General features: G+C 33.9%; 8 protein-coding genes across 15 annotated transcripts; 3 read left to right on the forward strand and 5 right to left on the reverse strand.

The window, feature by feature from the left end:
- The first annotated feature begins 4010 nt into the window (after nt 1-4010).
- On the forward strand, nt 4011-4906 carry LOC130954586 (NDR1/HIN1-like protein 10). The gene has a single exon (XM_057881345.1). The coding sequence runs from the start codon at nt 4097-4099 to the stop codon at nt 4790-4792; it is 696 nt and encodes a 231-aa protein (XP_057737328.1). The 5' UTR covers nt 4011-4096; the 3' UTR covers nt 4793-4906.
- A 4519-nt stretch (nt 4907-9425) lies between these two features.
- Nucleotides 9426-11008, forward strand: LOC130956392 (psbP domain-containing protein 6, chloroplastic). Of its 2 annotated transcripts, XM_057883434.1 has the most exons (3): nt 9426-10113; nt 10189-10378; nt 10799-11008. In XM_057883434.1, the coding sequence occupies exons 1-2, from the start codon at nt 9517-9519 to the stop codon at nt 10357-10359; spliced, it is 768 nt and encodes a 255-aa protein (XP_057739417.1). In that variant the 5' UTR covers nt 9426-9516; the 3' UTR covers nt 10360-10378; nt 10799-11008. The 2 variants fall into 2 exon arrangements, with proteins under 2 accessions (XP_057739417.1, XP_057739416.1); XM_057883433.1 differs by lacking the exon at nt 10799-11008 and having other exon boundaries at nt 10189-10592.
- A 237-nt stretch (nt 11009-11245) lies between these two features.
- LOC130956391 (bZIP transcription factor 17) lies at nt 11246-14609 on the reverse strand. The gene is made up of 2 exons (XM_057883432.1): nt 12540-14609; nt 11246-11841 (listed from the first exon to the last, which is right to left on the reverse strand). Exons 1-2 carry the CDS (start codon nt 14509-14511, stop codon nt 11411-11413), a joined length of 2403 nt encoding a protein of 800 aa, XP_057739415.1. The 5' UTR covers nt 14512-14609; the 3' UTR covers nt 11246-11410.
- An 8084-nt stretch (nt 14610-22693) lies between these two features.
- On the forward strand, nt 22694-26245 carry LOC130955289 (uncharacterized). The gene is given in 5 exon segments (XM_057882123.1): nt 22694-23107; nt 24147-24768; nt 25114-25142; nt 25145-25395; nt 25930-26245. Coding segments are annotated over 5 exon segments (1056 nt in total). The 5' UTR covers nt 22694-23004; the 3' UTR covers nt 25981-26245.
- Nucleotides 26246-28561: 2316 nt separating this feature from the next.
- LOC130957945 (transcription factor MYBC1) lies at nt 28562-30881 on the reverse strand. The gene has a single exon (XM_057884808.1). The coding sequence runs from the start codon at nt 30461-30463 to the stop codon at nt 29480-29482; it is 984 nt and encodes a 327-aa protein (XP_057740791.1). The 5' UTR covers nt 30464-30881; the 3' UTR covers nt 28562-29479.
- A 5343-nt stretch (nt 30882-36224) lies between these two features.
- LOC130955772 (calmodulin-interacting protein 111) lies at nt 36225-43721 on the reverse strand. 3 transcript variants are annotated; one of them, XM_057882726.1, is made up of 11 exons: nt 43379-43720; nt 43105-43266; nt 41697-42565; nt 40829-41033; nt 39987-40194; nt 38935-39395; nt 37913-38339; nt 37683-37763; nt 37378-37568; nt 37106-37290; nt 36225-36974 (listed from the first exon to the last, which is right to left on the reverse strand). In XM_057882726.1, the coding sequence occupies exons 1-11, from the start codon at nt 43673-43675 to the stop codon at nt 36893-36895; spliced, it is 3168 nt and encodes a 1055-aa protein (XP_057738709.1). In that variant the 5' UTR covers nt 43676-43720; the 3' UTR covers nt 36225-36892. The 3 variants fall into 3 exon arrangements, with proteins under 3 accessions (XP_057738709.1, XP_057738710.1, XP_057738711.1); XM_057882727.1 differs by having other exon boundaries at nt 36225-36971; nt 43379-43719; XM_057882728.1 differs by lacking the exons at nt 36225-36974; nt 37106-37290 and having other exon boundaries at nt 37425-37601; nt 43379-43721.
- A 725-nt stretch (nt 43722-44446) lies between these two features.
- On the reverse strand, nt 44447-47059 carry LOC130955778 (G2/mitotic-specific cyclin S13-7-like). Its single transcript, XM_057882739.1, has 8 exons — nt 46866-47059; nt 46443-46581; nt 46254-46314; nt 45901-46155; nt 45688-45813; nt 45176-45583; nt 44897-45075; nt 44447-44809 (listed from the first exon to the last, which is right to left on the reverse strand). The coding sequence occupies exons 1-8, from the start codon at nt 46900-46902 to the stop codon at nt 44641-44643; spliced, it is 1374 nt and encodes a 457-aa protein (XP_057738722.1). The 5' UTR covers nt 46903-47059; the 3' UTR covers nt 44447-44640.
- Nucleotides 47060-49048: 1989 nt separating this feature from the next.
- On the reverse strand, nt 49049-54515 carry LOC130955814 (stomatal closure-related actin-binding protein 2-like). 5 transcript variants are annotated; one of them, XM_057882787.1, is made up of 13 exons: nt 54333-54515; nt 52848-53148; nt 52452-52580; nt 52084-52176; nt 51757-51897; nt 51496-51564; nt 50749-50832; nt 50470-50650; nt 50143-50256; nt 49988-50046; nt 49715-49849; nt 49430-49579; nt 49049-49326 (listed from the first exon to the last, which is right to left on the reverse strand). In XM_057882787.1, the coding sequence occupies exons 2-13, from the start codon at nt 53130-53132 to the stop codon at nt 49294-49296; spliced, it is 1473 nt and encodes a 490-aa protein (XP_057738770.1). In that variant the 5' UTR covers nt 53133-53148; nt 54333-54515; the 3' UTR covers nt 49049-49293. The 5 variants fall into 5 exon arrangements, with proteins under 5 accessions (XP_057738770.1, XP_057738771.1, XP_057738772.1 ...); XM_057882788.1 differs by having other exon boundaries at nt 52848-53165; XM_057882789.1 differs by having other exon boundaries at nt 52848-53200.
- Between the last annotated feature and the right edge of the window lie 6433 nt (nt 54516-60948).

Genomic DNA, 60948 nt, shown 5'->3' on the forward strand with positions numbered 1-60948 from the left:
GATAAAATCGATAAAAAATTATTTATCATCCCTAATTATTTTTTTTCTCCTTTCATACATGGCATCCAAAATCAACATTTAGCATAGTCACTATCTAGTTCAGAAAATCACAGAAACTCATCCAAATAATTGTTACATACAGAGAAGCACATTCAGAATTGGAAAGAGAAATAAGAAAAATTGAAAACGGATAAAATTAATAAAAGGATAAATTATTGGAATAAAGAATTGAAGAACTTGCTCTCCTGTGTTTGGGCTACTCCTGTGTTTGTGGTACCTCCACTTATGTAGTTGTATTAGTTGATATGGCAATTTGTTTTCTTGTTGAATTATCTCCCAATAAGTTACACGTCTTCTAGTTAGGTGTTGATGTCTTTGTTCTTCTGTCATTTTCTGTCTTCTTCGCCTAACAGATTCTGTCCAAGTAGTTGATGTTGACGTGATTGTTGATTTCGTGATAGCGAGATGCAGAGAAGAAAAATGTTTGCGAGACCAAAATTGAAAGTGAAAGAGTAATTTAATTCTCTTGGGAGTTAAGTACGACTGAAGGTGGATCAGTTTTTTATTGAAAGTGGGTCAGTTTTTAAATTGAGTACATAGTGGTAGCAGTTTTTTTATTGGAAGTAAATCAGTTTTAAAATATGTCGTGGGGTTGAAAGTGAATTAGTTTGATACTCTGTCAATTCTTTTTTTGATAAAAAATAAAAAAATAGAGGACGTAGTAACAGTTTTATTATATTGAATTCAGTGTTTAATGAACATAAAAAAATAGGGGTAAAATAGAGAGAAGAAATTAGATATCAAATTTTTCTATTCCATTATACATTGGTATAATCCATTATATATTGATATAGATTTGATTAAGGAGTACTCTTCTGTATGTAATTTTTTTTAAATATAAAAAATAGACATAAAAAAAAATATATAAACCGTGTATTGTAATTTAATTAATTGGTATAGATTTAATTAAGAATACACATTTATATGTAATTTTTTTAAGATAAACAATAGACATCAGAAAAATATTTAAACCGTGTATTGTAATTTAATTCATTTTGTTATAGAATATCAATAAATTATGTTATTACTTGAAATAAAATAAATTAGTTTTAAACTTTGTCATGGGTAAAAACAATTTTTTAAAAAAAAAATAAAAAATTAAATACGTAGTTACAGTTTTTTTTTTTTTAATTAAAAGTGAAGTGGGTAAACCCTTCTTTTGAAAAAAAGAAAGAGGGTAAAATGGGAAGAAGGAATTGGATACCAAACTCCCATATCCCCATTATATATTGGTATATATATATATTTTTTTTAATTTATCTTTTATGATTAGCCACGGAAAAAATCATGGCTAAATAACCCACTAACATTAGCCACGGACAAAATTGTGGCAAAAAAACCCAGCCCGCCAATATTAGTCACGGACAAAATTGTAGCAAAATTATACTTGTTGATTATATTGTTGTCACTTAGCCGCGGTTTAGAGCGTGGCTAAAATAGTGAAAATCGTGGCTATTTAAATGTCTCTACGGGTCACAAAACCGTGGCTAACAGGCCAAAAACCGTGGCTAACTGAAAATGCGTCGCCCTTATTAGCCACGGATATCAATTCGTTGCTAACGCTTCATCGCCACGATTTTTCTTGATTTTAGTCACGGCTTTTTCCGTGGCTAATCACCGTGTTTCTGGTAGTGCTTGAATTTGGCATTAAAACTAATTAATAACAAATATTTTAATATATAAATAAATAAAATTAATTAAAATTATTATAAACACCTCTTGGTTCCATATACTTTTCCATATTGGAATATGGCTATGAAATTGATAACTAGTATAATAAGAAAAGAAAGAAAGTTCCTAATTAGTATTTTTATTAAAATTTGGTCATTACTTAATTAATAAAAAGGGTAATGTTAGGTAGACAAAAAAAGCCAGAACTTGTCTTATTTAGCATTCATTAATTTTCGTGACAATTAATGAATGCTAAATAAGACAAATTATGACCGTTTTTGGCTGATTTTCTTTAATTACCAAATATTTTTATAATAAAAAATATAAATAATTTTATATTATTAAATATAATTTCATATCATTAAAAATATTAATAATAGTCAATTAATAGTTACAAATCACACAATCTGTTAGTTGCTAACACTCTTTCAAATTTAATGATAAAGACCTATGACACACCGGACAAAAAAAGGAAATATTATTTGGTAAGGAAGAATCATTCATACCACTTCTTAGTCACCAAAAAAAAAATTCATACCACTTCTTGTTCATCAAGAACATGCGCAATGGCACGGGGTTGAAAGAACGACAACAGGCAAAGAAGATGATATTAAAATAAAAATAGCTTATTATTAAGGGTATTGACGACCTAAAGTTTTATAAATACCATTCAAATTTCTTATAAGTAAAATATTCTTTTTCTAGATTCACTAGAACATATTTAATGGCTTAGACAATCGGTAGCTGCTTAAAGAAATATTTAAAAAATTATTATATGTGGACATATCCGTCGTATTTCTTCATTAATATTTATGGGTCTATTCATCAGTCCATATGATTAGTATATTACAATAACAAAAATGTTTTTAAAATATATTTATTGTATATTTATTAAAATAGAAATTTGACAACTTTTATCCATTAATAATAATTTTAACATGTGATCTAAGCTTTGTTCTTTTGTTTTCCGTGGTACCTCATAGCTCAAAAATGTATGATAACAAAAAAATTAATGGAATAATGAATGTTTTAAACAATGATTAATAAATATTAAATAAGATAAATTTTAACTATTTTTTTTACTAATATAAATGTATTTAGCCATTCTTAATACTTATTTAAACGGATTAATAATTAAACTAATCAGTACACAAACCTAATTTGCTTACATGTGCTCTAAGCTAAATTCCTGTTATAATTCAATACTTTGAACTTACTTTTTGCGGAGAGATAGAGTACTAATATACTATGACTTATCACTTATATAGAGAGATCAGAAATAACGTTGATGTTATGAAATTTTAGTTATTAAAATGACAATAATGACTACTTAATAAGATTATTGTTGTAAGCTATGAATAAGCCTACAATTAAGATCCAGTATTAATTTATCATAATTAAAAGAGTCGATTTATAACACACCTTAAATAATTTATTAAGTGGAGTTATAACTCACCTTAAGCAACACGCCGTCACCCTAATATTACTAATTTTCTTAAAAAGATTCTTTAAATATTATTTGAATGAATCCTTTTAATACGATACATTGAAGTACAATGTATGTGAGCATTGTAATACTACAGTAAGAACTAATTACTACTATTTTGTGTTCCAAAAAATAAAAGACTAAATTTGCTTAATTATAATACATGTAATCAACCAAGTAATTAAAAAAGGAAATAAATATTTGGAATTTGGGTACGCAGCGAGTCTCTGGACTTAGGCCTAATTGTGCATTCAAGCTTCGATAATAATTAGGATCATATCGACCGCTAATCGCCTCTGTTTACTTCCTCTTCGATTAGGCACCATGCCAACCTGTCTTAATTAAACTGCGAGCTGCACCAAAACAACAGTCCGAGTCTCCCATCCACCTTAAAAAAGAAAAAACAAGCAGTATATTAAAGTGAATATTTTAACAAAGATTAAATGATAAATTATAAAATTTAATTTTAATATATTATAAAAATATTATTTTTATTTTTAATATAACTAAACAAATAAATTACACCTTTAAATAAAAAATATTTATAAAAAGATATTTTTCATATAAATCATTCAATTCATTACCTGGCGTGGAATTTTCTTCTAGAGTTGGTTCGTGGCGATTTCGGGAGAGATAGAAGAAGATATAGAGAAAAGAGAGAGAAACTCATTCAATTCAACAATGCTACATCCAAACATGCACCGGGTCAATTCAATCGACTCTTGATCCATTCCATTCATACGGAACCGCGTTAATCCCTTGTACAATTCTACTATATATACTCATTAATTATTCTCATCTATCTACCTCATCGTGCTTCTAACATTCATCAATAATCACACTTGTTCATTTCTATTTCTATCTCTTAATCAATTAAGCATGGCTGATAATAAGCAACCAAACTTGAACGGAGCCTACTACGGACCAGCCATTCCACCGGCTGAGCCGCCACGGCGCTACCGCCCTGACCGAAGCAGAAGAAGCTGCTTCTGCTGCCTATTCAGCGTCTTCTGGAAGATTCTTCTTGCGCTCATCGTGCTGGTCGTGATAGCAGGAGTCATATTCTACCTGGTGGTTCAGCCTCGCATATTCAAGTTCTACGTCAACGACGCAGAAATAACACAATTCGATTACAACACCAACACCACCCAACTCCGCTACAACATGGTGCTCAATTTCACCGCCCACAACCCCAACAAGAAGCTCAGCATCTACTACGACAAGGTTTTAGCCAAAGCCTTCTTCATGGACACGCAATTCGCCAGCGCCGACGTCATCACTTTCATGAACTCCTTTAGGCAATACAAGAAGCAGAGCAACGCCATGAGCGGTGTTTTCTCCGGACAGCAGAACATTTTTCTTGATTATAGCCGCTACTCACAGATCAGCGATGACAAGAACAGTAGGTCTTTTGATATCTACGTGAAGCTCTACTTCAGGATGAGGTTTAGGCTGGGTGATTTGATTACTCGCACTTACAAGCCCAAAGTGAAGTGTGACCTCAAGGTTCCATTCATCAATGGCACCAATGCTTTCACCTCCTTTACGCCCACCAAGTGCGATATTGATTTCTGATTCTCACCTTCACAATTTCTTGTTATTTTATTCATTCTTTATTTCACTTTCTTTGTATAATAATTATGCCTCATTCCATTTAATAAATAATAAAGTATGTTTTCATACTGCAAATCTGTGTCTTCTGCTCTTCTTCATCTTTTATTCCTTTCTTTGTGGGTTGATCGTGGTTATGATGTGGGTTTCAGGATTTATCTGTTAATTTAAATGAATATGAATTGTGTTGTATACTTATGAAAGATTGAAAGCTATGTGATATTTTTCGAATGTTTATAATACGGTGAACTCTACTATACTCTATCTAAAATAAAGGATAAATTACCCCGTGTGATATATTCAGTAATTATTGATGAATTATTCTTTTATCAGAATTTCAAGATTTAAGTTATCTTCCTTTTTTTTTATATTTCTTTTAAAATTTAATAACATTGTCATTTTCATCATCTCTACCAAATACACCTCTTTTCGAATTTAAAAAAAAAACTAATGCATTGGTGGAAACATATTAAACTATTATATTGTCACCAAAAATATTAAATTATTATTCAGATAACAATAAGACAAAATGGAATAAATATTTTAATATTCACATTCGCCTCAAATATTAATTAATTATTTTATTATTCATGCCATTAATTACCTATAAAAATTTTATTTATGGTGCAAATTCATATCTGCCATACAAACCTATACCTTCTTGCTTCTCTCTGAACGTAATATCTTCTAATATAAAAAAAGTCTTAGAAAGAAGAGAGCTGAAAAATTGATAGTTGTGCTCATTGAAATTGGAGATTGAAAATATAAAAACAAGTTTAAAATCCTAACTTAATTGATTGGAAATGGTTATTCGATTTGAAAGGAATTAGAATTTTAAAATTGGAGAAGAAGTGTATTTGACGGGGATGATGAAAATGACACTGTTATCAAGTATCAAGAGAAACATAGCGTCAATTGAAAAGAAAAGAAAAGATAACGTGAATCTTGAAACTCTGATAGAAAGATAATTATCAATAATCACTGTATATATTACAAGGGGTAATTTACCCTTTATTTTAGAGAGGGTACGGTAGAATTCACCTTATAGTATTGGTTATATTACGTATACACTAAAATTAGCCATCAAAATTAGTCGTCAATATAAAATATATATTAAAATATAAATACATATTGAAAATAAATTAAATCACACATGCTACTAGCTGATTTTAATAACTGATTTTAGTGTACAAATAACATTTTTGTTATAATATACGTAATCATTTTATTGTATTGGTCCATTTGTTTTCCTAGTTATTGCATTGTAAATAAAATTTAATTTTCATGATGGTGAAAGTAAAAATATTTTTTAAATTCAGTAATTTTACGTCTATAAAACAATTTGTTTATTCTGAGAGTTAGCTGAAACGATAATTTGGGCCTGAACGTGATGTCAAAATTTTGTAGGAGGCTGCGTCAAACTTATTCTGGTGCTGAGGTGCCACCATCCGAGTTCTTTGTAAGGAGGTGGAGGTGGTACCCGCAAGAGACTCCGATACTTAAATTAGTAAGGATTTTAGGCAGATTTTTGGTAGATTAGAACGTGAATATACCTGAGTAGTGTCAGTGTATTTATAGTAAAGTATAGTAGTTATACCTTTGTTGGTCGATAACTATTCATTTTATCTTGAGAGTTAGTTAGAATTTATCATTTTTTTACTTTTATCTGTCTTTTTTGTCTTTCGATTGCTTTGAGTACTTGTATTTGGTTGTTTTAGATGATACCATGAATTAGTGTTTTTGAAAGTTTGGACAGAGACTTTTGGTTTTCTTTTAACAATTACTACTTGTTTATTGCTGAAGATACTTTTAAAACTGTTTATTGTCTGGGATTATTGTTGTGGACTTTGGTTGTGTCTTGAAATTTCTTGAAAAATTGTTGTTGGTTGTTGTTGTGGACTATAATCATATTGTCCCTGAATGGTATTGCTGTTGCTAAGTCGGCTACCCTAAAGACACTCCAAGCCACTAGAGAAAATGTTGTGGCTCGTGGTATTCAACAAAAGAAAATCGGGAATACTTCTACCCGATCTACTCCCAAGACATCGAATTCGGGTACATCATCTTCAAAAAAGATTATACCTATCCCAGCAACTCGGCTAATTATTCTTGACTCTCTTTCGAAAAGTGTTAGGAGCCGTCCTTTTCCTTCTTCCTCTAAACCACTTCCGAAAAGACAAAAGATTGCCAAAAGGGTAGTATTTACAATAAGAGATTTGACGAGCTGGCTTGAAGTGAGAAAAACATTCTCCCTTATAGCCATATTAGCATGAACGACGTGGTTATCCAGAACCACCTTCAAGTCCGGCCTGAAGTGGAATTCGGACGGCAGGTGTGTGTGTGCTGCCTTGGCCAGGGAGTTAGAGAAAACTCCTATCAGAGCCACTCACAGCTCTCTGGTGGCTGCTTGAGCTAAAGTGGAGAGGCTGAAAGTGTAACACCCTACCACACAGAATCTTATGCTTAAGTCATACAACAGAGGTGGTGATGTATTACGACCTCTAAAACTAAAATTATACACATATTATAGTTGAAAAATGTATATATATCTAGGAGACTTTGAAGGAAGTTAAAACAAACGCATTAAAACAGAAAAGCGCAACACTCACGACAATAATAGTAGTAAACGAAACAAAATAAGAGTAAGCTAACTTACAAGATACAAATAGCAAAGGTCAAGACTCGGCTCACGAAGAATCGAAGATAAACCGGCCACGTCTTGAAGAGTGATCGTGCACTCTCCGAACGGCATGTGGAAGGTGTGCGTTTTTAGGCGCCACTGCTCGACGAAGGCACTGATAAGGGGCTCATCTAGACGGAATCATCTATCGTTCAATCTCGTCAGATAGTATAATCCGGCCATCTGCAAGTATGGAACGTACCGGTCATCGAGTCGCATGCCCTGCTGCCGCCGCATGCTCGAGATGCGTCACTGGGGCTGCACGTTACACGGACCGCATAGTTAGAACCACTTTCAAAACCACAAACAAAAAAAACTTAACAACACAAACCACTTATCTAAACCACTAACAAAAACTACATGCAAAACCAACATAGTAAACCACTAGCAAACCACATGCTTACATCGCTAACGAAAACCACATACAAATCCACTAACAAAGACCACATGCAAAACCACTAACATAAACCATCAACAAAACCGCATACAAAAATCACTCAGATGAACCACTAACATAAACCGCCAACAAAACTGCATGCAAAACCTCTAAACTAAACCACTTGCAATACCACTATCATAAACCACGAACATAAACCATCAACAAAATCGCATACAAAAACTACTCAGATGAACCACTAATATAAACCGCCAACAATACCGCATGCAAAACCTCAAAAATAAACCACTTGCAATACCACTAGCATAAACGACTAACATAAACTGCCTACAAAATCACTAACTCAGATAAACCACTAACTCAAATTAACCACTAGAACAATATTTTCTATCTACTAACCTCGTCGTTGATGACTCCAGCTATATGACCAACCCCATCCAAACGATATAGCCTTTCCGGATCGTCCCCCATCGACTCAGTATTCTGCTCGAGCCTTTCTCGAACCGAATCACTCTCGTTTTCTCTGGAATTTGGTGGGATAGGAGAATGAAAAATTCATTCGAATGACCTTGGTTCGAACTCCTTATATAGCCTAATCACTTGTAATTCGAAGCAACCTCTTTCGAATTACTACTCGTTTGCTAATTGTGAGTAATTCGAATCAAATAGATTCAAACTCTATGGGAACTCGTGCACAAACGTAATTCGAAGCCACCTAATTTGAATTAGGTTTCTTGTAGTTCGAATCCTATTAATTCGAATTAGTAGGTCAGATTGGTTAGCTATAATTCGAAACAGCTAGCTTCGAATTATGTTCAAATAGGATTCGAATGAAGCTAATTTGAATTGTATTAAAATGTGATTTGGTTGATTGATGAAGTATTTTCGAAAATGGCTAATTTGTGTCAATAGTTTCTCATGTTGACTTATTTCAGTTTTTTGCCCTTAAAATTAAATTAATTTTTTAGTCAAATCAAATAAATACATATTTACGGCTATAATATAAAAGTATAATGTGATATTTTAGATTTGTAGTATTTCTATAAGAAAAATATAAGAAATTAATTTTTAGTTAGTTAATTAATATTAATTAATTTTTAATTTTTATTTTGTAGAAAATATAATTTTAGAATTTAGAATTAAAATAAAAAATTTATAATTTAAAATATATAAAATAATTTTATAAAAATTAACTTAACTTCCTAGTTTTAATTTTTTTAATTAATAATACATATATAAAAAAGTAATTTGGTTTAAAGTATAATTAGTGCACAGATTAAGTAACGAAATAAGAAGAATGATAAATATGATAAGAATTGAAAATAAATTTTTAAATTTTTTTTAATTATTGTTGTAAAATAAAATTTAATTTCTCACCATATATATTTTAAATAAAATTAAAAATAAAATATAACAAAAAATTATACTTAATAAAATAACTAAAAAAATTGAGAAAATTTATTCATACAATTATTGTGATGGTTTAACTAAAGATTCTAAGTTGAGTTTTGAAAATAGAGACAAGAAAGAAAAAAATGGAGGATTGAGTGGGACAGATGGGAGATACATAGAGGAGGTAAGTGTAACGAGTCTCGTCCTCACAGCGTGACAATGGATAAGACATTGTTGGAAATGGCGACCTCTCCATTCACTACCTCCTTACTCACACTCCGCGCTTCTTCTTCTTCTTCTTCTAAACTCTCCTTCATCAGAGCCTCATCAAGAAGAGATTTCTTCAAGGGCGTTGCATTGCAGGCTCTTCCACTGCTTCTTCTCAGACCGTCACTCGCCAGAGAGGTTGAAGTTGGCTCTTTCCTTCCTCCTTCCCCTTCCGACCCCTCTTTTGTTCTCTTCAAAGCTTCTCCCAAGGACACCCCTGCCCTTCGAGCAGGAAATGTGCAGCCATACCAATTCATCCTCCCACCCACCTGGAAACAGGCACGTGTGGCAAACATATTATCTGGAAATTACTGTCAGCCAAAATGCGCAGAGCCTTGGGTTGAGGTCAAATTTGAAGATGAAAAACAGGGTAAAGTGCAGGTTGTGGCGTCGCCGTTAATACGCCTAACCAACAAACCAAATGCCACAATTGAAGACATTGGAAGCCCTGAGAAAGTGATTGCTTCTCTTGGTCCATTTGTCACTGGAAACACCTATGATCCTGATGAGCTCCTAGAGACTGAGGTTGAAAAGCTTGGCGATCAAACGGTACATACATGAATCAACTTCTCTTTTAATCTCTTCTGCTGAGTGTTGTTGTTGCTAACATTGTGCCATCTGCAGTACTATAAATACTTGCTTGAAACTCCGTATGCTCTAACGGGTACGCACAACCTCGCCAAAGCAACGGCCAAGGGAAACACTCTTGTTCTCTTTGTGGCTAGTGCCAATGACAAGCAGTGGCAAGCTTCTCAGAAGACTTTGAAGGCCATGCTTGATTCCTTCCTCCTCTAGTTTTTTTTTTCTCTCTCAGGTTTTCCTTCTATAATAATCACTGAGTAAGAGTTGTGTTGGCTACCATTTGGAATTTTCTTTTCCAAGGTTCAAATCTCTCTGTTCTGATAGTGTTAGTTTATGCTATTCTTGTAACTATAAAGTTGATATAATCATTATTATACAAGGCCTCCAAATCATACATCTTATCTTATAAAATATAATAAGAGAGAGTAGGGTTCTTTGAACAGCAAGTGATGTGCTGAAAGGTGTAATACTTGATTAGATAATCCACTGCCATATCTCAGTCTTGGTACCTTGCGAGATTATTATTTCTTAGCTTAGGAGTAATGGAATCGGTTGCTTGTTCTTAACCAAAACAGAAGTTATTAAATTTTTTTCCAACACCTAATCTAACGTCTAATCATTATAGATTATTTCTTCTTCCATTTTATAACAGGTAAGTTACAAGCTACATGAATAATTAACAGTGTGAAGGAAGTTGTGGAGATGGTTAACATAATCAACGTTAGATCTTCTGTGCCAAAAGTCCAAGACTTTGAATTAGCCAGTCAAAGTTATATCATTAAAAGTTTTCTCACTTAATTTCTTTCATGAATTCCTTTGAGAATGTTGTAATTTAATCCATGTCTCTGTCAAATTAAGTTGGCATTTTATTTTTCACAATATGAATTATGCAATATGTAATTTGGTGTTCAATAATAAAACATTATAGACACTGAAAAATGAGATTCTTTTATAAATTTCAACAAATAAAATAATGCGAGATACCTTCCATAATTATTTTAAGCATCCTCTCATGATAGGGTAGGGTTACCGAATCCTTAGCCAAGTTAGAAAATAAAACAACGCTCGAATATGATCTCAATAAATAAAGAACGACACAAAATCAACTATATTCGCATCATATTATAGAAGTTATAAAAATCTCAACTCAGTACAGTTTGTTAATCCCACTTAAGGCATTGCAAATTAAGTTGCGTTGGTTATGTACAAAACTGAAACTATAACTTGTATTAGATGGTAGGTTCTGTGCTGTCAAAACGTTTTCTCAAGCAGTCACTAGATGCGGAGACAAACGAGGAAGACCACACGAGTATGTGACATACTTGACACTGTCCATGAGCACAACCACAAATATCCGAGAGATCGATTTTGGAGACATCACACCGTCGACATCACTATCTGCGGCCTCTTTGGGATCAACAAGCACTGAAACCACCATGGAAGATTTATTACCATGGAAGTGGTCACTCTCTGAATTCCTTACATGGTCTTCAGTTAGGTTCAGACTGGTTCCATCAAGGTGACCTGGGAGCCCATGGAGGATTCTTCTGTTCCTGGTCTTGTTAAGTGCTGTACCATTCTGGCGGCTCTCCCGAGAAACATTGGCAACTGATGTTGCCGGAACTATGGCGCCAGGTTTTGGAGAGGCATCAAACTGGAAGACTTCTGTGCACATGCCTGAACTTAACATTGGTCCTGCATCAGGGAATCAGAACAGTCAGTATACATAAATGCTTCGCAGGCACCAAAATAGGCAACCAAGCACATAATAGATTAGACAGAAATTGCAGCTTGCAAGGCAGCAAGAGACAACCAACAATATAGATGCGCTCAAGTAATTAAGTATGACCGAGTGGTAGGCAAAATGAAGAGATTGATTCAGCTCTTATATTCAACAGGCACACCTTGAAGCCTCACATATGCAAAAAGAACTGAAAATGCAACAATTGGTGGATGCCATGACATTGTCAAATTAAGCAGTGTTAAAACCAAGCTATCAAACTATTTTGAGACTTCCCAGTTCCCACTAACCAAACTCAATTACTGCATCTAACCAAGTTCTAAAGTCTTCTACAACAACCCATATTGGTAGCAGAAGACACAATCTTGTAATTACCAAACAGCATGATGATTTTTCATCCAGGACAACCAAGGAACAGTCAAGACCAGTACAACAAGCTACTAAATTTTAGCTTAGTTAGAATCTCCAACACACGATCATAGCCAAAATTGATGTTAGGTGGCAATCAATAAAATGTGATTCCAAATTCAGCCTTAAACAACAACCAACAAGACATATCACAAGTCAGAAGGAGACAATGTATCTTCATATTCAGCAATTTGAGAGTGAAAAATAAAAGCCAGTAACAGACACAAGTCAAACAGAAGATCACCTGCAAGGCCTTCACGGAACCACTGTTGCATTTTACCATCACTTGCAGAGGACTTCATGTGGTCCTTTAAAGTTTTGGTTGAACCAGAACCAAGAGCCTTCCTCTGCTCAGGTGGAACTGTATACACATGAGGATGCTGACCTCTATTTCTTCCAACTTCAGGAATTGCCAAAGCAGAATCCCAATCCTTAGTAATGACCAAACCAGTTTCTTTATTCTCCTTCTTTGCCTCATGAGTCTGAGAAGCCATAGCTTTCTCACCAGCCAGTATAGAATGGATTATCAAGTTTCCATCAATCTTCACCAGCTTATCATTCCTAGGGACATACAGCGAAGCAAGGAGGGGCTCACTGGCATTGCCACGATGGCCGAATTCATCGCATCGTGGGTCTTGCCGTTCATGAGATTCCTCTCCTAGTTTCCGACCCCTCTCATAATCTCTGTGGTCGGAAATACTAAACCTCCCATTGGAATACCCTATATCCTCGTCTCTTTCAGATCCATTCCTAGGACCATTCACAGGCCACACCTTCCCTCCACCTTGATGATTATACAACCTATCAGTAACATAGCTAGACCTACGAGGAACATACCCCACTAAGCCACCAAACTTGACATCCACGATAGGAACAAGCCCACCAAAAAGCAGTATAAAGAAAAACAGACCCAACAAACTAATGCTAGCAACCTTCTTAGTTTTCACCTCACTTTTCTTACCCTCAGACTTCTTACTCTTTGATGAAGAAGCAGGTTGCTGAGGCTTCAACTTTGGAATGGGGACCAAGGGAACCTGAGATCCTTGAGGCTTAACAACATATGGAGCACATGGCATCCATGTATAAGGCATGTGGGCCATGGGAGGAGCATGAGGATACATCCCAGGAACAGGTGGGGGAGGAGGGCACATCCCACCAACACCCAATTGCTGCCTTAAAGTGGCGTTCTCAGCCATCACAAACGAAATCTTGCTACTCAAATCAGCAATTGTTGAATGCATTGACCGCACCTTCTCCTCAAGCTCTTCCACATAGTGCTTCTTCCTCTGCCTCGAAAGCTGTGCACTTTCCCTGTTTCTCATCAATCTGGCCTTCCTCTTCTCGTCGTCGTCATCAACCACCACATTCTGTTGGGTCTTGTTCTCCACAGGCGCTGATGATCTTCTGAATTTGGTTGTTCTAGTCTCAGCACTCCCTTCACTCTGATCTTGCTTTCTCTTCAGATCACAACCTTTTCCATTATCCTCCAATTTCACGTTCCGATCCAAAATTGTATGTGCGTGTGTCGATGAAATTTCCCTCTCGTAACGGCAACAATCAGGTGAGGGAGAGTTCATGGTTTCGTATACACCCGACCCGCTACCGTTCCCCGAACCCCGCGAAGAAATCGCACCATTCGACGACTCTTCCCTTTCGCCGAACGAATCAGAATCATGCGACGGAAAGCTCGAGTCTTTCACAACAGCAGAGTCACGAGGATTCGGTGAAAGCTCGCGCTTGCAGCTGCCTGACTCCGAGGAGGACTGAGAATTCAAAAACCTAGAAACACCGGAGCTCCGATCGCCATAAACAGCACAGGATCCTGATTCCGGCGAGTCTGAATTAGCGGCGTCGCAATCGGAATTCTTACCAGAACAATCGCCTAGATCATCGTTCGTCGGCAAAATCAGGTCGCCATTAGGGTTGCATGCGTCGGGGAGGAGAAAATCGTCGGCATCGGAGGGGATGTAAAGGTTATCGAGGTCGTCGAAGGTGATTTCATAGTCACCGCCGTCGCCAAAATCCATGGGAAATTCGAGATCGGAAGCGAAGGCGTGAGTATTCAGTGTGCCAACACCATTTTCGACGAAAAGCGCGTCCATGGAGGGGATGGGTAATCCGTCGAATTGGGAGGAGAAATCATCGAATGCGAGGTCAGACGGCGCCTCGGCCGCCTCCGGTGCGCACTCGGCGGCGATAATGCCGGGGCCGGGCATGGACGGAGGAAGGATTTGGGAGAATTGAGGAATTTTCAGTAATTCAGCAGAAAAGTGTGATGAACGAAGACCAAGACTTTGGGTTTTGGGAAGATGGGAGAATGAGGGTTTTTCTCGTTGTTTTGAAGTGTCCTGCGCGTGGGATCACGTGCCATAAAACCAATTACAGGATCAGGATAATAACTGAGATCTCGTTTAGATACGCGCGCGTGGTTTCACCGCTTAACTGAATAGTGTAGATCCGGTTTTGAATTTTTTTATTTTTTATTTTTTTTTCTCTTTTAAAAAGATCACAAAAGAATTCGACTAAAAAATTTAGATATAAAAATAAAATGTATGATATATCTTAATATTATAATTTTGGATATTTTTTAAAATTGTAAGATGTATACAAATTGAATGGTTCGATTTGTGTTTAAAAAATTTTTTAAATTTGAAGTACACAAATCAGACCCACCAATTTGTGTTTAAAAAATTTTAAAAATTTGGAATACACAAATCGTATGTATCCCAAATTTTTTTAATTTTTTAAATACAAATCAGATGGTCCGATTTGTGTACCAAAAAATCGGACAGTCCAATTTTTATACCTTTTATAAATCGGACGGTCCAATTTTAATTTCTGACACCACATCTCCGTAAAGTACTTATACACTCCTTAACTGCGTCCTACACCATTCTCTCTTCCATGTCTAAATTGAAAAGAAAAAGAACTCTACTTTAAGGGTTTTTTATTTAAATTAAAAAAACATAATATTTACCGATTTAAATAGACGTATAAGTATTTACCAAATTACATTTAAAGTCATATCTCAAGTACAATGGGAAAAACAAGAAAACGAACGTATCTCGGATGCACTGATCCCGTTCTGTGATACAGAACGTGCTGGTCATGTCCCGGGTGCACCCGAGATATGAACAAGAGAGCATCTCGAATATACTGCATCTGAAATATGCTCATATTCTGACATGTAGCAGTGCATCCGAGATACGTGTAAATGCATCCGAGATACGTGTAAGAAAGCAAAACAGGGGCACTGCATCCGAAATATAGTCAAGATTATAATTAGGGTCTCAACACCCAAGATATATTGTACAATAAGTCTATTTATAGAAACCATCCCAATATCTCTCCTCTCACAATTCACAAACCATTCATTTTTTTTCTCTTCTTTCGATTTTGATCTGATGGAGAACAATCAATACTTTTTTGTGGTGGTTTATCCGAATGGGATAGTCAGACACGGTGATGGAGTGATTTTTTAGTTTGACAATACTGTGATGTTGCGCACTTACCGGGTTGATACCCTAGATGTGCTAAAGACGATCATGCTGAGCAATATGGGAGGAGTAGGAACAAAGGAGGTAGGGAGGATTGCATATAGATTTCTGTATGTGCTTCCGAACGGGAAATTTATGAACCAGTTATTCTGGATAAATGGGAATCAGCATGTGAGGGTAATGTTTGACGTACATGCGCGACTGATGTCCCAACATGTGATCGAGTTGTATGTTGTGGTCCGTGATGTAGTTGTTGGGGATGGGCTGTCTCCTCCAGGTCCTGAAGTCGTGCCGCTCGAGGCGACACCAATCCACTATGCCCAGCCTCATGATAGTGTCGACGATTCCGACAGTGAAGGCGATTCCATCTATGTTGCTGGGTTCGAGTCATCAAGTGATACAATGTCAGAGGATGAATTTGTGGTGGAGACTCCTCGACTGTCAGATGTTCCTAGCTATTACCAGATGTTGAACTTGGATGCAATGCACTCGGACGATATTTTCAATGCTGGGGACGGGGAGGATTACAACACGGATGGTGGGGTAGAATTTCGAATTGGGCATAGGTTCAACAACCGAGAAGCAGTCCTACTAGGAGTGAAGAACTACAGTATTCGACGGAATGTGGAGTACAAAGTGATAGATTCAGATAGGCTAAAATATCACTGCCAATACAAGAAATTCTCCAATGATTGTCCGTGGAGTCTTCGTGCGGCATTACGACAGAACTTGAATTATTGGTATATTTTGTATTATATTGTGGATGCATTAGACTCTATACGTTTGTTTTTTTTTTTTTTTTAGCATGTTGTTAACAATTGATCAATATTCACAGGAAGGTACGTCGGTTCGGTGTATCAAATACCTGTCTAGCACTAACCATGTCTCAAGACCATGCGCAACTAAATAGTGGGTTGATTTGCAAAGTTGTGTTACCTATGATAAAGACTGATCTTTCAGTGTATATCCCAGTGTTGCAAAGTACTGTCCATCAAAATTACCATTTTAAGCCCTCGTATCGGAAGGTGTGGATGGCAAAGTAAAAGACAATTGCAAAGATCTATGGCGACTAGGAAGAGTCATACAATAGGATTTTGGCGCTCTTACATGCCTTGCAGGAGTGCCTCCCAGGTACGATCCACGAATGCAATGCTGTCCCTTATTACAATGGGGATATGGTTGACGGAGAGTGGAGTCAATTTGATAAGGTTTTTTGGGCATTCCTCCATGTATTGAAGCGTTTAAGCATTGCAAGCCGCTTGTATCGGTGGATGAAACACATCTATACGGCAAGTACGGGGGCGTGCTTTTGATTGCTGTGACTCAAGATGGTACCAACAATATTCTTCCTATAGCTTTTTCATTTGTGGAGTCTGAGACAACAGAGTAATGGTCGTTTTCCTCTCAAATTTGAGACAGCATGTTACTCCACAGACAGGAATCCTGATCATATCAGATAGATCAAAGGCCATTCGCGCCGCTCTCAATGCACCTTACAGTGAATGGCATCCTTTGTCAGCATATCATGCTTACTACATATGACACATAGATTCAAACTTCAATTCCAGGTTCAAGTCGACCGAGGGTAAGAGGTACCTGATAAATGCGGCATACAGTCCAAGTAAGGAAGGATGCGATTGTTACTTGGATGCTTTAGGTACACTGTCCCGTGAGATGGTGGATTGGGCTCTTCGTTTCAGGAAGGAATTGTGGTAGTAGCATTGCGACGAAGGTCGTCGGTATGGTCACATAACTACAAACCTATCGGAGTGTATAAATGTCGTGTTGAAGGGAACAAGGAATCTTCCTGTGGCAGCAATTGTTCGGGCAACGTATGAGCGATTGCAACAGTTGTTTGTGCGCAGAGGATGCGAAGTACATGCTCAGTTACAGGGTGGACAGATCCACTCACAGCGGCTGTTGGCAGCTATAGATAAGAACAGAGAGAGCTTGTCGATGTTGCGAGTCACCCATTGTGATCGTAGGGCATCCGTTTTTAGCGTGGAAGAGGTGGAGCCAGTAGATGGTTGGTCATAGACTTCATATCGGGTTCGTCTGACCGAGCATACATGCGATTGTGGCCTGTTCCAGTCATTGCATTACCCATGTCGACACGCTTGGCGGCATGTGCAGCTGCGAGTATTGAGTGGGGTCATTTTGTAGACCCGTGTACACGATGGCCTCTGTATTCAAGGTATACGAGAGGGAGTTTTCACCGATACCAGACAAAAAGATGTAGCCTACATGGTACGGTGCACGCCTGAAACCCAACTCAGCCATGAGGAGAAAGGCATCGGGTAGGCCGGTATCCACTCGGATCCTAAATGAGATGGATGCCATTGAGCGTGCGGAGAAGAGATGTAGGCTCTGCCGTGGAGAGGGCCACACCAGACGTGGGTGTCTCAATGCGCCCCACCCGGATCCATGACGACGCATGCAGTTTAGAGTTTAGGTCTTTTTGTTCCAATGTTGTCACTTTGATGTACTGATTGTTATTAAACGTGTTTAATGTATAATAAAGCATAATTTTTATATAACTAGTTATCTTCGATTGTTATGGGACCATTTTTCATCTACAACATTATAATATTTTCATAAAATCGGATCTTAACTATATCTCGGATGTAGTGCCCCTATTTTGCTTCCTTTTACGTATTTCGAATGCACTGCTACATGTCAGAATATGAGCATATCTTAGATGCATCCGAGATATGACCAACTCGTTTTGTATCACAGAATAGAATTAGTGCATCCGAGATACGTTTGTTTTTTTGTTTCTTCCACCGTATCCGAGATATAATTTTAAATGTAATTTGATAGATACTTATATACGTTCATTAAATTGATAAATATTGTTTTTTTTTTAATTTAAATAAAAAATTCCCTACTTTAGGTGATAAGAGTCATTCACTTATGTACATTTGTTTTCCGGTGCGTAATTATCATTATTATTATTTAGTGGTATTGATGATAGTTTTGAATGCTAGAGTTTTGAAATTCAATGTGGTCTAAATAAAATTCAGTCATTCAAGTCAAACAGAAAATCATAGAATTTAATTTATTTTTTTCCTTATAACCTATTCCAAATATAATTTTTAAAATACATTTAAGCAAACTTGTAAAAAATTCGGGTGGCAGTGGCTGATTCGTGCGTTGTAAACAAAATGATGAGAGCGTGGAGTTTGTTCGAAGCAGGTGCGCTTGAGTCTTGACTCTTCTTGACACGCTTTCCTTGCGACTTGTGACTTAAGACAAGGTATTTTTATTGGTTTATTTTTAAAAGTTTATTTATCTGTTGGAAGTGTGTGTCTGGAAACTTCATCGATAGGAATTACGAATAGGAATATGCGCAATATACAGAGTCAGAAAGAGCAATAGTCTATTCCAAATTTCCAAATGCACGAGTTGCGTTTCCGCTACGTCCTGTTGTGTCACGTGAATGTCTTGTTTTTCTTTTATTTATATTTTCGGTCTAATGAATATGAATGTACTTTTGGGATTTATTATTTTGGTTTGAACAAAAACACACACTTTTTTTATTTTTTGGTATTAAAAACACACACACACTAACCTACCCACTAGGTTCGAACCTGATATGGATAAATTTGAGTCAAATACCTTTACCACTAGCCAACTACATCACATGCCTCAGCCACTACTTTTGGGTTTTGGGAAGATTGGACTACGTAGAATGCTGAGCCCAATAATAATTGAACTTGATAAGCCCACAGACATTGTTGACTGGGCCAACACACGGGTTCGCTGGTAGTTGACTCCAAAATTAGTTGAACAACTCAACAACTTTGGATGTGGCAAATTCGAGTGACAAATAACTAATTTGGGTTGGTTAGTGGTCAGCTGATTCGTTCGCTTAAGTAAGTATCGGGAGTTCGAATTTCGCCTTGTGCATGCAGCAACTTATTGGCCAATGACAGACTCTTAAATAGAGCTCAGATCCGCAACGAATTAACCTTTAACCTGTCAGGTTGAAGAATACCGTTTGGATAAAAAAAAAAATTCGAATGACAAATTATATGCTTTTTAATAAATATGCTTTACTTAGATTCAAAATTTCATGAAAATCAAATAATGGATAAAAACTCTTAAGTGGTGGGTGTGGGAGTGTGTAATATGAGTAAGTTTATGATATAATGTCTATAATTAGAAGTTGTTTGATTAATTTTATAATTTCTTGTAGTGTATTTTTTTTTTTTAGTGTTTTGTTCTCTCGTCCAATTTTATAGGTGGTGTAGTTATAATTTATTAATGAACAGATATATCGAGAATAATATTTTATTCATTAAATATTTTTAAATTAGAGAAGGATTCAGATTATTTAAAAAAAAAAAGAATATCTCACAATATTGCAATATTTTTTTATGTAATTTTAGAAACAAACAAGAATTTATCTCCATTTTTATATGTTAATATTCTATAAATTGAATGTTAGGCTCATTTTCCGGATTTAGTTCACCATACTGACCATAGAGAATATAGGAAATTGATCTTATTCTTCAATTTATATTATCAAGTGTAAATTTTTATTATTTTTTTAAGTAGGACAAAAAAAATATACGAGACAATATTAACTGGTAAAATATTATATTTGACAAAACAATTAAAGAATTTGAGAAAATCTATGTTTAAAAATATATGATTGTCTATTTTAGACTTAAATTTAATGCCTTTTACTTATTTATAAGTGTCCTATGATTATTTTATGAATAAAATGTTTGTTCTTATGTATAAAAAAATAATAATACTATATATATAAGTGTTTTTGTAATTCAGTCTAATTAAGTTGGTACAAGTTTAAAAAAAAAGTGCTATCGTGTGTCCCTTTTTTATATTTTTTTTAGTACATAAATATTTGTTTGATAACACAAAAATTTATTAATATAATTCATAAATATGTACATATAGCACCAAAAATTTTGCACATAGTAAAATTTTATTGATATAGCATAAAATTTTTTACACATAGTACATAAATTTTTGCTACGAATATATTTTGTTAGTTGAATAAGTCAATTTCGATCATTAAAAAATTTATATGTTGTGCATAAAAAAATTTGTGTTATATGCTGTGTACCAAAATTTTTGTGTTATATATATATATATATATATTTTGTTGATTGGGTGTCAATATTTTAAATATGTGATTCTTTAAAAATTTGTATTGTATATTAAAATTTTTATGCTTACATCAAAATTTTAGTGTTATAATTTTTTGAACATATATAAAAGAAAAAAATATGAAAATATTGACGACGATGATGATAATAAAAGAAGATGAGGAGAAAAAAGAAAAAGGAAAAGAAAAAATCAAACAAGAGAAGAAGACAATAAAAAAAGACGATGAGGACAATGACGATGATAATATTGTTGAGAAAAAACTTAAGAAGACAACACCAACCACTTTTAGAAATGAAATGCACATATCTCATTTAGTTGGAACTTAGTTAATAAAATTATTTAGGCGCATAACTTTATTGAAAAAAAAATTATAAATAAATTAGTTTATGAAACAAAGTTGAAATTCATTTGCTTATAGAAACATAAAATTAATTATTTATCTTTATCTTAGTGCTTGTTTGAGCGCCTTTAAATCGATAACAATTATATTTTTTATTAAGAAATATCTTTTTTTAGTGTGTTTGACAAATTTTTAATAGTAAAAATAAAAACACTAAAAAAATATCTTTTTTGAGAAGATATAATTTACATATTTTTTAAAAGATATTTTTTCCTAAACAAAGATGTTTTTACATAATAAATGAACAAAAAGTACTTTGATCTTATCTTATCCATACATAATTGATAAATAAAAAGATCTTTTTACACAAGACATCCAAACATAAAATCACTTTAACTTTTATAAAAAATATTTTAAAAAAGATCATTAAAAAAAGATCTTTTCTAAAAATGACGTCCAAACAAATCCTTAACTTGATTTTAACTTTTATAAAAGATATTTTAAAAAAGATCATTAAAAAAAATCTTTTCTAAAAATGACGTCCAAACAAATCCTTAACTTGGTTTTCTTTATATATTAAAATCAACAACTTTTTCATATATTTTCATAAAATTTTATAAAATAACACAAATTGGCTTTCAATTGAAATAAGTTTTAAAATTTTCAACTATGGAAAAAAACTAATTGTAAAATTACTTTTCTTTTAAAACTAAAAACAAATGCACCCTTAATAAACCCCGATAGTTCCGTTTTATAACCAATCTACTGGCTCACAATTTTAAGTTTTTAACCATGTAAAAGATAAAATAAAAAAAAGAATCATGTATAATGACTTAAAATATTAAAAGAATATTATTTGAATTGAACCTACAATCCAATTGTATTTTACTCTTTTATGCACATGTCATTTAAATCTAAAATCCCACATCTAACTCCAAATCTCTAATCTCATTCGTCGACTTACCTTGTTTGGTAAAACCAAATCCGAAAACCGTTTTTATTCTGTATACTATCCTACAATGGAAGTTGTAATTTGAAAATCCGGTCAAAAAATAAAAAAAGATAACGATAAAAATTGGTTCTTAAAAGATAAATAAAAACAATATAATAACAAAAGGATTTTAAATTTTTAATATATTGAATGGATTCCTAAAATCTCAAAATGGATCCGGATTAACAAGACCATAAATAAAAGAAGAAAAAACTCGTGGTTTTGAATTATAGAAAGCGAACCACGAAGAGGAGAAATGGCTTGCTAACCCCCTTTTTTTTTTTGTCTCTTCATATTCCAGGAAATAAATGCGTGAAAAGAAAAACAATTTGGGCCAACTGAATAATATAAAAGTGGGATTATAAAAAAGATAAAAATATGATCAATAATCAATAATAATGATAAATAATAAATATATATAAATATATATGCTATCAAGGATAGAGAGAGAAAGATAAGAAGAGGGAGGCTGTCGGGTTTTTCTATCGTCGTTCTAATTTTTCTTTTTTTCTTTTTTATTTTTTTTCTATGCTTAGAAGGCACAAATCCTTCTCCTCATCCTCTTCTTCATCTTCTTCTTCTTCCTCCTGACCCTTACTTTTGATTCTTTTCCCTCGTAGGGAGAAGGAGGAAAAACAAGAAGAAGAATCTTAACCCAATTTTTTTTTAAATAATAAAAGTTTCGAATTTTCCCCCTACATTAAATTCTATAGATTTTTTCTCCTTTTCTGAATCGAACGAACCTATGGATTCATCGTCTATTTCCAGCAACGACGTCGTTTCGAAGGAGTCAATGGTTGACCCCTTCTTGGTGGAGGCTCTGCAGAACCCTCGCCACCGTCTCACCAGTTAATCTTCTTCTTAATCCCTAATCTCCCACTCCGATTCCTCATTATTATTGTTGTTATTAATTGAATGGCTTAGTTTTGCTTGAGCTGGATTTAGCTTTTGACCAGTTTCGTTTAATGATTTTGAGTACATATTTTTTCCCCCTTTTTGTAGATTTTGCTGTTGGGTTTTAGAGGAGAATCCCAATTTTTCTTCGTGTTTTGTTTCTGTGTTATGTTTATGTTGGATTCTGTCAGATCTGGATTTGTTCTGGTAATTGCCTGTTGTATTGTGGTAATTTGCGGTTGATGCGATGGTATGAAATTTTTTGGGGTGTTGAGGTTCCAATTAAACCACAATTGTGTTTGTCATGTAATTTCTGTATGATCTTATTATCCTAAGTTTGTTGAAGATAAAATTATGGTTCAAGGGACTTGACTTAAGCCATGTGTTTCTTGTTTTTCAGTCTTTCAATTTTTTATTTCTTATTTTATTTTTATACAGACTTTCAAGTTATTGTTCTAATTTGAGGTAGGTGCTGAATTCTGAACCGCCAAATTCTTAAATAGGATTCTGATAGTTGGGAATAATTAATCATATAACAAGGTATCTTGGTTGATATATGTGGAGGTCATATCCCTGATGATCTGTCAAAATAAATGGAACTTGATTTTGATTTGCTTTCTAGTGTGTGTATATATATGTGCAACAATGTTAACCGATTCTTTCCCTTCTGGCTAAGGTACATGGGGTACTTTTTGTTGTTACTGGTTTTCTTTGGATTATAGATTGAGTAGCTGAAATGATGTTTTCTTGGATCAAAACTTTATCATCTTGTAAGCAGATAACTTAAAAGTAATAGGCGTTGGGTGGTTTGCTGCTGGATTTTGTGTTTTCTAGTAAATGAGCTATTATTTGATGGATTTTTTTTGTTCCTGTAATTTTTCCACATATCATTTCCTGAGTTTGGATATTTTCCCCCTTTTCAATTATACCCAAATGTTTTATAAATGATGATATTTATTTATCGTCAATTTTTTTCTATGTTTACATATTCAGTTTTGCGAATGGAGCTGGATATCCAGAGGTTTCTAAACAATGCTGATCAGCAGCATTTTGAGTTCCCACATTTCCCTTCGTCCTATCTCAGATTGGCTGCACACAGAGTTGCTCAACACTATGGTATGCAGACAATGGTTCAGGACACTGGCTTAGATGGCCAGGGAAGTAAAATTCTGGTGAGAAAGTTAGCAGAAAGCAAGTATCCTGTGGTTCGCTTATCTGAAATACCTGCTAAGCAGTTGGAAAATGATAAATCGGAGCACAAAAAAATTGTCATTAGACCTAGGCCTTCTAAAACTAGTTTAAATGAAGCCAGTGAAGCTGGGACAAAAGGAAACACACTGAGAAGTGTGGAAGAGAGAAAGGAGGAATATGATCGGGCTCGAGCACGTATTTTCAGTAGCTCTAGAAGCTTCGACTCGGGGGATACATCATCACCAGTCCCCACAGATGTAAAAAATTCTCTCATCATTAAGGATGAGAATGAAGCTAGCAAGATCCCAATGGCTGATCCAGAAAGATGCAACAGTGTCAGGGACATTAGTTCTACCCGAGTTGCCATTTTGCGAGATAGGGAAAAGGATCGTAGTGATCCAGATTATGATCGTAGCTATGGAAGGTCAGTTCTATCACTTCTCTTGGAATTCAGTTGAGAGCTTTCCCAAAATTGAATGCAATGGCTGCAATTGCTCTTAATTAGAAACTACCTGCCCTTGATGGCTCGCATTTTTGTTATTTGGCTGGTTTATTTGATGGCACTCGAAACTACCTGCCCTTGATGGCTCGCATTTTTGTTATTTGGCTGGTTTATTTGATGGCACTCTTGATTCAAGAATTTAGATAGCTTGTATTGTGATGTTTACACTTTCTGTGCGGTGTCAACTTTGACTGTAATAGTTTTGCCTTTTCTTTTGGTTATGTCATAATTTGCCTATTGTCGGATTGAAATGTGTTATTGATGCAGGTATGCTAGGAATATGCCGACATCTGCTGTTACATGGTGCCTTTCAATTTGCCAAAAGCTCAACCTTCATTTGCTCAATATGATGCTACTTTTAATCCGTTGGGCCAGATGCCACAAACTCAGGCTTCACTTGGCTACGGTCCTCCATCAAGCCCAATGATGAATCCTTTTGCTGCCAACGGATTAAATCAAACAGCTAGGGATGTTGCTTATGTACAATGGCCAAGTGCTGCAATGATGTATGCACATTCATATGACCAATTTAGGCATGCTGTTTTCCAGGTAAGCCACAGTTTAATTTACTCAATTCAATTACTTGGTTTACACAAATGTTTCTGTACTAGCTTTAAAATACCGATACATGTTAGAAATAAATTGAATCTTCTTTTAAAAAAGGAGGGAAAAAGTAAAGATCATAGGTTTAATTGGCTCTTGGTTGTTTAAATTAGCTTGTTGGATAGACTTGTTGGGTTTGCAATTTGCAATGTTCTCATGCATGGTATCCGGCTTTTGCAATTTGCAATTTTATGTATAACATACCACTCAAGGATTTGGACTTCAGGCCATTATGATTATCCAACTTCTTGTGTCGTTTATTCAAATTGTGTGGTGTATTGACATCTTTCCATCCCAAACAGTTGTGTTTATCTTCAAAATCTGTGGTTTTCATGATAATGCACTACTTCACTTTGATTGAATCCTGCTTCCCTGCCAAGTATTAAGGAATCTTGTTTTCTCTTTTATATTTTCACAATATATACTTCTATTAATTTCGTATAATGATTCATCTCATAAGGCTTTGTATCTGTATTGCAGGCTCCGTTTGGTCAACAGCCGTTGAGCTTTGACTATTCACAAAACTACTAGATGACATTTTAGGGGGAAAAGTAATGGAATTGGATGCAGAAGTTGTTACCTTAGTATGTTTAGTTGTTTCATGTTAGGTTTGTTCTTGAGTATTCTATCATAGACATTTGTTGCTGTTGTAGTATGTCTTTGACTTTCAGTTTTGATGGGTTATACTAGCATATATGATATCATATCTGGTACTTCTAGTTTGACAGTCTATATAAAATAGTGGATTTATTTCTAGACTTTAAATTTGTGATAAGGTTTCGGTGCTGTTTTTAAATACCTTGTTAAAGTTGTGGAGGCTAATAGAATAAACTAAAATTTAGCTAAAACAACATTTCATTATTTTATGCTTTTTATTCACAAAAATATTAGAGGGATGAGAATATTCAATTTAAATATTATAGTAATTTATCCCTTAAGGTTTAAACCTTTTCCCCATTTCTTTTAGATCAATCTTTCAATAATAGAAGAGCTTGGAAAAAGCTATTATATAAAAATTAAAAAACTTACTAGTAAAATTTAATGGAACATGAGTCTATTCTATAACACTAGATTTTTAGCAGTGTATCAATGCAACCTTGTTTTTGAAGCAGTTGTGCTGGAATCTTGGGTTGCAGATCATGGTGTCAGAAAAATAGAAAGCCCAAGTCTAAGGCCTAGGCTTTGTAATAAATTTTTATTTCAATGACAAGTCAAAAGTGGCAATATTTGGTTGGTCCACCTCATGTGAACTGTTCCAAATATGTATTTGTATCCAGTTGAAGAAGCAACATATATTTAACAGGATATCTGGTGGTCCTCTTCTAAATCTAAAAATAACGCTTGGTCCATTAACCATATAAGATATATATATTATTGTACTTCATGTTATATTGTCATTATCCATTTTATTTTTCATTTCAATTTTGGTCTAACCGTCCATTTCAATATTTATCTTCTTTTTTCTTTTAAACTATGTTAGGGTTCAATTAATGTTTATTTTAAATATTTAAATAATATTACTCGGTCGTATTGGTCAAATGTTCCGATGACTTTGTTTGTTGTGCAAGTGAGGTATTTATTTTTAGCTTCACCAAAAAAATATTGATTTTAGATTAATAAAATTCATTGTTCCAAAAAAAGATTGATAAAAATAATAGCATTCAAATCTCACTAACAAGTTTAACATTCAGTATTATCATTTTTTTTAAATTTACAGGTACTCATTCTATATGAGCTTTACTGGCGCATGTTTGCATATTTTATAATTTAATTAGATTCACTAATATGATTTTTTACAGTAATATAAAATATCTATACTTACAATGAACTAAAATTAAAATTTCATTTTTGTTTTACTATATTTTAAATAACATGAATAAAAAAGAAGTAGAAAACAATAAAGTATAAGCTAAATTAAAATGTTAAATTATACACTATTTGCGTTGGTTGATTCCCTACTTTTCTTATGAGGTAGCATAACGGAATAGGCCTATCTTTGCTTTTGAACTTGGTGTTCCTATATTCTATTCAGATCTTTTCCAAGATAAGGAACTAACACAATTAGTTGATTTATCATAGAAACATCTTTATTTATCTTTTTTTTAATTAAAAAAATGTATAAACTCTTTGGGTCTTGGCTCAGGATTAGCAATTTGATTGGTGATTAGTGCAGCATATAGATTCTTGATTATCCGCAAGTGGACAAATTCCAATCCGAATGGTCACCAACTGATATTATTAGGCTGTTTAGGTTTCTACCGAAAGCGACTTTACACTTTAACATGGGACTAAAATTAATATAAAATGTAATTCTGGGATAATTTACCTTCTAAACCCAATAATTATCAAGGAACAAGGGGACAAAAGCATATATTACTCATGGCATTTTTTATTCACTTCGGAGCAAAATTAAACTAGTAATTACTAAGCTGTTAATCTTGTATAAATAAGAAATGTTTGTTAATCTTGTATGAATGATTAGTAAAAGTATGGTCTATACAGAAGGACTTAAACTACAATGAAACTACAATGAAACATTATATTATCAAACTTTTGGAAGACCATTCAACCATAGAACTAATCTTTCAAGGATCCAAAATGGTGAAAATAGAAATGGATTCATCATTGAAAGGGGATGATTGGGGAAAAAAAAGTTTACTGCTCATTGTGCATCAAATTGAAGTTCAAGATTGGCATGAAAATACAATAATACATTGTTCATAAGTCTAAAGGTGAACTTGAGGGTACTATGACTACACTACTTGAGTGGAAAAAATCATTCTAACCCTGAAGGTTCAGCTTACCATTTCAATTCAAAAGTGAAACACCATGCGTAAGAACTAGTTCTAAGTTCATAGATATGAGTGAAAAGTGACATGGTCTTAAACAGTAATGCTAGTTGAAAGCTTAAACATTGCAGAGCAAAATTTATGGCAATCATCAAAATTCTTAGTGTAGTGTAGGCTACTTATCAAAATTCTGTAGTAATGAAGATGTATGCATATCGATGTCGACATTTATGTTGTCATTCAAAACTAGAAAAGAAAGCCAATGTATAGCTAAGATCATTATAGTGATCAAATAATAAGACTTGGTAAAAGAAATACAGAACTAAGTAAAAACATGAACTTATTGTTTTCATTTAAGCAGGGTAAACCTACAAACTCAAAGAAACTAGTTTTACTTGAGTTCATCTGGCATATAGAATTTAACGCCACAGAGTAAGATTAGAATTTTAAAAGATCGCCTTGCATCAGGCATTAAAGTCTTCTATATAGAATCAAACAATGTACAACTCACCTCTAAAGGACACATAACTTGACACGCAAGAAGATAAGTCTTCCGCATTAGAGGCTCCCAGATTCAGTTGAAGAATTCACAACCAAATGTACCAATAGATACGCTTCCAACTCGCAAGTTTATTGCCAACTGCAGGCTATAATTACTGAACTCGCCGCAATTCGCTCACTCCTGCCATGAATGCCAATAGAAAACTTCCCAAGAAGTAACAATGTGGTTTATACAGAGCTGCAGCCAATTCCCATAAAACTAATGATGGGATGAATCAACAGAGGACTAAGTCTCACCAACCACTGATTCAAACACGGAGCTATATAGACATTGTCGCAGCCCCAAAAGTGACATCACGATGAACTTCAGTCACCAGGAGCCGACACAGAACATATGGAATGCTACCACCAACAAGCAAGGTACTAATTACAGAACGGTCACAGGAAGAACACCATATTGGAACAAACCTATCCCAATTATCTCACAATGGCTACTCATGCTTCTAGATCCGAAGAAAATGCCTAGACTCCAATACCAATTAGTAACTCCAAGACACAAATTAACCCCACCTTAATACTAATTAACAACTAACACCTCCTTGCTTAACACCCCAAACATACCAAACGCGAAACTACACCACCAAACAACGTTGTCTCCAAACAGAGATAACTAAGTTGAGTACTATATATAATAATTTTGTTATATAGAGAACATAACAACCAAATTTCAAATGGTAAATTCAATCATCTCCAGTTGGAAAAAGAGTAAGAACCTTCCTTGCACCAGATGCATTAGCAGATTCCATATCCTCTGCATATCCAGCCACACCTCCACCCATTCTATTGAACTGCTGCTGCTGATTCTGCGGCGGCGGCTGCTGCCTTGACATGAAAGCATGCTCAAAGTGCCCGTTCGGCGGCGACCCAAAATGCCCGGATGCCTGCCTATGGAACTGCTGCTGCAGCTGGACGTGCTGCATCGCTGCAGCACCGGCAGCTGCGGCAGCCATCTGGTGGTGGTGTTGCTGGTGGTGCATTGCCGGTACCGACACGAACGGCAGGAAATGCTCTGAATTAGGCCTCCCGCCCGCGGCCGCGGCAGCCGGGTGGAGGAAATGCGCCGGCACAGGGGAGCTGGCGAAGAGGTGATCAGTAGCGGCATCGGATCCACCGCCACCCGCTCCGCCGCCGCCGGGTCCGGCGGCGGAGAGTCCCTGCATGCGCTTGAGGTAGAGGCGGTACTTCTGGAGGTGGCTGGCGACGTTCTCGCGGGTTAAGCCGTCAACGCTCATGAGCTGCATTATGGTCTTCGGAACCGCGTTCTTGATTCCGAGGTGTGCGACGGCGTCGACGAAGCGCTTGTGGAGCTGTGGGGTCCAAACGAGGCGGGGCCTCTTCAGGGTTCTGGCTGGCTCCTCACCGGCGGCGCCGGAGCCAAGATCGCCGGAGTCGGCGAAGTCGCCGCCGGAGGAGGGTTGTTGCTGATGCGAGGGGGAAGGGTTTGAAGGTGGTTGCGGTTGCTGTGGTTGTTGGTGGTGGTGGAGGTGGTGGTTCGGGGTGGTTGGGGTGGCGGTGGCGGCGGCGGTTGGGGTGTGAGGACTGGGGATGTCGAAGGCGATGGCAAGATCGGGTGTGATTAGGGTTTGCGATAAGGGCATGAGTTCCTCCGGCGGAGGTAGTTCGTCTTCCCATCTGGCAAACCAGTTTGAATCTTCTTCCCTCATTTTCTTTTTCTTGGTTTGGTTTTTGAGTGTGTTTCCGTTATGGGGTTCACTGATTTTGAGGAAAGGCGAGATTTTTGGATGCGGATTATGAGTTTAGCTCATGGGTCTTTGTTGTTTAAGATTAGATTAAGGGAATTAGAAAGAACAAAAAAAAAATGGGAATTTTATTTTTGTTTTTGTGTAATGAAGAAGAAAAAGGGAGTTGTGGTGGTGGTGAAGGTGGATACAGGGATTTGATTCTTTTTCTCTCTCTACAATTTGACACAGAAAGAGAGAGAAAGAATGGGGGAGATGGGAGACAGAAGTGGAGGGATGGTAGTGGTGGTGTGAGTGACGTTCTTGTTAGAGAGAGAGAGAGAGAGAGAAACAGAGAGAGAGAGAGAGGGGTTTTCGAGGTGGATCTTGTTTTTTTTTTTCACATTCTTTTTTATCAGCTTTTTATTGTGTTTTATAGGTACTGCTTTTCTCTAAGAATGAATTTTATGATGGTAGTTTTTTAATTTTTAATTTTTAATTTTTTGTTTCCGGGATTTGGGGGGTCTTCATCAACTTGAGAGTGAGTGTTGCGAGATCTTCTATTTTTTTGTTTTCCAGCAAGTTGTGGTGGCGCGTTTATCATACGCTCCTCCGTGCACTGCCGTGAGGTAGTGATCACATCGACTTTGACGTAGAATAGATTTTTTGTTGTATATTGCTTATTACAGATTCTCCATTGAATGTTTTAAGTGTGTAAAAGGTCAAGTAACCCATCTCAATCTTTAGAATGATTTATGAAGGAAATCTCATGCCTTAAATTCAGTGGTAAAAAGTTAATGAGATATCATTTATTATATCATTTAATTTTAAAAAGAAAATGTTGATTTTCTAAAATATTTAATATTTCACTGTAATAATAGTCTTAGATTAATGTTGAAAAAAATATTTTATATATATAAATTAGTTATTAAATTAATTATTATATATTATTAATTTATTTTTAATATATATTTATATGAATAATTAATTTAATAGTTAATTTTTTGTATATACTTAGAATAATTGAAAAAAAATTGATAATAAGAAGTTCGAAGTTATTAATTAAACGAAATAAATATATGATGCCTAATTTATATGTCGTGGTCAATTTATATGCTAGTCTATGAAAAGAAATGTTATAAATGCTATATTAATATAAAAAAATATAAATATAAAAAATAGGATAAATTGTCAAACAAAGAAATTAAGGAAGTGTAAAAAAAAAAGAGAAACTATTATCTGTTTGTTAAATGAGATATTTAAGTATTTAACTATTTAAATGTAATTTGATAATTTATCACCAAATTTTTTAATTAAGAAATCAGGAACTTATTTTAGTTATGAAAGATATTTTTGACCAATTATTTTAAATTAATTAAACAAGTTATAACAAATAGATTAGTCATTCATATTTTCCAATGTAAAAATTAATTTAATTTAGTTTAAACATTTTTAATCATAAAGTTTCCAAATTACATTTTGTTATTCAATTTAACATGTCAAAGATTGAATTGAATTATGAAATATAATCTGAAGAATTAAAGTAAGCATTTTGGAAAACTAAAAATGAAATGAAATCATATTCAAAGACAAAATTTAACATTTTTAATTATTTGTTTAAAAGAAGAGGCATAATAATAAGGAAATGAGTGTGTGAGAGTGATTGGGCCGGCATGTACTGTAGCGCGTGAATTACAAAGCCACATGAACGAGGTTGTGCAAAGTTTATTGTTTTGAGTACAATAAGGATGAAATTGTACGGGCCTGGGATAGAGTTGAGATCAGATCAGATCAGGAATGAATGAGGAGAGAGAGAGAGAGAGAGAGATGCAAAGATTCTTCACTTTGTGGGATTTCTTGTTTTGGTGTCTATATAGGGAATAATTTGAGCTGTTCATTGCCTCTGTTTGAGGTTGAGGATATCAACAGTTCCAAAGACAAATTTTGGATTTGACTCAATAATGTGAATTAGGTTATGTATCATGTATGTTTCTAATTCTATGCACCAATAAACCTGATAATTAATTATTATTAGTAGTAGTAGGATTAAGAATCACATGCAAGAGGGGTCTAAGTTGAAAAAATTGCACAAAAAGGACCAATTGGCAATTAGTGTAACTAATATTTAATGACAAAAGTTTACTATCAAAGCAAAGAGGAAATAAATATGGATAAGTGAAACTGAAATTTTTCACTTTTTATTTTTATTATTGAGATTGTGGTGGTATTTTTAAATAATGTGAAAAGTTTATGTAATTTTTTTTGTATGAATGATCACAAATCTGACTCTCAGATTTGGAATTTTAATTTTTTTAAAAAATTATAAATTTGACTTTTAGATTTGTGATTTAACATTAAAAAATTTTTGAAACATGCAAATCAGATCCACCGATTTGGGAGATTTTAAACTTTTTTTTGTTTTTTACTCAAAATTTACCCTCAATTTTTTATTCCATCCAAAACTGACATTCAATTTTTTACTCAACCCAAAATCTGACCCTCAATTTTTTATCCCTATCCAAATCTGAGCCTCCAATTTATAGTTTCTAATTTAAAAAAAAAATAATTATCTCCGTATTCATAAAAAATATACCAACTCTCTATAACTAATGTATAACACACCCCTCCCATCTATTACCAAAATAATTAGCCGAAATTTTCTTCTTCTTTAGATTGATTATTATATATGATTGATTTAATTTGAATACAATAGCATTCATAAAATTTTTCGTTCTATTTATGTATTGTCACATCATAGATCTAATTCTTATTTGTTAGAATATATGCTAACTGTCTAATGACATTTAGATTATATTTATATATAAATATATAATACTCAGATACTTGATTTAGTTCATGTTGATAATATGATAGGACAAAATATATTCATTTATGAACGTATTAAAAGAACTTATCAATATAAAGTAAAAAAAAAAAAGTATTTAGAAACTTTGATGTGACCTCTTGGCATATTAAATAAAAATATTAGTTTAAGTATGAGATATCAACATGTGCGGTAAGCATTAATTTTACATAATCTAAATAGTTGAGGCAAGAATAATGAGGAAAAATTAATAAACAAAAGGATGGATGAGAAAATGTGATGGGAAGTAATAATATTATTTTGGAAGTGGAACACAAAAGCAGGAAATACCCAGAAAGGAACTGAACTGTTGAAAGTGGGATACCTGTTGGACGCAGATATCGATTTTGTACCCTCAATCACACACTGCACTAAACAACACTAGAGTTTCAAACACTATAAAAAAGTTGATGAATATTATTTGATTAATTATTAGGTGTGTTATCAAATATTACGTTAATTTAATGGGATTTTTTATTTTAATATGGAAGAATAAATAGAGTTTTATGTTAATGTTACAGAAAATAAAATTTTACAGTGTTGTGGAGACGATATTTTGTGCAGCACAATAAGTAAAATACGTATTGTATTGACAATACGCAATCTGTGCACTTACAATATGCAGATTATGTATTATAATTTAATATTAAAATAATACAATACATAATCTGTATATTGTAATTTAATATTAAAATAATATAATACGCAATTTATGTATTATCTTTATAAATTAAAAAAAAAATTGATCTGACAATTTGCATAGCTCCCAAAATTTTGTAAAACACCATAACTTTCAATATTAAAGAATTACACCAATTCTTATCCAATATCCAAAAAAATTAATCTTAGAATTAATATAAGCATGACTTGTATTTCTAAATTCTAAAAGTAATATTTTAAATCAGTTTTCAAGATTTTTTAGTAAAACATTTTAATTTTCAATAAATCTTAATTATTAAACTAATTTCTAACTTTTTTTATTTAATAAATCAATTCTTATGTCAATTTCAAAAAAGGTTAGACAGATTAATTTTTGTTGTTATTTAAAAAAATATAAGTCTATAAAAGTATTTAAATTTTTTATTCAAAATGTAACTTGAACTCTTATCTTAAATAAAGTTTTTTATTACTAATTGTGAATATAATAGATAGAATAATGAATAGTTAGAATACTTTAAGTAGAGGCAGAATTATTATCCCTAGAAAGGGCATGTTTCCTCGTGCAGCATTGGCAACAGTAGTGATGGACCAATTGAATCAAAGTAATATGATAAGAAGGGTATCCCCCCATGTGATACCCATGTTTGAACCCTTCAATATACCCAATATCATGACAGGTGTATCTCTTCTATTATTAATGCATTGTGCTTTTATGACATAAATACCCTTTGTCTAGTGCTAACTAAGTACTAGCCACTAGCCTTTTTCTCCTATCCACCCCTCTTCTTTTCCTTCCCCCTCACCATTCATGAAAAATCCCCTTTCATTTGGAATCAAAATATGTATAAACTCTTAAAGTTAGACATTTATGGAGCACCCTGCCATCATGTTCATGTTGCCCTTTCCTCAATAGAAAAATTTGGACACTTCAACTATAGAAATGAATAATAGAAATGTGTTTTTAGGTACTCAAGCATTGAGCCTAATTCTATTGGTGGAATTGTCACATTTGAGGCTTTGACTTTGAAGATCAAATCACGTCAAAAAAATAAAAATATGGATATTTTGGCATGCACAGATCATTTATTTTTTAAAGAAGGAAATTTCCATAGTATCCTTATAAAGGAAAAAAATCAATACCCATTAGTAATTCATGATGAAAAATCATCATGTGAGGAAAACTAAAAAACTATGCCAATTGTCAATCAATAAGTAGTACTAGTAGTACTATTTAATAATAAAAAAAACGTGGCTAAGATTATGTTTGATAAAGGTTCATGTGACTAGACTAGAGGGAGAGAAGGAGATAAGTGTATGTGTATAGTTTATTAGTTTTAGTTAAGAACGTGGTCCGTCCATGTACTTTCAAGTTTTAACCACGATGCGACAAACAGTATCAACAAATAGTTACGAAACAAATACAACTGTCTATGGATAGGGCACGCTCCAGCTTTTCACTACTATTACTTTTATCGGAGTCCGGAATCTTTTTTTTTTGTTTTTTCTAATTAAAAAAAAATTTGTTCATTTATAATATCTTGATTCCTTTAACTAAAATAAAAAGTTTTGATTCTTTTAAAATATTATCAATATGCTCAGTCTATTTGGATGGACATTTTTTAATTTTAAATATTATAATGAACTTCTGTTTCAGAATATTGTTTGTATAAATAATTATGTCAATTATATTTCTGAAGAAGGTGCTTTTGGGAATTAAAATTTATTATTTTTAATAATCAAACTTTCTCTTTAAAAATCCTTGAATTTGCAATTTTTTCTAAATAAAACATCATTTTGCCATTAAAAATTTTAAATTCTCTAAAAAAAAAATATTCTCTCTCCTTTAATTGATCCAATCAAAACGCTCTCAATGTATTAAAAAACTTAAAAATTTATATTTTCTATTAAACATTCCTTATTTATGGTAGGACACTAATTAACAAAATCACTCAAACACCGTTATCCCAATGATTAGTCTTTCCTCCCACTTATTAATGTCAAGGATAAAATTATCAAAGATAATAACAACAGAAGTTTAACTACTTTTCTGTACTGATAGTCTGATAAATAGGTATTCGAATTGTGTATTGGACTATGGCGACAATTCAATTCTGGGTGAGAATGGTCAATATTCAACAACATTGACTAAACCCATTACCATATGATTAACCAAAAAAAAAAAAATCTACAATACACATATGCGTATGATCTGATGCTATGTCATGTTGCCAACAATGTTTAGCATACAATAAACTTCAATGCATAAATTGTGAATCTTTAGCTAAAAGAATGATTGAACTAGAAAAATATCATCATCACAGACCCAAAAATATAATTTTAAACAAAAAAAGAGAAAAAAATTGTCAAGTTTCATCTACATGATGTGACGATACCTGTAGCGGATACAAAATTCTCCAGCACAGCGGCATTGAGACTGGATAGCCAAAAAGAGCAATATGTACACTCATCTGTCAACTGAGTAGTTAGTTACAAACATTTAGGTGGCAATTTCCTCAGATAATAGCACCACCTCTCACATTTATAAAGTAACAAACATTGATGAAGCACAAATTCCAAATGAGACCATAATCAGTAATTATTCTCAAAATATTTTCATATTCATGCAGAAAGCCTGACCAATGATTCAGTCATGGGGTTTTGAGCACAAATGTATGACATCCCTATTCCTTTGACAAAAAGGGCAAAACTGGGACGCATTATATCAGGCATTGGAGTTGCTCTTATACTTGTCTTTTTTTTTTTTTACAATACCTGACGCCTTGGTGGTGCACATATGCCTCAACAAATGAACCCAGCAGCAGCCATATGAACACAGGCTTCATCTAGTCAGTTTGCAAAAGAGGATTCCCATGATTAAGATTGCACTATGGTTAACCACTTCGGGCTGTCCGCAAATAAAGAATGACTGCTGGAATAGGAAGGAGCAACGCGCAAGATTTTAAGACATTCCTGCTTATCAGAGTTTGTAGAGGGAGGGGAGGGGCAGAAGATAATTAGTCATGACATTCTTTTGGCTGAACACAGGCAAAACCCAAAAGAAACTAAGTATGATGATATAAACATTGTCAGAATACGAGGTTTACCGAACGTTGAACGAAGTATATCCACTTTTGTGCGGCATATGATCAAGTTCATTTGTATCACAGCTGCGAACAGCCCTTTGAAACTTTGCTGACAGCTTCTGGTAGGACTGTACTTCAGATGGCTGGACCTGATTGATTGCCTTCTTTAAATGCTTCATTGATATAACTGAAGCACCAAGGTTCTCCTGATAACATTACAGTAAATTTAACACATAAATAAGTTATAATGTTATATGAAGGCAAATCCATCGGAAATCATGTGGAGTACAAACCTCAATCGCTGCAACGGCTGCCTCTCGACATATTAGTGATATGTCAGCCCCAGTACAACCATCTGTGAGGTGAGCAAGTTCTTTAATACTTACATCAGAATCACATGGAATTTTACGCAAATGAATGCGAAATATATCTTCTCTGTCTGTCTCATTTGGAGGTCCAACATAAAGCAGGCGATCAAAGCGTCCTGAAAAATCTTCCTTCAGTTATTTGAACCTGACTAGAACCATTCAAGAAACTCACCCTCCTTCGTGGATGCTTGTGCACATATAAGATACAGAGTAAGAAAAGTAGTGCGTACCTGGTCTTAAAAGGGCAGGATCAATCTTATCTGGCCTATTTGTAGCAGCTATGACAGTGACATTAACTCTTTGATGCAGACCTGGCATAAATGATTGTCAAAATAAAACTATGAACCCCGCACAAAATCTAAAATATTCCTTAGAATGTCATTTCCTGCTATTTCAAAGGTTGAATATGAGCCCAAAAGTAATTTACTAGTTTATCCAGTGTTCAAGATTCATCACTAACCATCCAATTCAACAAGAAGTTGACTCATGACCCTATCTGACACTGAAACACCATCACTTTCCTTCCCACGGGTTACAGCAAGACTATCAATTTCATCAAAAAATACAATGGATGGGGCATTGGTCCTTGCTTTTGCAAACAATGATCTGACAGCCTTCTCTGATTCACCAACCCATTTGCTGAAGAGTTCAGGACCCTTGACAGCTAGGAAGTTCAGCCCAGCTTCAGATGCAACTGCTCGTGCCATGAGGGTTTTGCTACAACCTGGAGGCCCAAACATCAATACACCTGTAGGAGGGCGAGTCCCAATACGGTTGAACGCATCACGGTGCTTCTGGGGCCACTCTACAGCTTCCATTAACTGAGCTTTGACTTCATTTTGACCACCTACATCTTCCCAATTGACCTTTGGAACCTCAAGGATTACCTAAGCACAAAATTTGAAACCAATTTTATGCCTCACCTTACTTTTTTAAAATGATTTATTAGAAGGTGGGGATTGGTAATCCTACAATGTAGCAAATCGTGGTCTGTATCTATCCCAACATGCGGTTAACCATCAATTATAAAGAATAAAATAAAGATCAATAGAATAAAATCCTGGTCTATTTTGAGGCAGAATGCATGGTAAATTTGTGATTAATGAAAAATATGAAGAGAATTCATTTTATTTTTGTCAAAATTTCAACATACAGGACCTATATAAATTATAAACTATTCCAGTGACACCCAATAACAATTCATAGTCAAATGGATGCACTGATTAGAGATGACAAGCTGACAGCTCTTGTACACAGAAATTCAGAGGGGCAGAAAGTGCATTTCTCATTAGAGAGTAGACTTCAATGATCCAAATATTTACATTTCTATGTTTGAAAACCCAAATTTTCATTATATATGAAAATTAAGGATTACATTTTAGCAAATAAAAAAGGATGATCAGGGATAACTACCAGAGATATATATTTTATTAGAACCTGACTCCTGAAAGACAAACCATGGCATTAAGTTATGAATCATACCTCTCGCATGGCACTGGGTCTTATTTTCATTCTAGCCTTCTGAAAATCTTCAAAACTGACTTTCAAATTGTGGTCTTTATCACTATCAGAAATTATTTCCATAGATTCCGAAGTTGTGTCCATCATGCAGAGCTGTAATACAGCATTGGAGGCCACTGATGTATCAGATTCTGAAACAGATGAAGTTGCAATACCTGATTGATTTCTGGAGTTTGTTTCACCATTCATCAATGTGGGTTGCTCTGTTAGATCATTGGAAGAATCACCACAACTCTTCTTTAAATTAGCATAACGTCTTAGACAAATCAGCGCCGCCTCATTGCAAAGGGCAGCCAGATCAGCGCCCACAAAACCATGAGTGACAGTGGCAAGGTGTTCAACTTGTAAATCTGAGAGAGAATGATCCACTCCACAAAGAAGAGTGAACAAAATATCCAAGCGTTGTTTTGGGGACGGCACACCTGCATATAGATTTTTGCAGAGAAACTTGATAATGAATGAGTTCTTTAATGGATTCATTAAAGTAAATAAAAGGACCAATAGATTTCTATAGCATATGCTGCATTTATCACTTTTATCAAATATGAAGAGAACAATATACTATGCTGCAGCTTCATAATCAGTCACTACATACAAAATATCACAGCTACATTGTGAAGGCAGATATTGCTTAACTAAGTACCTTTGGGGTAAAAAGATAATGTGTCCAACATTCCAAATGAATAGTAGTTATATATCAGACTTGGATGTGGTTACAAGTAGCGTTGTTCATTTATCGCTGTGATTTTGATAAGGCCCCAACCATGTTAAAGTTATGATAGTGGGAAAGAAAATTTGTGAGGAAGCACCAATTCAACAGTTAGGCTCCCATCAATGTTCATATATATATATATATATACAGTGTCAGTAGGTTACACATAATGCAAGCTCTAATCTCAATAAACAGCTCATTGACATGTACCCAGTTACATTAAGGAGAAATTAGGCTCTGTATTTATTTTACGAAAGAAACACATTAGATGCTACTCGGAAACATTATCTTAATCTCTTACCAATTTCGATTTCTTTGTCAAATCTTCCAGGTCGTCGGAGAGCCGGCTCAATATGATCAGGCCTGTTGGTGGCAGCAATTACAAGCAACCCTTCGGTTCTACTAATTCCATCCATCAAATTCAATAATGTTGCAACCATTCTTTGAGATAGCTCTTCACCTCCATCTTTTCTTGCAGGGGCAATTGCATCTAATTCATCAATGAATACCTGTAACATAGATCCCATTATTCTATTTATGAGAATCATGAACATAATGATATCAGGTGAAATAAACAAAGATACGAGTTTATAAAGATCAAAACCTTGAAAATAATCAACAGATAGTGGAGTTCTATCCATACATTGAACTACACCATATTCATACATGCTAAGAATGGAAAGGGATCCTCCCTTTCAGCAATTTTCAGATTATTCCAAAATTGTCATTCGATAATTCAAATATGCTTAATCTCACCTCTCTTTTTTCTCTACTGAATTGTTCACAGCACAGAATATCCTTATGGAACCGAAAGTTCCTACATGAATTCCTTATGACCACCAGCCAACAATTTAACAAGAACAACAACAGAGAGCCTCATCCCACTAAATGGGATCCATTACATAGATCAAATAACAACATTACATCTTATATGTACTTAGCACATTTATCATAGCCCCGAAACTTAAGTGAAATTAGCGCTATAAGATTAATATTAAGACTTGAATGAATAACTTCAAAAACCATTTTTCCTGTGATATGTAGCTCAAAGATATGTGAAGCTCAAAACAATATCTAAAATTATTTCATAAAACACAATCTCTGAAATTAAGAAACTCTTTATTTGGGCAAAAGAAATCTAACCACAGCAGGTGCAGCTTGAATTGCTGAATCAAAAACTTCATGCAATGCTTGCTCACTTTCCCCAAAATACTGGGTAACAATTTCAGGTCCATTTATTTGGAAAAAATTTACCCCAACATCATGAGCACATAATTGAGCAAGGGAAGTCTTCCCTATACCAGGTGGACCATGTAGAAGGACTCCTCTTGTGATACGTAAACCAAAACTACATTTTCAAAAATGTGAAGGATAATAAGTTTGCTGAATTGCATTTACAAATGCATATAAGATATGAAGCACATAGCTAAGAGAATAGAGAAAAGTACTTTGAAGTTTGAACTTTAATAGAATCATTGACTTGAATACCAAAAATACAATTTTAGTAACTACCCATTCCTACCATTAGACAAGAAATTTACTAAATGATAAAAGGTTCAAAGGAAAAAGATAAAAAAATTTATGCTTAATGGAATTAAATAATAATAACATGCTAAAGGTGTGTAGACCAAATAAGGCAATCTTTGCTCCCATATATCTCACGTGGGATGCAAGCTGGGCATCAGTCCACATATTTCTTTACATTGTTTTGCTACTATTGATTTACAGATTTCATTCTTTTGCATTGTAGATACTGTTGCTTATTTTCAGAGGCGAAAATGAATCTTGGCAATTTGCTAAACATTTTTATCTGGTTAGCAATTTCCAAATATATCAAACAATATGCTGCCGGAACCTTGTAAAAAGTCAACATAACTTGAATACATTGAACGACAAATGTGATGCACAGAACCATACGAAATGTAGTGCAAGGAGGGAGGGAGAAAAGAAGAAGATTATCAATAATGCATTGTATACTCAACAATGAAAGAATGCACCATATAATACGTACCTTGATAAAGCATCCTTTACTGATGAAGAAATTATATCCTTTAAAACTGTATATTCTTTAGAGAGACCACCCAGTTTAGAAATATTATCATATATGCTAGGATTAGCAACCTCTGCTTTACGTTTTTCACTGGGCAAATCCCTTTGAATTGACTCTTTAGATGCTGCATTTGATTGCAAAGATAAAAATACCTTTGTTTCACAATTGACAACTATTGCCTCATTCACATTTTCTGCTACATCAGAATCCTCAAGACACAAATTATTGATCCCATTTGATGAATAATTATCAGCTCTATCAACTGGTGACTTTTTGGCTCCTATCACTTGGAAAATGCACACCTCTGAAAACATTGGTACAGAGACAAAATTACCTAGCAGTAAATAACGAGAATATAACCATGATGTTGCACATGCCTGTAGTAATTTTTTCGAACTTTCATCTCCTAATGCATCCATAATATTGAATGAAGCCATAGATTGATTATTCTGAATGGGTATAGTTGATGCTGAATCTTCAAATCTTGGAGAAGACAACACACTAGCATTAGAAAATTTTGATCCATTAGAAGGTGTGCTAGGAGATGCAAAAATATCACTGTCTGATTGGACTTGGGATTTCGTCACAGAGGCTGAGTTATTAATGTCCAATTGAAATCCATCCTTATGAGGAGCAAGCTGTAGATACAATTCCTTGCAATTATATATCGAGAGACAATTACTTTCTGTATAATGCAGTTCATTGCTCCCATTTGCAAGACCAGATAAGTACTGTTTCTGTACTGGGTAAACAAACACTATTGTACCCAAAGGAGGACATCCCATTGTACAAGAAATATTTGAGGACAGACGTACTCCATTCTTCAAAACCTATGTAGAATTGTAAGGGTCACAAAGTAAATCATTTGGCAAAGATAGATATACTGTTTATACATTATATGAACCCTATCATTATGGTGAAGCCATTGTCTTTTTGCATATAAGTCACTATCTGCCATAACTCAAAGGAGCAAAACACCATCTTTAGCATCCTATTTATGTTTTCCAAGATTTGTTAAGATATAATATACAAACAAATAAACCACATTAGGCAAATTACTAATTAATAATTTTAATAATTGTTTGATAGAGCATTCTGTGTTGTGGATATATGAAGTAATTTTCTTTTATGGTGTTCGCAATTCAGCAAGTTTATTCTACTATGGTTTTTCTAACTTCAGTCTCTTGATGAAATTGTAAAATCAGATATTTCTTAAGCAAGTTGAGTACATTGAGCATAATGTGTAGCTAAGAGAATTACTACAAAAAAAAAAAAAAAAAATCAATTTTAGCTTCTTTATTGTATGTATTCCTTTTCATGAAACAATCTACAAATAAAATGGTTGCAATTAGATACTAGGAAGACAAACCTTCGTAGAAGGGAAAACAGTTGCAAGCACAAAGTAATTCCCTGTGACATCATCGTTCAACGTCTTCCCAGTTTCCAAGCCGTAGCATCTAACACATTCATCAACTAATGACTTGAGAGGATTCAATTGCACACTTCTGTTCATTGATGAAGCAATTGACACCTACGATAATCGTTGCATCATGTATGATAAAACTTTTCTCAAACCATAGCATAACAACAACAACACATGATCACAGAAGGAAGGAAGAAGAAAGAAGAAGAGAAATGATTACCGAGACAAGAGTACCAGGGGCAAGAGAAGAGGAAACCATGGCAAGTTCGGAGAGCCAGATTCTGGAGTCCTTGGAATTAGGCGCATTATCAACGGCGGAGATTTGAGCTACAAAGGCAGATGCTCCGATGAAGGAAGGGTACCTTCGAGAAGCTTCTGGAAGGCAGAGAGAAGCGGCGAGGTCGGCCTCGTCGTCGGGGCGTGACGGCGTTCGAGGAGGAGTAACCGGTGGTGCAGAAGAAGCAGCTTCGTGCTTTGACTTGGAATGCTTCTTCTTATTCGAATTCGAAGAAGGCATTTTCTATCCTGAACAGCTAATTCCCTTAACCCTCTTTATTCTTTCAGGGTTTTAAGTTTTAACATGTTTGCCTCTTTTTTCCCCTGTCTAGTGTTGTTTTATTCAAATTAATTTAGGTAGCTTTTGGTGTAGAGACAGAGACGAAAAGAATGAGATTGAGAGACAGATAAGAGATAGAGATTGAAATAAATCTCAATATTCTGTTTGGTGCAAAATAAGAGACAGGAATTGAAACAATAATGAAACTCTAATTTAATTTGCATAAAGGGTAAAATTGGAATTAATTAGTTGAAATAAAAGTATTTTAGGTATAAAATGTTATTAAAGTTTTAATCTTCATCTCTAAAAATTTCAGTCTCCTGTCCCTCTATTTTTTGGAGGTACTGAAATACTGAAATTTAAAAAACAGAGACAGAAATTTTAGTACTCGTCGTCTTTGAACTAACAACACGAGACAGAGACAGAAATTTTAGTACTTGTCGTCTTTGAACTAACAAACACGATACTGAATCTCAGTCTCTCAGTCTCTGTCTTAGTACTTCAAACAAACGCGATCTTAGTTTAGTTTAGTTTATTATTTAATTAATAAAATTTGTGTTTTTTGGGGGGTGGGTTTTGCTTTTTTGCCTTGGGTTTGGGGGCTTCGTTAGTTTCCTTTTCTCATTTGGGCCTCGGCCCTCTTTCAGCCAAAACAAAAAAAAAATATGAGAAAGGTGGTTGCATTTGAGAACCGAGAAATGAAGGAAGGAGAGAATGAGAGAAATTTGCAACTCAATTACTCATATACTAATCAACTATTGTTTTCTTGAATCCAAACTCATATGGCTTCTAAAACAAAATATTCAAAAAGAAGAAAAAAAAATATAACAGATGGTTATTGCCCAGGTAACAACAATAACAAATGGTTATTGCCAAATCCCCCCCCTAACACTCTTCTCTTCTTTTTCTGCTGCTTCATTCAATGGTCAATGTGTAGAGCCAGAAGAGACAGAAGAAGCTTCCCGGAGAAGATATTTAGCTGGTGGAAGCACAGCTACAGCACCTTTCTGTGGATCTGAGTATTTTCTGTACAAAACCTTCAACTTCCCATTCCCAACATTCGAGTGAAAACTCACTAGTAGCTTAGCACAATCCCTGTGTAACAACAACAAACAAAACACAGTTAATTAAAGTAACAACAATCATAAACTCCTAAAGACAAATAATATTTTATGTACTTACATAAGTTGTTCTTGTGTGTAACCGGTGTGTAGCTTAAGTGTGTCACTCCAAAGAGGTGTCTTGTTAAGTGTGCATCTAGCTGCAAAAACTGCTGAGGCTGCAACCATTGATGGACAGTACATTAAGGTTGCATAATGCATCATTCCCAACTCAGATAGAAAGTGTGCCATGCTCTCCAGCTGTGGTAGAAGAATAATTATTAGACATTATTATTATTACTATGAAAAAAAAGAAGGAAAAAATGAATTAGGTGGAAGGCATATTGTTTCACACACACACCTGTTCATCCGGAACTGAAGCCTTGATGAAACGAACAAGGAAAACAAATGGAGTAGGCACAGTCAAAGTCCATTCCAGCTTGTCCAATATGACTTTCTCCATGACAAGAATCTGTTCATTTGTGTAAGCTCTATCTGAGAGGCACACAAAGTCATTCACCTCCGGGGGCCAGATTTCTTCATACTTGGATGCCATGAGCATGGCACTGATCCCAACCAATTGGAGTTCCTTTCTTGGCACAGTCTTCACTGCTAAGAATCTATCAATGATGTTGATGGTCAGATAAAGTGTCTCAGTAGAGAGGTCAAACTTGGTGTGCACATCTGTGAGCCAATCAACCAGTATGGCTCTCATCTTTTCATTGATCTCTGGCTGTGAGTTCATGTAATCATGTGGACGGCTCTCATTCTTCATCATCAATCACCAAACATGCATTATTAAACAATATTAGAATCCTATAAATCCTACAATATAAAAATCAAGTGAATATAGTAATCCAATCATGTTAGTACCTCAACTAGCTTATAGAACTTGTAGATGTCTTCAATGTATTCAACAGCAGCAAGCTCATCATTGACATCAGCTGCATCAATGTCAACAATCTGCTCCTTTGGTTTCTTAGCAAGATCACATGCTGCCTGTAATAATAATAAACAGAACTTTTAAATAAACAAAAACTTGATTCAGAAATTCAGATTCGTTTTGTTTTCTTTCCCACAATATACCTTGCTTCTGGCTGTGAGGACTGAAGTGAGAGTGTGTGATTTCTTCTTGGAGTTGCCATCTGCTTCCTTTTTATTCTTGTTCACAGGCTTGTCCTTTGGTGTCTCCTTTTCAGAGCTTATATCAATGACTTCCACTACTGCAGGCTTTGGTTTTGTAGTCACATTCTTGTTAGCAGCAGGCTTTGGTGCAACCCTCTTTGTAGCAACTGCAACTCCGTGAGGAGCAGGTCCACCCACATTAGCACATATCTGTTTCTGCATAACACAAAAAACATTAAATCAATCATTCTATCAACCATTGAAAACTAAACAACATTCAACCCATAGTGTGTAAAAGAGAAAGTTGCTTTTACCTTGTTGTTTTCAGCAGCTGCTTCTTTTTGCGCATTGGCAAGAAGTTGTGCACAGAAACTCCTAAAAGAATCACACAAAAAAAAAAATCACAAATAAGCATAGAAAACAAAAAAAGATAATCATGCTTTATAAGTAAGAGAAGAACAAAACAAGTCTTGATTTTTTTTTCAAATTCTCTGTGCACCTACCTTGTGATGGGGCGATTGGGCTTAACCTCTACACCTTTAACAGTGACCAAATTTCCGATCTCTCCGAGGGCTTTACGGTTTCCGGCACCATTCTTCTTCTGCTCCTGTTGCTGCTTCCCTCCTCTTACGATTGCATCACCTACCAAATTCATCCACCTTATCAACCAAAGTTTCAATCTAACCAAAGGAGTAAAACGGGAAAAAGACAAAAAAAAGGTCCTTTTGTTTGTGCATCCTTTAAAAAACAAATAACATTTGCAGATCCCAAAAATTTCGGATTCAATAAAAGCAGAACAAGATTTGAAAAAACGAAGGAACAGAAAGAAACACGCGGAGGAACAATCGACGAATAGAATCTTCCACACATAACTTAAAGGTACGTGATTTCAAAGAAGGAATGAAAGATCACACAGATACGCATACCTCTTGCTTGTTGAGGAACGATGGGTCTTGAAGCCATTTGGAATACACTTTTCTTTTGTCTTGGAACTGAAATGAATGTTTCTGAGAAGAAAATCAAAATCGAAGAAGAGAACGCATACACCGTTGTTGTTTCTGTGTTTTGCTTAGAAAACCAGTGCGCTCTCTCTCTCTTTCTCTCTCTCTCTCTCACTCTCTCTCTCTGAAAAATGGATGAGACGAGTAAGGCAGTGAAAAAACCCTTCTCTTATGAAGCTGCACGAAGCGCCGATTCCCGCTACAACGGTCGATTTTTTTTCGTGGCTCTTTACCGTTGGATCTCTTAAGATTGATCGGACGGTAGGAGCGTTGCTTTGGAGAATTGTAGCCGTTGGGTTTTCAAAAACAAAGGCATGTATATACGCTAAAATAATACTGGTAGTATCAGGGAAAAAAGTATATACTTTTTCAATGAAAATTAGGAAGGAAAAAGAAAAGTATTAAGAAGGATATATATAAATAATAAATCCATAATTTTTTATTTATCTTTAAAAAAAAATACATGTGACTCCAAAAGGGAAAACGATTTTTGCACTGGTGTATCTCCTGAATTAAAGGTTTTGTTAAGAAATTTAATTTTGATAACTATTTCTTTTGCTTGCCTTATTACATTGGAGATACGCTGTCTCACTTGTGACTTGCCTAATAAATCAGACAATGTAAAACCCTAAGCAGCAGCCATGTATTTATTCTGTCTCTTTCGGCCTTTAGAAGTCCATGACCAAAAAATTATCAGAAGAAAATAATACACATACATTAATAAAAAAAATGACTATGTTATATATATAACAACAACAATAAAGCTTTATCCCAGTAAATGGAGTCAGCTATATGAATCAAACGATATCATTGTGTTCTGTCATGTATTATGTTTACAGAAATATTATTTACATGTAAATTTCGTTTGACCACCTCATAAAACACACACACACACACACACATTATGTTTACAGAAATATTATTTACATGTAAATTTCGTTTGACCACCTCATAAAACACACACACACACACACACACACACACACACACACACACACACACACACACACACACACACACACACACACACACACACACACACACACACACACACACACACACACACACACACACACACACACACACACACACACACACACACACACACACACACACACACACACACACACACACACACACACACACACACACACACACACACACACACACACACACACACACACACACACACACACACACACACACACACACACACACACACACACACACACACACACACACACACACACACACACACACACACACACACACACACACACACACACACACACACACACACACACAAACCAGCTATCAAAATTTTAGTTACAAATAGTATTTTTGAATAAAAAATTATTATCCTTCTCTTCTTTTTTTAATTACTTTTCTACCTATTTCATTTTTTTTTTATCTTTCTTCCATCTAATATCACAACTTTACTCAAGTTTTAAATGTTCTTGATATTTTTAGTTTCGAATGTTTCTACTATCTCACATTCATTTCTTTTCAACTTTTCACTAATTTTTAAATTATTTTGCTAAACTAATATTGATTCCTATAGTTTTTCTTTTTATTTAGACATTATAACGTGATTTAAATTCGTTATCATTTGGTCTCCCAATTAGAGTATTTTTTGAAACCATAAAAAAATAAAATAAAAATGGCCTATATAATTAAAAAATTTGCTATATCATTTCAATTGCTTAACTTAAATTATTGGTCATATTGGCCTGCAGAGGATCCCATGCCTTATTCTTCAAAGCTCTCATTTCGATAGGGTCAAAATGTAAACGATGCCAATGTGCTTTTGATTTCTGTTATTTTGTTCCACACAATGCTTGATGTGGTGTCTCATCACTCATGAAATTTTATATATCGATCTTTGAACAAGATTCGTTATAGTTATCAATCCCATATTCTATTATTCGCATAGTCATGTGGTGTTTTTTTTCCCCTTACCAATGTTAGTCTCAATTCCACGTCCATTATTTGAACAGGGTTAAAAAAATAATAAAAAATAATAAAAAAATAAACTGGTACATGAAACGTTGGCACATACATGATTGAGGTGCGCTGAACATTACAACTGAACTAGAAGGAATAAGCAATTAGCCACAATGAACAAATGAACTAATAGAAAGAGTTGAGTTTGTTACAACATGATTAGGCAAACAAAAAAAACATGCCTAAAACAATGCAACCCCAATTAGTGGAAAAAAGAAAAAAAGAAAACCCCATTACAAAGCTGAAATCATATCTTTCACCAACAAAACAAAGCACACATGTATACTCACACCAAGAATATGATAATACTCACTTTGCTGAAAACTCTTCAAGTCAGTTAAACTTACTCCTACACTAGATCATCTGGACCAGCAAGCACAACCTGTTAAAAGAAATTTCATTCAATTTGTATGCAAGTCCACAAATGATGACAATAATGCAAACATATGAATCAATAGATAACCAGTAAGAGAAAAGATGCATACATTGCAATCAAGAGCATGTTTCCTAGCAACCATAATGGCTGCATTTCTGTCTCTCTCCGACTCGAAGGTTAACACAAATGAGAGCCCCTTTCTCGCTTGCCAAAAAAGTGTCTTTGCTGCATTACTGGCATCACCTCTAACTCCGCATAGCTTTAGGTAAATAATATGTTGGTTTAACATATAAACCAGATAAGGAGCTTAGAAGATGATGAATCTAAAACTATAGAGAGTAAAAAGATGGAACAATATGTGATACAAGAAAAATGGCCAATGCTAGAATAGTACCTGCATTGATGGAGAGTAAATCTCTCTAGCTTTTGTAATCCAACCTCTACATAGCTTTATCCGCATTCTCCCCACACCGAATGAATGAGTAGAATGTGATGAATGATCTTTTCCGTTCATCTGAGAAATAACTACCTGGATAATACAAAGAAAGATGTTATGTTGATAAAGACAAGTTTGAGCAGAAAACAGTTTTCAGTTTATAGCTTTAGTAATCTTTTCTGCTAGGAAGAGTTAAAATTACTGAATGTGAAAAGAGCAAAGATAACATACATTAAAATCGGTATTAGATTTTCGTAGAAGTGTATCCACATGGCTTCCAAGTCCTGAAACTGGTACACACAACATATGTCCATGTTAGCCTTTCTTTTCCAGATTTAGATGTATCCTGAAACCAAGAACAAAAGATAAGGCAATAACAAACCAACCTGTTTGAATGGGATTAGTTGATAGTGTGAGTTTCTTGCCATTTGAGACAACATCAACTTGTAAGATTCTCCCAACATCAGAGGGGTCTGGAGCATATATTGATCTGTTTGCACCTGACAAATAAAGAGGAAGATACGAAATTCAAATAAGATAGATATACAATATTAAACATGAATGTTACAAATATAAATAGTAATTCACCACCATAATGGGAGTTTGGCACTAATATCATGAAAGCATCATTGCATATTTTACTTCATCTGTACAAATATTACAACCTCTGAATCTTGAGACATGCTTGAAAATCAATTAAGGATGTGAGATACCTGAAATAACCTCCCTCCAGCTACCTTCGGATGACAAGCGATACCATTGAAATGAACATTTTGAAATTTGTGGTACTTCATCTGAGCAAGGCTGAACTCGCAAGTATGAGCCCAGAACTTCAGAACCACCTAACTTATATAACTGATATTTGTTCTCCTCACTCATCTTGGTCATTGTTAGCTGGAGTGGAAGAAATTAAGTTATTGCAAGAAAGGGAAGTGAGACTTAGGTTAATGGAAACAGTTAATTAAGCAAGTAAAAAATATATATTTACGAACCTCCTTCTGAAGCTTAATTGAAAATATAGATTTTTCTCGAATTTGATCCCTTAGAGCACGGAGTTCATATTCCATGGCCATCACCTGAAATCATCACAAAGTTAGTGTAAATTGAGTTTCATTCTCTCCACTTGAAACAATATTCAAATAGTGATAGACTGTAGTTTATTGGAGTTTAAAACCATAGCATAAGATTGTAAGAAGATTCATAGCCTATTAGTCTTAAATTTGATGTCCGATACAATTAGTTGCACTGTATCCAAAATGACTTGTAGATTTGGAAATTATGATAGACATAAGATACACGTCTGACACCATAGTAATATATCACTACACACAAGATATAACTTTAAAATGTAATAAATAATCAGATATGTTTTAGTCTATTTTACACAAAGCAAACAAAACTTCAGCATTTAAAAACATTTCTATGCATTTCAAGACATGTTGGCAACTTCGCGTGATATCAAATGTTTCAAAAATCAATTATAAAATTTTCAGTTGTGTACAGTTTGCAGCAAGAAAGGGGAAAAGGGGAGGGTGGGGGAGAATAGGTGGTTGCCAAACAGGACATATGTATGCGAATTAATACCCAGGTCAATGATATAATGCAGAGAGAAAATTATTTGTCAAGATATATAATTAATTGTTATTGCCATAGAATGGAGTATAATGAAATTAAGCAAAATAAAATATATAATAAAAAACTATCCACCCAAACAGTTGAGGAAGCAAAAGCAAATTAACCTTGAATGGCTGATGCAACAACTTGATTCTTCTAGCCTCTTGAACTTCTTCTACTAGTCCATCCACATCCTGGGAGTGAAGAAGAAAAGATAGTGTATATTTTCCATGCTCAAATATCAACGAGGAAACAATATTAACATGTATAATTGAATCTAAGATCTTCTATGGATAATAATACCTAGGCAGAATATTAACATGTATAATTGCATGCTCAAATAGCATCTTTTTCTCTCCTAATGGGGGAAACAAAGAATGTCTAACCTTTGGTTTAGAAGCTTGGGAAACTTTTTCTTGTTCCTCAAGGGCCTCCCCAATTCTCAGCACCACTGCCCTAGCACTCTCAATTTCAGCGCAAGCAAAAGACTTCTCTTGATTAACCAACTTTTTAGCATCTTCAGAAGCCTGTAGAACAAAGATGGATTCAGATTTTGAAAAAGAGTCAACATATTTTAATGGAAGAACGAGAAAGTTTTCACTTTCAAAATCCTTCAGAAAGAAAGAGTTCCAGTAAATCATAACCATAAGCTTGGATGGAGATTCTATAGATCTATAACCATATAAGAGAAGTGGTTAGATGCCAAAGCCGACCTGTTTGAGAAAGTTTGCAAGCTTCTTCACTTCAAACTTTTCTTGAATCAATTCTCCTTCATTTTGAGTTAATTTAACAGCCAAAGCTTCCACCTGTAGATTGTTAAGTAGGAGTACTAAGTATTAGTAGCATTCATTGAACAAGAAGAAATAAAGGGTTTTCTCATACACGCTGAAATAGTTCCAAAGAATATGTTACAAAATGGGAGGGAAGAATGGAGGTATGGTCCACAATAATAACCCAAAAAAAACTTTAAGAATCTGGAAGGCTCAAGTTCATGGATCCATCAGCAGATGATGAAATGTCATGTCAATATTTGAAGATTGCACACCTAAACCATAGAATAGTATGTTATCAAAAAACGAACCATTGCGATAGCTTTCTCCACATCCTCTTTATTTATTCCTGCAAAACGGCCTCTTAAAGATTCTAATGCATCTCTTAGCTTCTTCAAAAGAACATGTCCTTCCAGAGATGCCACCTCTCTTAGCTTTGCCTAAATTCCATGAAAAAGCCATGATCAAGTTGACAAAATATGGACGAAAGTGCATAAGATGAATGAACTATTCAAATTTGAATTGAAGTTGGTAGCTATGTTCATATCAACAAATGCAACCTCAACTCCTAAAACTGGTGCATTCCTTTTTTTGTCCGGTTATTTGTATTTGATCAAATAGATGCATGTTGGGAATAAAAGTTTTTTATACTAAGGAAAGTAAATGAGATATATAGTATAGGCCACAAGCAAGTGAAAAAGATGAACCTCATTAGACAACTTAGCAGCTGCAGCCAAGTTCTTGTCAAATTTACTCGCAAGGTCACGAACTGAGATACGCTTGTGTTGGTCATACAAATTGGAAGCTTCTTCATCAATGACATCTTTCAAGGAAGGTCCCTGGTTACCCTGAACTGGTTCTTCCACAACTTGATTATCAGCTCCCAGTTTATACTTTGGAAAACCGTTAGAAATAAAGCTCACGTCGGCAGAAACCGGTGGTACTGCTTCCATCGGCATCTTGATTTCAACTTCAGGACTAATCTTGGTCATGGTGAAAATGCCTGATCTGGTAACAGAATAGTTCTGAAATAGTATGAGAACTTCTGTTCAGAGTATCTCTGTAATTAGTCAAAAGCAAAACTAAGTTCAAGTAAGACTCCATTTCTTCCTATGACCTTATGCATAGTTATTCAATTAAAGATGCATCAAACACATTCGACCTGGTGCCAAGTGTACTTAACAACAACTTGGAAAAACACTTCAAATTCACCTCCACGCAACTAGCTTCGATCGAACCACAATCAAAGCCTAAGCAACAAGAGTTCATCAAGTTTTGTTGGCGATTCGGCCATCAAGTAGGATTATCATTGTAAATGCAACCATCCAAGATCTTTATATTATCAACCTTTAAGGAATAGCACTAGCAGTAGCAGAAGGTGGATAAAATCTTGAAGTCTTTTTATCAACCAAAGATTAGAGTTGGAATCTTGTTAGAAGAAAATAATGTGATGGTGGGTAGGAGTAGTAGTAATATTGAAAAACACTCAAAGGGAAAGTTGGAACAACACAGACCAATTACAATGTGGTTGATTTCTAAATTCATTTCTTTCCTACTTTTAGGGATCACAAGCTTAGTCACCATTTTCAACTAACATACACAGTACCAAACCACATTATCAAATCAATTGTGAAGTTAATTCAGCTATTTGCAATAAATGAAAAGAAAAAATGTAAATCAGATGAAGTAACTGAGGGAATGGTTTCTCCTGCCAAACAAACACACAAACGAACTCATGAAACCACAAAGATCTACAAACAAAAAGAAGAGAAAACATTTTGAAGACAACGACAGATGTTCACAGCTAATAGTATTAAATAAGTTCTTTTTTATAAAAAAAATATATTTATATATGAAAAGAAAAAGATAATTTGAGATCCAGCAAGAAGAGGATCATCTATTGACCATGGTACTGAAAACCATTAATTACCAACTTCAAAATTCAGAACCACATTCCTGAATATCATTATATTAACCTACATTCCAAACTGTATCCCATGCCTAAAAGAAAAAATAAATAAATAATTCAAAGAATCCAAAAGAATTCTTACTTAGAAGCAGTAGTAGTAGTACTTCAGAGAGATAAAGCAGCTGCAAATTCCATTGCATGCAGCCAATGCAAATAAAAAGTAGGAAAAAAAAACCTCCAAGATGCAAAAGAATATGGTAATGAAAGTGAGAAGAGAACTCACATAAGAATCTAGGAGGCAGCAGCAAAGTCGAAAATGGATTAAGTTACAAAAACATAGAGTCAGAAAGAGGTGAAGGAGCTGGCTCTGTGCAAAAAGAGAAAGACAGGATTGAAGAATGAGGATTGAAGAAGAAGAAGAATCTAAAGGATGTGCATTGCGTTGCTTTTGGAAAAGGTGAAAAGAAGAAAAAAAAATGAAGAGAAGAGAAAAAGGAGAAAAGCTTGTGCTTGTGCTTGTGCTTATGCACCTGACTCATTTGTCTCCCCTCTCAACGACTTCAAAATCAATCTCTTTTTTTTTTTTTTTCATTCGCTCCATCATTCTTAACCTTTTACCTGTTACCGCCCTTTTTAGTGGGCGCTACCGTGAATTGCTCCCACGCGCCGTCCCCACCTCCTCCGCGTGTGGGAGGCACACTTGTATAAGAAAGATTCTTATGCAATTTTAAGAGCATAATAAGGAGTATTTGACTGGTATTTATCAGTTTAGATAAATAATTTAATTAAATTTTTTAAAAAAATAATTTAAATAATAAATAATTATATTAAAAATAATTTATAAATAAATTATTTTATATTTGAGTTTTTAGTTCTAAAAGTACTTATTTTATAAAAATATAATAAAAAATAGTAATATTATAAGAGAAGTTATTTTTTTTAATTTCTCTGTAATTTCCTAAATATTTTTTTAGAAAACTACAATTTAATTTTAAAAATTACATCAGACATTAATATTACTATTTTTTATAAGTCAAAAACTCAAAAATTATTTTTAAAATTTTTCAAAACATACCTTAAAAAATGAATGCCAAAAAAAAATTATCATTATAGTGTAATTAAACTATTCTTTTTTTAAAAAAATTATATAAAAAATATATTATCTCTCACATATTTGTATCGTTATATATATTATATATTTTTTTATATTTTATATTTAAATATATATTTTATACGAATATTTAATTTAATAACTAACATTATTTTATGTATACATAATTTAATAATTACTAATAAAACTTATATAGTATGAGCAAACAATAAAATAAACTAAATCGTTATATCGAAACTCAATAAAAAAATAGTAGTGTGAGTGATAAAACATCTTGAAAATTAAAATAAAAACTAAAAGTGTTTATTAATAAGAACAAAAAAATCTGTTAAAATAAAATAATATATTAATTATGATTATTAAATTTATAATTTTTATTATACATAAATTTTGTTACATCAATTTAAAAATTAAAATATTGATTTATTATATTTTACTATGTTTTTCACTTTTAAAAAAATTTCATCCAATAAGAATCAGCCTAATCAGGATCAGGTAACTCAATTTCTAATTGAGCGAAGGAGCGTGCACACTCGCGCGTGCGGGTAGGCAATCATCCCAGTTACCCAGCTGTTTTCTTTATTTATTTATTATTTATTATTTATTATTTATTAGGTTCATTTTACTGCAGAGACTGGTGTGTTTGGCGGGTTGTCGTTCTTTTGACTCTCGTTTTTCCCACCATACCCCAACGCTTTTCCAATATTTACCTAAATGACACCAAATGGAACAGCATCCATTGTTTATTGTTGATACTATACTATAGTATACTACAAACAAATAATCTCGTATTTATATCATGCATGTCTATACGTATGTCCAATCAGTACAGTAGCTTGGATTTTAGGACAGAAACAATATGATAGGGACAGGGACAAAATGTTGGTTTTTCTAGTTAGGCCAAACATAATAATGGATGGGCACAAACAAAAATTATAATATAAAAACAAAAAAGGTTAGCTAAGCATAAAACTAATAAGGTAGATTAAGACTTTATCATCCTTATACAAATATTCTCTTTCGAGAATTCAATCAGAGATAGGAGAAAATAAAACTTTTCATGCATATATATGATTGTTATAAAATAAATGTAAAAAAGGAGTTTTCATGTGCCTTTATGGTAATATTAAGCCACTTCTATTATTTTCTAATTTAATAATTACCGTAAAAAAATTAACAACTGTTTTTTTATAATAAAAAAATAATTGAAAGTCTTGATTCATCTTTTTAATTATTCTTTTAATTTTTAAAGAAAAATGGTTTAAAGTTTTTTATCTTTTTAATGTTTAAAAAAATATTTTTATTAAATTTTACAAATTTAAATATTAAAAGACAATTAGGAGAATGAATTAAAAAAAAAATATTTCAATTTCCATATGACACAACTATGTTTGTAATGAATTTACTTTTTTCCAATTTTTTACATAACCATATTACTTGAAAAAGATGCACTAAAAGAATATAATATGATTAAATTTATACAGAATTCCGTCATGTGTCATTGATTGTATCTCACGTGGTATAAAAGAAGTATATATTTAATTCACTTTAAATAAAGGAAGAAAAAAATGGTAAACGTCCAATTTAGTAAAAAAATTGAGAGATATTTTGGTAAATTTATGTGATTGTATTTTTAATTTTGAAAAGTAAAGGATAGGGCTGTCAATGGGTAGGACCTACTTTAATTTTACTTGTTGGAAATTTTATTAAAATTTTACTCTATTTTATCTACGGGTTGAGAATCTTTCAATCCTAATTCTATCCGCATCCTAAAGTTCTAAACTCTATCCTACTTATAGAAATATCAAATTTTTTCAAAGCAAATATAAAATTCAATCATTCCAAATTTCATACATATTAATAAAATAAAAAATTAAATTAAAATTAAAAATAATAAAATCTTAAAGAAATTCATGTGTTTGCTCACTTATTGTACATCATTATATGAAAAAGGTTGTGGGAATGATCCTCTCAATTGTTAAAAAAAATTGAAGGAGTAAAGTGTGATCTCTAACCCTTCATTGGTTTCTCTCTCATATTTTTTTCTTGGTCCCACTTATAAAATTAATAGTGAGCGATCATACTTTACTCCCTCAATTGTTAAAAAAAATTTGAAAAAATCTATTCCCGAAGGTTGTGGGTTCAACTTTCACCTCCTTCACTATATACCTAATTTTTATAAAATATGTGTTATATATAGGATACGAGTAGGATAAAATAAGGTATAACCTAAATCCATACTCTACCCAACCCGCAAGCATACCCGAATCGATCTCTATCCTACCCGCAACGGATCGGATAGCCTATTCTATTAGAACGGATTAGGCCGGATTAAATACTCGCAGATAAAATATATATTGTCAACCCTAATTAAGAATGTTTTGAAAGTATATATGAAGATTTTTTTTAAAAGCCATTTTATATTTTAAAGTTAAAAAGACTAATACAATATTATATATTCTTACTATTTATTATACGTACATCTATCAAGATTATTTTAAATGTTAAAAATAATTTTTTGAAAATCACTTTTAATTTTATTTACTGGTATAATTTTTGAAAACTCATCTTTGAAAAACTAATTTTAATAAATTACTTTAAAAAAAATAAAAGTTTTACCAAATGAAATAGAAATGGATAACACACATAATATCCTAGTGTGGGGTGAAACTCTACTATTGGCATTCATATTCATAGAAATAAATCAAATAATTAAAAGCAACCATGTGACATGAATGAACTAGCTGTTTTATTGGTAAGATCACTATCAAGTTTGAGCCTATAACACTTTTAGTTGATCAGTCAATTCTTCACTATATTCCCTTAAATTTTGGGTTTAGAAGTTAGAATCGCTTCTTTAAATATATAATATATGATATGATATCATAAGTGGAAAGTTTCCTTTATCTGTGACTAATTTTGATAGTGAAAGAGCACCAACTGTAGTTGTAGGCATGGATGTAAAGATAAATGCAATAACCCAACTAATTATACTTATGACAACAAGGGATCATGCGTATTATTAATAATATAATTATTCCAGAATAAATATATATATATATAAATTAGAATATATATATATATATTAGAATATATAAATTAGAATATAAATTAGAATTAGAATATATATAAATTAGAATTTATATATATATATAATCGATATTATTATTATAATAAAAAATAAATTTGTCTCTTTTTAAGTAAATTATTATACATAAGGTACATACATGATTTTACAATTTAGACATAACCACAATTTAGTAGACATTTGTGTAATAAATCACTATCTTCTATCACAATTTAGTAAGAATTTTGGACACTATTAAATCGATATATTTTATCACAATTTACAAAAAAAAAATACTTATTAAATTGTGGTAGAGAGTATTAATTTACGTTCAAATTGAAAAATACCTGCAATAATTAATTTGCCTACAAAATTTTTGAAAAAAAAAAATAGTTTAGGACAATCTAATAATAAAAAATCAATTACATTTATAAAATCAATATATTTGTACACAATTTGTACTCGCACATAAATTATTTTATAAATTTGTTAAAAGATTTAAAACGTCTATAGATAAGAATTAATAAGAAACAAAATAAATTGTTACTTTAAAAAAATCTTAATTAAGATCAATATTTAATTAATAATAGTAATAATAATCAAATTCACATATCTAAGTCATAATCAAGTAAAAATTATCCTAAAGATTATGAAACTTATTAGAAATAAGAGAGTTATTTGAAAAGTGTATTATTTAATATGTAAAAAAAATATAATATATAAGAGCATATGTAGGTGCTAGAAGAATCAAAGTAATAAAAGCATACAATTATATAATTAATATAAATATATTCTATATAAATATAAATGATACTAATTGATCTAAATTGATTCTAATTATTTTCTAACATCCACTCTCAAACCCAATAAGAGCTAAAGATACCATCTTGAGTTTGGATACTAGAGTCCAAAAACGAGTAAGATGATGAGCTTTCGTGAAGATATCAGCAGTCTGATCCGGAGTCTCAACAGCGACGAGGTGAACAACATTAATAAGGAGACGTTGCTGGACAAAGTGATAATCAATGTCAATGTGTTTGGTGCGTTTATGAAACACATCATTATGTGCAATCTGAATAGCACTGCGATTGTCACAAAAAACATCGGTTGGGGATGACTAAGGAGCACCCAAATCTGCAAGAAGCCAATAAATCGAGACAACCTCAGCAATGGTGTTAGCGAGAGCATAGTATTCAGCTTCTGTGCTTGATCGAGCAGTGAATATTTGCTTCTTAGCTCGCCAAGAAATTAGAGTGTCGCCAAGAAATAAACAATAACCAGTAGTAGAACGATGATCAGTGGGATCACCAGCCCAATCAACATCTGAGTACGCCTAAAAGGATAAAGATGAATGGGAAGAAAAATAAAGATCATGAAATAGGGTGCCTTTGATGTAGCAAAGAATGCGAAAAATTGCCGCATAGTGAGTAGTACGAGGAGCTGACAAGAACTGGCTAAGAACATGAACTGGATAGGCGATGTCTGGTCAGGTGACAGTCAAGTAGACGAGATCTCCAACTAACTGTCGATAAAGAGTAGGATTATCCAAAACAGTGTCATCCATAGGGGTAAATCGAACATTAGGCTCAAGGGGAGTAGACTGAGTGCGACTATCTATAATCCCGACACGAGCAAAAAGATTTGAAGCATACTTAGCTTGAGAGAGATAGATACCATCATCTGTGGATATGACCTCGAGACCAAGAAAATAACTGAGAGAACCAAGATCTTTTATCTCAAAAGTATGGTGAAGGGATGCTTTGAGATCAGAGATACCATCAACATCATCTCCAGTAATGATCATGTCATCAACATACAAAAGCAGAAGAACAACTTCACATTCAATTTTATGAATAAAGAGAGCATTCTCATGAGGACTGCAAGTGAAACCGAGATTGCATATAGTGGTGTTGAACTTGTCAAACTATTCACGAGTAACTTGCTTAAGACCATAAAGTGCCTTGCGAAGGAGATAGACTTTGTTAGAAGGACAAGGATAACCCGGAGGTGGTTTCTTATAGACCTTCTTTTTCAAATTTCCATTAAGAAATGCATTATTCACGTCCATCTGACTGAGAGACCATTTTTTTCACCGCAGCAATGGTAAGAAGAGCTCGAACATATGTGAGACGAGCAACAGGAGCAAAAGTCTCTTCATAGTCAATGCCATACTCTTGCATACAACCTTGAGCAACCAATCGTGCCTTATAACGGTCAATAGAACCATCAGAGCGAGTCTTGATCTTGTATACCCATTTACTACCCATAACTTCTTGATCAAAAGGAGGATCAACTAAATCCCAAGTGTGTGCTTTTTCAAGTGCTTGGATTTCTTCCTGCATTACTTGCTGCCAATTTGGATTTGTGGAGGCTTCTCTGAATGACTTAGGTTCATGTTGATGAAGAATAGTATAAAAATAATGATAATCAACAAGATAAGGAGGTGGATTTATTACCCTAGAAGAACGAGTGGAAGGAGGAGGCATGACGGCAGGAGCAGGATCATCGTCTGGTCTGGAATTATTGGGAGATAGAAATGGCGGAAGAGTAGGAGGCTATAGAGGTTAACTCGAGATACAACCCGTAGAATCATCACTAGGAAAAAGATTAACATTGGGGTTAGTGAAAAAGGATTACTAAATAGGAGGAATAGACTCAAAGGAGGAGAACTGAGAAAACATGTGATGCTCCCAGAAGATAACATGACGAGATATACGAATA

This window comes from Arachis stenosperma, chromosome 10 (assembly GCF_014773155.1).
Source record: "Arachis stenosperma cultivar V10309 chromosome 10, arast.V10309.gnm1.PFL2, whole genome shotgun sequence".
Lineage (NCBI taxonomy): Eukaryota > Viridiplantae > Streptophyta > Magnoliopsida > Fabales > Fabaceae > Arachis > Arachis stenosperma.

What these genes read in the sequence shown, in the direction of transcription:
- LOC130957945 (XM_057884808.1), bottom strand. Translation starts at nt 30,463, where the DNA reads ATGAGGGAAGAAGATTCAAACTGGTTTGCCAGATGGGAAGACGAACTA.
- LOC130956391 (XM_057883432.1), bottom strand. Translation starts at nt 14,511, where the DNA reads ATGCCCGGCCCCGGCATTATCGCCGCCGAGTGCGCACCGGAGGCGGCC. An exon ending in GTTCCGTGAAGGCCTTGCAG is followed by an intron (nt 11,842 to 12,539) that starts GTGATCTTCTGT and finishes TCCCTGATGCAG; the next exon opens with GACCAATGTTAAGTTCAGGC.
- LOC130954586 (XM_057881345.1), top strand. Translation starts at nt 4,097, where the DNA reads ATGGCTGATAATAAGCAACCAAACTTGAACGGAGCCTACTACGGACCA.
- LOC130955778 (XM_057882739.1), bottom strand. Translation starts at nt 46,902, where the DNA reads ATGGCTTCAAGACCCATCGTTCCTCAACAAGCAAGAG. An exon ending in TCCTCACAGCCAGAAGCAAG is followed by an intron (nt 45,814 to 45,900) that starts GTATATTGTGGG and finishes TTATTATTACAG; the next exon opens with GCAGCATGTGATCTTGCTAA. An exon ending in TACACACAAGAACAACTTAT is followed by an intron (nt 44,810 to 44,896) that starts GTAAGTACATAA and finishes GTTGTTACACAG; the next exon opens with GGATTGTGCTAAGCTACTAG.
- LOC130955772 (XM_057882726.1), bottom strand. Translation starts at nt 43,675, where the DNA reads ATGCCTTCTTCGAATTCGAATAAGAAGAAGCATTCCAAGTCAAAGCAC. An exon ending in CTGTTTTCCCTTCTACGAAG is followed by an intron (nt 42,566 to 43,104) that starts GTTTGTCTTCCT and finishes AATTCTACATAG; the next exon opens with GTTTTGAAGAATGGAGTACG. An exon ending in GTAAAGGATGCTTTATCAAG is followed by an intron (nt 41,034 to 41,696) that starts GTACGTATTATA and finishes TTGAAAATGTAG; the next exon opens with TTTTGGTTTACGTATCACAA.
- LOC130955814 (XM_057882787.1), bottom strand. Translation starts at nt 53,132, where the DNA reads ATGACCAAGATTAGTCCTGAAGTTGAAATCAAGATGCCGATGGAAGCA. An exon ending in TTTACTCTCCATCAATGCAG is followed by an intron (nt 49,580 to 49,714) that starts GTACTATTCTAG and finishes ATTTACCTAAAG; the next exon opens with CTATGCGGAGTTAGAGGTGA. An exon ending in AACATGCTCTTGATTGCAAT is followed by an intron (nt 49,327 to 49,429) that starts GTATGCATCTTT and finishes TTCTTTTAACAG; the next exon opens with GTTGTGCTTGCTGGTCCAGA.
- LOC130956392 (XM_057883434.1), top strand. Translation starts at nt 9,517, where the DNA reads ATGGATAAGACATTGTTGGAAATGGCGACCTCTCCATTCACTACCTCC. An exon ending in AAAAGCTTGGCGATCAAACG is followed by an intron (nt 10,114 to 10,188) that starts GTACATACATGA and finishes TGCCATCTGCAG; the next exon opens with TACTATAAATACTTGCTTGA.